Below are 72,089 nucleotides of genomic sequence, written 5' to 3'. Positions count from 1 at the left end.
TCCTTGCTTATTTGGACATTAGCCCCTTAAATCACACTCTCTATTGAGTGCTTTTGAAGCTTATAAGATTAGATATATTTGTGTGTTTACTATGTATGCTCTCTTTTCATGGTCCACGTGTTAGGATTTTGTATTGGTCAAGTTCAACATATTATGTGAACTGAATTCGATTTGTATATTTACTAACCACTGCAAAATGTTATCAAAGTAGAGTCCTTAAATGTCTCCACAGGACTAGGGGTGTGCACCGGGCACTTTTGGTGTTTTGGGTTCTGGGCTTTGGGTTCTGATTAGCTTGAGGTTTTGGGTTCTGATTTGTTTTGCCAAAACACCCCATGAAAGGTTTTGGTTCTGATTTTGGGTTTTGGGTTCTGTTTTTTTTTTTTAAAAAAAAGCATAAAAAGTGCTAAAATCCATATTTTTTGTTTTTTTTCACTCCTACACTATTATTAACCTCAATAACATTAATCTCCACTAATTTCCAGTCTATTCTGAAAACCTCACACCTCACAATATTGTTTTTAGTCCAAAAGGTTGCACCGAGGTAGCTTGAAGTGTAAGGTAAGCGACACAAGTTGGCGGCACAAACACGTGGCCCATCTAGGAGTGGCAGTGCAGTGGCAGACAGGATGGCAGTTTGCAAGAGTTTGCTAGAGGTGCAAGATGGAATTGTCCTTGGGCCCTCCCATCCACCCTGATGTTGTTGAAATAGTATATGCGCACATTAAAAAACCAATCATTTCAGCGACAGGGCCTACCAAACTACTGTGGCTGAAATGATTGGTTTGTTTGGGCCCCCACACCAAAAAAGCAATTCATCTCTCCCTGTACAAACTAAACTGGCTCTACTGAGGCAAGATGTCGTCCTCATCCTCATCCTCTGATTCCTCGCCCCCTTCATTGTGTACCAGTGTGAACCTTGCACAACATGGAAATCAGTCTCCACTGCGCTTGACTCAGGCGCATCCCCACTCCTTTGCCTATGTCGTAGGTGGCTGTGTAGGCTTGAATGGCCTTTTGCTGCTCCTCCATCCTCTGCAGCATATAGAGGGTGGAGTTCAAGCGCATCACAACCTCTTGTTTTAGTTGATGGCAGGGCAGGTTCATGCTTTTTTGATGTAGCAGGAACAGTGAACGTAGTTTAATATCTGATACTAATATTTCTGCACTGCAGGAACAGTGAACATAGTTTAGTATCTGATACTAATATTTCTGGACTGCAAGAACAGTGATCGTAGGTATTGCAGTAGTAATATTTCTGGACTGCAAGAATATATTGCACTAGAATTTTTTTTATACTTTTTAAATAATTTTTTTATATATTTTTTTAATTATTTTTGTATACTTTTTTTAAAAAAAATTTTTAATTATTTTTCTATAATTGTTTTTTTATTTTTTTTATGATTTTTGGATAATTTTAAAATAACTATGGACTTAGCAGAACAAAGCACAAGATAAAAGCACCACTGGACTCAGCAGGACACTGAAAATCTGGAATGACTTTTTACCTTGTAGTGCTCTGTATAATGATTGTAACATGGGCACTCCTGCTGCTGGGAGCTGCATCCTTTAAGCACACAAACACATTTTCATATAAAAAGGGTTTTTACTAATGGCAGGAAATACAGACAAGTAGCATTTAGTTATGTGTAAATGGGTATTTATCTGCCTGCAGTATACTTTACTTCTTCCCCGACAAAAAGACTCTGTACAACCCACTCTGGATTCCTGACTACTAGCACTCCAAGAAATACATTAATTGCTTTTTCTTTTTACTCCTAATAAATGTCTGCTTGTTGTTAGTAGCTCATTTATGTCATTACACTAGAATCTGTCAGCATACCTAATAACTATGCTGGTTCCTGCATCAGATGTACCTAAAATTGTGCAAAAGGCTTCTCACTGAAGATATATATACAGGGGCTCCCAAACCACAACCTCCCTCTTCACTAAACACAGGCAGAATGAAGATGGCGGCCGCGAGCGGGGAATTTATGACATCCGAGTCTCGCGAGATCCGACGCGAGACTTGGATGTCATAGCCTCGTTTTGGATTCATTTGGCGGGCGGAAGTTCCCGAACAGTGCTCGGATCCCGTCGGATCCGCACTGTTCGGGTGGGCTCGGATTTGCAAAATCCGAGCCCGCTCATCTCTACCACAGACAAATGCAAAACACCAAGAAATTCCACACAATCAAATCTAATGCCTTGGTGTCATACACCAGTTCAGCATCTGTTGGATTCCTTATCAACATTCACTTTCAATCTGGTTTTGTCCTGCAGTTAAACAATGACACTATCCACCCTTTTTAGATTTGACCAGTTCACTATGCTAGTTTGGACATACTACACACCATATTTAATTTTTTGTTTTTTCAAAGCCATGCAATGTTCCATTCCAGCCACACACATATACACACTTCTACATATACTAAAGTGTTGGTGAAGATGTAAGGATGTCCCCGGAGAAGAGTGCCCCCGACATCGCTATGCCCCTGGAGGGGCTGAATATGTGCCTGGTGCCCGTGAAGAGGGCGAAGATGTCCGGCTGTGCTTCGCCCCTGGAGGGGCTGAAGAGTCCCCTGGTGGCTGAGCCCTGCAAGCGGGTGAAAAAAAAAGGTTACTCACCCGTCCATCGATCCAGCGGTGAGTATCGTGGCTTCTTCTTTGCAGGTTCTGGCAGCGGAGGAAGGATGAGCCAATCAGGGCTCATCTTTCCCCGCTGGCCAATCAGCGGCCGGATACGCGAGCCAATCACGGCTTGCGCCCGGCCGTTCAAAAGATTGGCGCCGACGTGAGCCAATCAGCGACTATATAAGTCGCCGGGTGGCGCCATTTTGCAAAAAGAGAGTCGGCGGCGGAGAGAGAAGGACGTCATGGGACGTCCAGAGCGGCGAGTCAAGAACAGAAGCCGGCGGAGCGGAGATCGTCGGCGGGGAGCCCTTGTAAGGGCTGAGAGCGACCCCGCCTCAGCAGCAGCAGCAGACCCAGCGCCGAAGAAGAGAAGAGGCACCGCCGGCTGGAGGGTCTGGAAGACCCGGAAAAGAAGGCAGAAGACGGCGTGGCAAGTTGAGATTCCTGCGCAGAGCAGGTAAGTACACTCAACGTTAAATTCGGGCACTAGGCCCGTGGCCACGGTCGGGCACAAGGCCCGTGGGACAGAAATTAGGGGCACAAGGCCCAGGGACTTGGGCACTAGGCCCCGATAAAAATAGTGGGCCAGTAGGCCATATTGCTATAAAGGGCACAAGGCCCTAGTTAGGGGGCTCAGAGCCCCCAGGTATAAAAGGGCACAAGGCCCTTAGGTAGTTAGCGGCCTAGAGGCCATAGGAAGGCCACAGGGCCTGGTTAGGGGCTGATTGCCCATAGTCTTTTACGGGCACAAGGCCCTCAGTTAGTCAGGGAGGCCACAGGCCTCAGTAGGCATGGGCTAGTGCCCCTAGGTAGCAGGGCACAAGGCCCTAGTTAGGGGGCTCAGAGCCCTGAGTTAGAGAAGGGGCTGAGGCCCATAATCAGAGCACAAGGCTCTGTGTGCAACTGGGCAAGAGGCCCATGGTGTGAAGGGCAGACGGCCCTGGTGGTGGTGTGGTAGAGGCGTGAGAGCCTCGTGAGAGTAGGCGCGGTCCTGTGTGAGGTGAGCACACGGTGTTAGGAGGTACAGTAGAGCAGAGGCTCCTGTGGTGCTGTAGCAACCGGCTGGTTGGCTAACAGCGGTGTGCTCAGGTGAGTAGCTTACAAAGTACTGTATACTGCATTTATTTTGTCTGTGCGGCGAGTATTGTTTGTATTACTGTATTTTGGGGTGTGCTACATAACTGTGTCCAGGGGCAAGACGTCAGGCCCCCATTAAAGGTAGGCTCTTGTTCCTGTGTTTTTCTGTGCTAACCCGTGCTGTGGGGACAAGTGTAGTTACCAGCGTACACATAGTCAGGGAAGAACACACGTAGTTTTCCCATCCCTTAGGTCCCTGGGGTCGCACTGGTTTCCAGAGGGGGTGACTGAGTGAGTCAGTGGCAGTACAGCACAGCTCAACGCAGTTCCAGGGGGCGTCCCGTGGTTCAGGTTGAGAGTCCTAGTCCTCAGTTCCGTGCAGGTTACCTGGCGGTTCCGGAGTGGGACACGTGTTCGATACCTGGGTGCAGGCAGTCGGGTGGTTCAGTTTCGATCGGCTGTTCCGGGCGGCAGACTGTACGCGGGTTAGCGTGCTGTTCCAGTGAGCCTCAGTCGGGCCTCGTGCAGCCGGTCCTTAGGATCCGTGGGTGATCCCATAGCAAGAAGGCAGCTTCTTGGTACGACCTGGGTGAGGGGGTTAGGAACCGCCCTCCGGTTTAGTCCGTGAACACCGGCTGGTGTTCCCCGTAGTGGTAAGTGAGCAGTTCCGTTAGTGCACCACACCTAGGTAGACATAGTTGTTTGACGTAGTTGCGTTGCCGACCATTAGAACGTTGTTAGGGTCGGGTCGCTGTTGCAGTCAGTTTAGTTTTGCGGGTGCACACCTTTAGTCTCATCGTTAGCGCAGAGGGAGGCTGTGTGTTCTTGTCATCCGCAGGTGTCGGGAAGGTGCAGGAGAACAGGATCGTAAGTGGGAGTGTCCCGGTGAGTATCACGCTCGATTCCCCTTTCGGTTCGGCCCTCACCGGCAGGTGTGCCAGGTACTTGAGGCGAGACCAGTCCTGGTCTCAAGTGCCTGTAGTCCCCCGTGCCTTGGCAAGAGCAAAGTGAGGAGGCGGCAAGTGAGCTTGGACTGACCGTGTCCTCGTTCTTTTTCCGTATTCTCGGACAGCCCTCACCTGGTAGGCACGGCCGTAATCTCTGTCTCTTTCTTAGAGGGACGTGGTTGGAGGTGACAAGGGTTGCGGCTGCGGATCTGCTGGGAACAGATCGCAGCTGGGATATCGGAGGCGGACTGGAGGTGACCATCGTTTATAAGGTAAGTTCTTTTGTGTTGCGTCTGTCCTGTTTCCCCGCAGGGGACGCTACAAAGACACAGATTGTGATTCTGCACACACCTTGCATAATTTTTTTAAGTATTTTTGGCCTGGTCCAATATTTGAGACAAGCAGTATTGATCGAAACTCACATGTTCATATGGGTTCTTGGTGTCTGATAGATAACATTAATTTGCAATCACATTCAGAATGCGATTCCGTTTCTGCAAAAATGCATTAGCATTAAGTAAGATTCTGAATGGGAATATCTGCAAGTAGGATCTGCAAATGTATGTGTAAATAATATGTAGGGATACTTTTGCCATTGTAAGACCAATGCCTGCTTCAACATGTAACAAGTACTCTCAAAGTGTTCGACATAATAGCACTATAAGGCCACAATTTCATTCTCCTCACATAGCAGAGTGGCCATCCTCCAGAATGACAAGCAAGCAGTAAGTAATGACCACTGGTACACAATCCGTAGGGAGATGTAAAACCCCATCCCAAACATACCGGTTTACAACAAGGTGCATGTAAAATTAGCTGCATTCACTAAGCATAGTTTGGTGTGCCTAAGTAGCTATTTGGAATTAGAGATGAGCGCACTCGGATTTTGTGAATCCGAGCCCACCCGAACCTTTCCGATCCGAGTCGGATCCGAGACAGATCCGGGTATTGGCGCCAAATGAAAACTTGAAACCGAGGCTGTGAGTCATAATCCCGCTGTCGGATCTCGCGATACTCGGATCCTATAAATTCCCCGCTAGTCGCCGCCATCTTCACTCAGGCATTGATCAGGGTAGAGGGAGGGTGTGTTAGGTGGTCCTCTGTCCTGGTAGATCTCGTGCTGTGCTGTTTAGTTCTGTGCTGTGCTGTGCTGTGCTGTGCTGTGTTCTGCAGTATCAGTCCAGTGGTGCTGTGTGCTGTGCTCTGTCAATTTTGAGTTCAGTGGTGCTGCTGGGTCCTGTGCTGTGTCCTGTTCAGTCCAGTGGTGCTGTGTCCTGTGCTCTGTGCTTCTAAGGGCATAGTTATTTCCCCATTATTCCCAAGTGTTTTAAAAAATAAAAAAAAGTTATAAAAAAAAATACAAAAAAATAATTTAAAAAAAAATTAATTACAACAAAATTTGCAAAACCAATCCTGCAGTATAAGCCCATTGGTACTGCAATATTACCAAGTTCACACATTCAACAGTAAAAGTTCAGTGGTGCTGTGTGCTGTGCTCTGTCAATTTTGAGTTCAGTGGTGCTGCTGGGTCCTGTGCTGTGTCCTGTTCAGTCCAGTGGTCCTGTGTCCTCTGCTTCTAAGGGCATAGTTATTTCCCCATTATTCCCAAGTGTTTAAAAAATTAAAAAAAAGGTATAAAAAAAATACAAAAAAATAATTTTAAAAAAAATTAATTACAACAAAATTTGCAAAACCAATCCTGCAGTATAAGCCCATTGGTACTGCAATATTACCAAGTTCACACATTCAACAGTAAAAGTCCAGTGGTGCTGTGTGCTGTGCTCTGTCAATTTTGAGTTCAGTGGTGCTGCTGGGTCCTGTGCTGTGTCATGTTCAGTCCAGTGGTCCAGTGGTCCTGTGTCCTGTGCTTCTAAGGGCATAGTTATTTCCCCATTATTCCCAAGTGTTTAAAAAATTAAAAAAGTTATAAAAAAAAATACAAAAAAAATAATTAAAAAAAAAATGAATTACAGCAAAATTTGCAAAACCAATCCTGCAGTATAAGTCCATTGGTACTGTCTGCAATATTACCAGGTTCACACATTCTGCAGTATCTTCTGCTACATGTAATGGAGACCAAAAATTTGGAGGATAAAGTAGGGAAAGATCCAGACCCACTTCCTCCTAATGCTGAAGCTGCTGCCACTAGTCATGACATAGATGATGAAATGCCATCAACGTCGTCTTCCAAGCCCGATGCCCAATCTCCTAGTACAGGGCATGTAAAATCCAAAAAGCCCAAGTTCTCAAAAAAAAGCAAAAAGAGAAACTTAAAATCATCTGAGGAGAAACGTAAAGTTGGCAATATGCCATTTACGACACGGAGTGGCAAGGAACGGCTTAGGCCCTGGCTCATGACTAGTGGTCCATCTTCACCCAAGGATCTTAGCCCTTCTCCTCCTCCCCCCCCTACAAAAAATTGAAGAGAGTTATGCTGTCAGCAACAAAACAGCAAACAACTCTGCCTTCTAAAGAGAAATTATCACAAATCCCCAAGGCGAGTCCAAGGGTGTTGGTGGTTGTCAAGCCTGACCTTCCCATCACTGTACGGGAAGAGGTGGCTCGGGAGGAGGCTATTGATGATGTAGCTGGCGCTGTGGAGGAACTTGATGATGAGGATGGTGATGTGGTTATTGTAAATGCGGCACCAGGGGGGAAACAGCTGATGTCCATTGGATGAAAAAGCCCATCGTCATGCCTGGTCAGAAGACCAAAAAATGCACCTCTTCGGTCTGGAGTTATTTTTATCCAAATCCGGACAACCAATGTATGGCCATATGTAGCTTATGTAAAGCTCAAATAAGCATGGGTAAGGATCTTGCCCACCTAGGGACATCCTCCCTTATACGTCACCTGAATAACCTTCATAGTTCAGTGGTTAGTTCAGGAACTGGGGCTAGGACCGTCATCGGTACAGGGACAACTAAATCCCGTGGTCCAGTTGGATACACACCAGCAACACCCTCCTCGTCAATTTCCTCCAGGATCTCCATCAGATTGAGTCCTGCAGCCCAAGTCAGCAGCCAGACTGAGTCCTATCCAATACGGGATTCATCCGAGGAATCCTGCAGCGGTACGCCTACTACTGCCACTGCTGCTGTTAGTCGGTCATCTCCCCAGGGGGGAAGTCGTAAGACCGCTAAGTCTTTCACAAGACAATTGACCGTCCAACAGTCGTTTGCCATGACCACAAAATACGATAGTAGTCACCCTATTGCAAAGCGTATAACTGTGGCTGTAACTGCAATGTTGGTGTTAGACGTGCGCCCGGTGTCCGCCATCAGTGGAGTGGGATTTAGAAGGTTGATGGAGGTATTGTGTCCCCGGTACCAAATCCCGTCGACATTCCACTTCACTAGGCAGGCGATACCAAAAATGTACAAAGAAGTACGAGCAAGTGTCCTCAGTGCTCTTAAAAATGCGGTTGTACCCACTGTCCACTTAACCACGGACATGTGGACAAGTGGTTCTGGGCAAACGAAGGACTATATGACTGTGACAGACCACTGGGTAGATGCATCCCCTTCCGCAACAACAGCAACAGCTGCATCAGTAGCAGCATCTACAAAATGGCTGCTCGTGCAAAGGCAGGCAACATTGTGTATTACAGGCTTTAATAAGAGGCACAACGCTGAAAACATATTAGAGAAACTGAGGGAATTTATCTCCCAGTGGCTTACCCCACTTAGACTCTCATGGGGATTTGTGGTGTCAGACAATGCCAGTAACATTGTGCGGGCATTAAATATGGGCAATTTCCAGCACGTCCCATGTTTTGCACACACCATTAATTTGGTGGTGCAGCATTACCTCAAGAGTGACAGGGGTGTGCAGGAGATGCTTGCGGTGGCGCGCAAAATTGCTGGACACTTTCGGCATTCAGCCAGTGCCTACCGCAGACTAGAGGCACATCAAAAAAGCATGAACCTGCCCTGCCATCACCTCAAACAAGAGGTTGTGACGCGCTGGAACTCCACCCTCTATATGCTGCAGAGGATGGAGGAGCAGCAAAAGGCCATTCAGGCCTACACAGCTACCTACGACATAGGCAAAGGAGTGGGGATGCGCCTGAGTCAAGCACAGTGGAGACTGATTTCCGTGTTGTGCAAGGTTCTCCAGCCGTTTGAACTTGCCACACGAGAAGTCAGTTCCGACACTGCCAGCTTGAGTCAGGTCATTCCCCTGATCAGGCTGTTGCAGAAGCAGCTGGAGAAAGTGAGGGAGGAGCTGGTAAAGCATTGCGATCCAACAAAGCATGTAGCTCTTGTGGATGAAGCCCTTCGTACGCTTTGCCAGGATCCGAGGGTGGTCACTCTTTTAAAGTCAGAGGAATACATTCTGGCCACCGTGCTCGATCCTCGGTTTAAAGCGTATGTTGTGTCTCTGTTTCCGGCGGACACAAGTCTACAGCGGTGCAAAGACCTTCTGGTCAGGAGATTGTCCTCTGAAGAGGACCGTGACATGCCAACAGCTCCACCCTCATTTTCTTCCACATCTATGGCTGCGAGGAAAAAGCTCAGTTTTCCTAAAAGAGCCGCTGGCGGGGATGCTGATAACATCTGGTCCGAACTGAAGGACCTGCCAACCATTGCAGACATGTCTACTGTCGCTGCATTGGATGCTGTCACAATTGAAAAAATGGTGGAGGATTATTTTGCTGACACCATCCAAATAGACATGTCAGACAGTCCATTTTGTTACTGGCAGGAAAAAAAGGCAGTTTGGAAGCTCCCTTACAAACTGGCTCTATTTTACCTGAGTTGTCCCCCCTCCAGTGTGTATTCGGAAAGAGTTTTTAGTGCAGCGAGGAGCCTGGTCAGTGAGCAGTGAAGGAGGTTGCTTCCTCACAACGTTGAAAAAATTATGTTTATAAAAATGAATAATCAATTCCTCAATGAAGTACAGCACTGCCCTCCAGATAGTACAGAGGGACCTGTGGTTGTGGAGTCCAGCGGGGACGAATTGATAATGTGTGAGGAGGAGGAAGTACACACTGTAAGGGGAGAGGAATCAGAGGTTGAGGATGAGGACGACATCTTTCCTCAGTAGAGCCTGTTTAGTTTGTACAGGAAGAGATGAATTGTTATTTTAGTGTGGGGGCCCAAACAAACCAATCATTTCAGCCACAGTTGTTTGGTAGGCCATGTCGCTGAAATGATTGGTTTGTTAAAGTGTGCATGTCCTATTTCAACAACATAAGGGTGGGTGGGAGGGCCCAAGGACAATTCCATCTTGCAACTATTTTTTGGGCATTATGTGACCATTCAACAGTCGTTTGCCATGTTCAAAAAGTAAAAGAAAATGTCAACAAATTACAAAAATTTTATCAAAAGTTAAATGCCCTGTCATTATTTAAAACAAGAGGGTTTGACGTGCTAGAATTAGTGTAGTGTTAATATGTTATAAACACTACACTTGGAACTTGGAGGAGGTATTGTGGGCCAGGTATCAAATTTAGTACCGGGCCCACCCCACTACACAGTCCAGAATTTTTTTTTGGGAAATTCAGACCCGTGGAGGGTTTTTTATTAATTATATTGTGGTGACCACTCCTCTACGCAGTCCAGATACATTTATTGGTGCGATTCATACAAGTTCAGGGTTTTTAAATTATATTGTGGTGACCCACTCCTCTACGCAGTCCAGATACATTTATTGGTGCGATTAAGACCAGTTGTTGGTTTTCTTATTATATTGTGGTGACCCACTCCTCTACGCAGTCCAGATACATTTATTTGTGTGACTCATACAAGTTCAGGGTTTTTAAATTATATTGTGGTGACCCACTCCTCTACGCAGTCCAGATACATTTATTGGTGCGAATCATACAAGTTCAGGGTTTTTAAATTATATTGTGGTGACCCACTCCTCTACGCAGTCCAGATACATTTATTGGTGCGATTAAGACCAGTTGATGGTTTTCTTATTATAGTGTGGTGACCCACTCCTCTACGCAGTCCAGATACATTTATTGGTGCGAATCATACAAGTTCAGGGTTTTTAAATTATATTGTGGTGACCCACTCCTCTACGCAGTCCAGATACATCTATTGGTGCGATTAAGACCAGTTGATGGTTTTCTTATTATATATATTGTGGTGACCCACTCCTCTACGCAGTCCAGGTACATTATTGGTGCGAATCATACAAGTTCAGGGTTTTTCATTTATATTGTGGTGACCCACTCCTCTACGCAGTCCAGGTACATTATTGGTGCGAATCATACAAGTTCAGGGTTTTTAATTTATATTGTGGTGACCCACTCCTCTACGCAGTCCAGGTACATTTTTTGGTGCGATTAAGACCAGTTGATGGTTTTCTTATTATATTGTGCGGACCACTACACTACGCAGTCCAGAAAAATACCTCGTTGCAACGTTTTGGACTAATAACTATATTGTGAGGTGTTCAGAATACACGGTAAATAATTGGAAATGCTTGTTATTGAATGTTATTGAGGTTAATAATAGCGTAGGAGTGAAAATAAGCCCAAAATCTTGATTTTTGAACTTTTTATGCTTTTTTTAAAAAAAATCCGAATCCAAAACCTTAAATCCGAACCAAAACCTTTTGGCAGGTGTTTTGCGAAACAAATCCGAACCCAAAACATCGCGGAAATCCGAATCCAAAACACAAAACACGAGACACCAAAAGTCGCCAGTGCACATCTCTATTTAGAATATACCATGACTATAAGCCCATCCTGGAAGCTAGATGGGACTGTGATAGAAAAGAACTGGACAAACTACCAATCTGATTAATGTTAACTGTGCCCATCCATGTAACAATGCGAAGGAGTGGTCCCAAAACGTAATGTCAACATTAAACCCAAATATTCCTAACCCAAACACATTGACCAGGCCAAGCACTCCTCCAAAATTTGTACAGTTAGAGTTTGAAAAGGCCTAACCCTAATACAAATCTTAAAACCAATCCCTAATGCTTTGGGCCATATATTTGTCCAAAAGTTTACTCTAGGGCCTAACTGACCCTATACCATTTAAGATGGACTTTGCATCCCCAGATCTGCCTAGAGTGTCATCTCTAGCACACATAAGCCCTGGGAATTCATTATGTCTGTTTTCATTTCCAGAGCATGTCTGTGCTCAGCAACATACTGTGACTGGATATGAGCCTTAAGATTAGTCAGATCTGACACAGTGTAACATTACCTAATTCACTGCAGATAATGTATTAATGTTAGTATGAGCCTTTCTATTGCTCACTTATGGAAAAGTGTATGTGTATTATTGATCTGGACAAACATACATCTATAATTCTAGTTTCCTGTTTGGACCATTTTGGATTAACAATACCTATATTTTTCAAAAGGCTTTCATCAGGTTATGGCTAATGACCGGGGCTCTGTCAAAATTTAGTCATGCAAGTGTTCTGTTTCAACCACAAAAGACTGAAGAGGCAAAAAGACATAATGCTTGAAACATGTATATAGATTGTGTATATTTAGGCCTGCTTGTTAACATTTCTAATTATTCACACATTACAGGCTCGTAAACTTAATTTAAAATATAGTGCTTGGACATACATCAGTAGGCTAACTAGATAATGTGTTGTCATGTGTATACAAGCCTAACAGGGTGTTGTTTGGTGGCCGATGTAATCATCTTAAGTATGAAATGTGTCTTGGATCCCTAGCCCTTAAAATCCAGAGACACAGCAGACAGTCCACACATCCCTACAGCCTGAGGCTCTTGTGTGAAAAATCTGGCTGCAATAGGAGCTGACGGTTTTGTCAAAACGAGGGTGGATGGAGATTGGAAGAAGGACTGCGATGCACCTTGTTCCTATTCCTTTGGCTAAAGCAACCCCATGTGTGGTGATACAGTGTGCTTGGCAAAAACATGGTGACAGTGAAGGTGGCACAGTGACCTGCTGCCAGGCACTGTGGCTTTGTACTCCCAGGCAAAGGTGAGTCTTTAGTTGTATTTTCAATTATGCCCATAATAGTGCCAAGATTGTATTGTTGGGACGGCTGTCCATTGTGCATACCTGGAATTGATATTCCTGAACCATATGTTGTTTTTGCCCATGTTGTTGGTGTGACATACATTAAAGTTAGGTTTTGGAAAGTTGGATATGTGCCTTGCTGGAAGTATTTCCACACGTCCCAAGGAACTCTGTCGGCTATTCAGACTTTGGTAGACCCCCTTCCCTCAGACAAACCATGAGACACTGCGTCTGCTGCAAATTATGTCTCTATTTAGAAGCTAAGTTACAGTATGACAGTTTAAACACTATCCACTAAATGTCTCTGGCCTTCACAACACACAAAATTTAATTAAAGCAGACTACAAGGCAAACTTGGTATAACTAAATGCATAATGGTTTATTCAACAAAGTACGAAATTATGCACCTAAGGCAGAAAACTAAACATGTCCATGCAGCACAGAGCACAGGGCAAGGAAACATTAGCTTGCACTACATTTAAGTAGTACACACATCTCTGGACAACGCAATAAGGGACATACAGCTCTAAAGGTTTGGAGATTTGTCTGAAAGGCATAAATTAAGTAGCCAGAATACTCCCTTTTAAATGTTGTTGGGTACTCTGACGTAACACACTTGTCCCTATGGTTCCAATTTTTTGGAGTGTACGAAAGAATGCCTCAGATTTTACTCTGTAGCTTGGAGTTTGGGGGGGATTGTCTTGTTGGGGGTGAATGCTTGGGTATGTTTCTTATTTGCTCCAAGTTTTGGTAGAGTGCAATAAGACATAGGAATCGAAATTGAAAACACTTTGCACGGCCATTTTGACCTAAAAAGTAGTTTAAGACGCTTGGATATGATTGCTTTAAGTGATATATACTCAATGTACTGATGTTTTAATGTACTGACCTGCGTCAATATGTAGGAGATTGTCCCGAAAGAATATGTCAATAACCAACCAAAAAACAGTTAGAACTTAATGTGTAATTTGATAGCCATTAGACAATTTTGGTACACTATTTACAAAAAACATAACAATATACAAAAATAACTTTATTTTTTTTTATTTTTTTTCGCATGTTGGGGCCTACCTCCACGGACCTGGCTAGTTTGCCGTGAGGTGGAGGGCTCAGAGCAAACATCCAAACTCTTGGGGTCAGCAGCTTGTGACCAACGGCATGATGAAGGTGCAGGGGCCTGGCCAGAGAGATGGGCAGGGGCCAGGGCAAGGGGATAGGCAGGGGCCTGGGCAAGGAGATAGGCAAGGGCGTGGGCAAGGGGATATGCAGGGGGAGGGGCAGCACACACAGATGTGATACGGGCAGCACACACAGAAGGGATAAGGGCAGCACACACAGAAGGGATAGAGGCCTTTGAAGATGACACCACTTGGGTGGTGAAGATAGCAGGAGTGGTATGGGGTGAAATCGGTGAAGAAGTTACAGGCCCGGGAGTGCGTTGGGAGTGGGCATGCAAGATATTTACCAAGAGTGTTCCAATATTTGAAAGGGTCAAATTTAAAGTGGATAGTTGGGTGCTGAGTGTATTATTTAGTGTACTATTTAAAGTGGTGATTTGGTGCTCAAATTTGGTTTCCATGTGTGTGAGTGTGTTTGACAATTGAGCAACATGCATATTGAGTGATTCTGTGGTGGACTGAGACTGTTGACCGACGAGTGCGAGTGTCTGCTCCCTCGAGAGTTGCGCATGCTCACTCTGAGGGTCCTCCACATCACGGCCAGCGACCTCCACTACCACTGTTTTCCAGGCATACATCCTGCACCTCACGTGCAGTATATCAAGAAAAAGAAAAAAGAAAATTACCTTCTAAAGTTAACAAACTAAATAAATGCTCTGTGAAAAAACAATAATCAAGCACAAGTGTGATGTATGATTTTTGACTAATAAGAATCCAGGGAATTTAGCCACAAACAGCTCTTAGAATTCAAAAATAGCAGGCTTGTGTATTAAGTATATGTTGTTTGGACATTAGAAAAGACCCATATTTAGGTTTAGCATTTGATTGGGCCAACAGATTTAATTTCCTATTTTGTGCTGGCCAAACAGAATGTGACTGTACAGTTTGCCTTAAGCCACATACTGAGAAGTGCCACATGTTCAGATACAGAACCCAAACAGCAGACAGACAAATTTCAGAATCATCATGTACCTAACATGCGCGTGTTAGGGGCGGGTCACAGCCGGTATCAATGAGTCCCAACCTACCAACTTCCGCCTCGGATGCCACACTTGCACGATCCTCTAGTGGGGTTAGTTGTAGCTCCTGGGGAGGCCCCCCACCAGTTGCTTGCACGTGCCTCCTCGCTTCCGCCATTTTTCATTTCAGGCGCTGTTTATAGTCTGTCCATCTGTTGAAATGTGAAATAATATGGCTTTAAATGGTTGGATAGTCAAAAACATTCAACATAATAGTGTCCTTTTTATATAAACACACAAAATAACACTACAACTAAACAGTGAAATGTGTGGGGCTTTGCAAGCATGGATAATGTTGAAAACGTTACATTTAAATTTGTCTAAGTACACTTGGAGGCAACCCTGCCCATTTACTAAGGTCTTGACAGACAAATGACTTGCACAGACGCAAAATGTGTCAAGCTCACAGTCGTCAGATATGTACTATGTTTTGAGTCATCCACCAGAAAGTGGTTTGGAACAAGCATTGGAATTGTACCGTTTATGCACTTCATGCGTGAGACGCTGCCAGGGATCGGCCGCATTTATTTTGGCAGTTATCTCCTCCCACTTGTTCGCTTTCTCCACTGCAGTGAGCCTTCTCCCTCCAGAATGGGAGTGTTGGATAACTTCCTCAACGAAAATTTCTAGTTCTCCGTTCGAAAAATTGGGTTCGCACACCCGGCGCGGCCTCAGAGCTTGGCCCTGCGTCAGAAGTAGTTATCTAGAATAGAAATGGAGGGTGTTTATTGGCAAAACAAACAGTAATGTTATAGTTTTGAAATTTGACAAACCCACCACCTTAATACACTTAATTGCATGTTTAAACTGAAGAATGCATTCCTCAGACTCCAACCTAGTTTGCAAGCACATGCACCTTAATATCAAAATGCTTGTTCTTTCAAAATATACAATGGTCACTTCTAAAACTGGGACAAAAAGTGGGTTAGGTCAAGTCACTGATTCATCATTTGGCAAATACTTCCACTACTCACTTTTGACTTGATTACATTGTTATTCCCGTGCTAGGTTTTGCAAACAAATACTTTTTGAAATGGCCACATGCAACATCAGAAAAGAGGAAAGTATGCCGTTGAGGCCGAGGCCGAGGCTGATGCCGCCGGCGACTCCAAGGGCGAGGCCGAGCCAGAGGCCGAGGCGGAGGGCCAGGGCGAAATGGAGGCCAAGTCCCATCCAGTACGAGGCCTACGCCTATGGTGAGGCCGAGTTGGAGTGGGAGGTGGAGGTTGAGGTGGATCTCAATGCCCAGGCGCAGCAGGAGGCACAGCTGGAGGACGAGGGCCAACTGTTTGTCCATGAGGCAATGATGGGGCACCAGGAGGAAGAGGTTGTGCCTCAAGTTTCGGAGGGCTTGGGAGATGGTAAGCATTTACATTAAAAGCTTTACATAATTTGATAACATTGAGATATCTATTATACTGGTAATAAATCTCTGCTGTCACACATGTTCAATTAAAGTGGACATAAATATCACAGGTTTCCATCATGACGGGACTACAAAGTATTTTTTGAAAAAACACTTTCCACGGCCCCCTCCCCTGGCCACAACAGAATTTGATATATCTATAAAAATTACACACAAAAACCTGAGGCCTCTTGCTCCAACTGCATTTGGCATGCCATTAGACATTGGATGTCAGTTTAAAGTAGAGATGTTAATTGACCCCCGTGTTTTGGTTTTGGATCTGGATTACCTTCGGGTTTTGGTTTTGCCAAAACTGCCCTTGCGTGTTTTGGTTTTGGTTTTATTTAGCCATTTTTAAAAACAATTCCATTTTTTGGGCTAAAATCACATAATTTAGGTATTATTTTATAACTACATTATTAGTAACCTCACTAACACTAAATTGCAGTGATTTCCAATCAATTTTTACAATCTCACTGGTCACAATATGCTTTTCATACACTTTCAGCCAAATACTGCAACAAGCTGGCTGGATGGTAAGCGACAGAGCAATGACTCAAACACTCGGCAGTTCCTAGCACATATAGGACACATTGGCACACAGCAGTAATGGCAGAAACACACATCAGTGCCAGGAAAGATTAATGGTGCAAGATGGAATTGTCCTTGGAAACTCCCACCCACCCATGTGTTGGATCTTACAAAGGAAATGCACACTTTAACAAACCAAGTACTTCAGCGACAAGGTCTGCCACTTATGTGGCTGAAGTGCTTGGTTTGTTTGGGCCACAACTAAACCAGCTATCAATGCCGTAAAGGCATGTTAGACCAACAGTGCTGTGAAATTATTTCTACATTGTCTTGATGCGAGGTTTATAGGTAATTGTTTGGCACATATAGTGTGTTGTAGTGGTAATTTTTCTAACTGTGTTTTTATTTTCTTATATCTACAGCCTGTATATAACACCTGGCCTAGACTGGTGGTCTTTGTGGCATTAAACTTTTTATTTTGTTTGCTTTTTGGAGTGGTGCAATTCGTGTCTCACTACATGTTGAAGTATTTCTCCAGAGCTCCAAGGCTGCTTATGTCTCTCTTCAGTCTGGCCACATTGGCATCTCTTCATCCAAGGATCTTTGCCACACACAGACCGTTAACTTCTTTGCTATGTCTCAGTTTTTATTAGCCCGTTTGGATTCATATATGTAATAAATATATCTTATCCTGCAAATGACTCTGCAATCTGTTGTCATGCCATTTTGTACCATTACTATAGTGCAGTGATTTCTCTTTGAATACACACAAATCCTTGTGAATTGCTTTTCTAACTATTGTGTAACAGGTATACTTTGAAAATATAATATTATTATGTGTGGTTCTTTTGTCCTTTGCCACAGACACACCATAGCCTACAAACACACTCTATGGTGTTTATGTTCAGTTATAGGAAATGAGTTTAGTTTGGAGGTTTGTATGTGTGTTTGGTTGCTTAGTAGTTAATTTCGTGTACACTTTACAGCTTTTAGAGGGAACATGGTAGGTGCATAGCAATATAGGCATTATAAAATGTGTAACGCATACAAATCATACAAAAATGTTACCGGCGTTACGTCCAACACTATAAACTTTTGGCCCTTGCACAAACAGGATAACTATCTTTCGGCTGTGCTAGTGGCACTTTGTTTAAAAGTGGGCCAACACCCACATGGCACACACAAAACCAACACTAACAATGATGGTAATTGCGTTAGTGTCCTAAACTAGTGTAGTGTTGCTACAAGGGCAGATTAACTTTATGTGTAACCCACCTTTGGAACAGCTAATAATACAGTATACACCCTTTTCATGGTGTCTTTACAAAGTTTCATTGTTGTGATAAGTAATACTTCACTTAGTTTGGTAATAGCTCCAGTCTGCAAAATGTCAGATTACGGCCAACACACTTATTCAAAATTAGCACTAGTTACATTTGGCTGATTACACACATTGTTTGCCAGCTGTCACATGACATGTTTGGTGCCCCTGTCAATGTTTTTTGTATTTTTATTGTGGTGTATAAATGTGTAATTATTAGACAATCCAAATATCTGTTACATTTCCCTCTGTAAATATAACATATCGACAAAAGCCACATTCCAGCTTGGTTGGACTACAAATCCTATGTCAGTGTGTGTGTCACTAGTAAATTATGTTAGTTTGGGCCAGATTAGAAGCTATGACTGTTTAAACATGCTAGTACATGTGAAGACTCTTTTGCGCCTCTTGCATTGTAACATGGTTTTGTCCAGGACACTGAAAGAAGGATACAAATCTTTGAACATCCTTATTCATTCTGGGCCAGTGATCATGTGCAATGGGTACTTGTGTCTGTCTATACACAAAATCTCCACCTACCAAATGACTCATCATAATAATTTGCACGTGATGTCAACTAGCTTGCCCTTGCGTAAATAAAATCCACCACTGGAAGGGAGCAAAAACTTATTGTCATGGCCAGTATAGCAATGAATGAATGAGTGTTCATAAGTAAATAAACTATAAGGTCTGTTTAGAAAAAAAAGGTTTTAAGGCTTCCAAATTGTTTTTAACTTTAATGCAATTGTGGAATCAGACCATAGAGTTTAGTTAAAGAACGACTGTATGCAGCAATTTGGTGGACAAACTACCTCTTGAATATCCATCACTAGGTGATGTAGATAATGTGGTGTATACTTAATTGGATTAGAGGATGTGTTTATTTGCCAGAGTAACCCATAATCAAACTGTCATGTTTTTATTGTCCTTCTTACATGAATAGCCAGGCACACAGCAAACAGCTCACACAAGACTACATACACCCTTATGTACTGTAAAAATGTCAGGGTAATCTGTATTTCTTGATCCCATTATGGACCCTTGGGACTAGCTGGAGCAGGACTGAATAAGATCCTAGCAGACTGGATCATCTTCCTGCTCATGTTTTTGATGATTGTCGAATATAGCAGGGGAATGACTAGTCTGCAAATGTGGTCAAAAACTCTGGTTTTGTAATGCAGGCCAGAACACTGGAGCCAAGACCTATCCTCTGGAGAGAAGTGTGTTGTTCGGTCAATGAACAGATCACAGCAGCAGATTTAAATAGGGTGTCCAAAACAACTATTGCCTGATCAGTTAATGTTATCTGACCTGGTGATTCTGGTTAGTCTGGAATGATCACCTGACTGCATCCAAGCTGGCCACACCCATGCAGCAGAACAAACAGTGTGTGTTCTCACATGGAGGTGTGGAGGACGGGAAGGTTGCAGATGACCAGAAGGGGCCAAGATAGCCGTGATATGACAGCGGTGGATGGGGTAAGTACGCCTAATATCCCAGTTTGAGTCACTAACTATATGTGCTTTGTGCAATAAGGACATTAAATAACATTTCAACAAGCGTTATGCTAAAGGGTGATTGGTGTACCACACACTGTGAATTAGTACTATTCTTAAAGGTAAATGCCTTATTAGATATTTTGCACATTTCTACAGTCAGAACGGGTCGGAATAGTAGTTAACAATACTTGATCTGTGGCATTATGCAAATAATTGTTAGGAGTATTTTGGTGCCATTTGCACCTGTTTTTTGAGGCTACTTTGTGTCAGCTTACAGTTTATCAAAATAATACTTAATTTACAGGATTTTTTTACAACCTATAAAGGGCCACTGTAGTACTGGCACACTTGTTTTATAAACATTTACTCACACAAAGAAAGAAACACTGAGGCAAATAGATTCTGAAGCTTAGCTTGATAAACTTCTTGTTTAAGTCTTCTTGACCAAACCATGGGCCTGAATCATTCTAGAAAGTCAGGCAAAAACATGTGGCATTGGAGGGGTATGTATTAAAAATTGAGCTTTCTGTTTCTTATGAGGGTTAGGAGAGGTCCTAGATGAACTTAACATTTCCGTGTTAAAAAAATATAACAAGTATTGGTTCGCTATATTAAGATACAGACAGTATTTAACTTGAACAAAATAAAGAATGTTAATTTACTCCCCTTGCATTATTTCATGGTTTCTCCAATAATATTGTATTAAGGATCCTCTTCATTTAGAAGGCTGAATCAATCTGCCACTTCCTTTTGGACACCACACTGAAATTAGATACCTATTCCTTAAAGAACTTTAATGATTCGTACCGTGTCTTCGGAGTTAATACTTTACTTAGACTTGAGAACAAGTATAGATTAAAAAAAAACAATACTAGATTATGTAATAGTAAATAAATAATCACAAACTTTTTTCAATAAATCAAACTTTAATTGTAAATCCAAAAAACATATTTGTGACGCAATATATGACATAAGGTTTCATAACAAAATATACAAATCATTTTCTTTTGGGCTTTTTATATGGAGTGGGCTTGGACTGTGTCCCACTCCTACTTCTTGTCACCCGTGATGTAGAGGAGTCCGAGGAACCAGCCAAACCTGCCTGGGAAACGGATTGTGTCCGACGAGGTGAAGGTGCAGCCTCATGGACAGGGGATTGGGAAGGGGCCACGACAGGGGATTGGCCAAAGCCACGGACAAAGGCAAAACACATAAGACGACATAGTTTGGGGTCAGGGAGGGAGGATTCAGACACGCCAGGGAGGGTGGACGCAACAGACACACCAGGGAGGGAGAAGTCAGACACAACAGGGAGGGTGGACGCAACAGACACACCAGGGAGGGAGGAGTCAGACACAACAGGGAGGTTTGAGGCACCAGGCAACTGGGTATGGGGACTGGTGAAATAAAAATCTGACCTGGGGGGTACACTTGTACCGGGCCCGGGGTCACCAGGGGGCCCGGCGGCTCTCTTATACTTTCATTTTCATTTATTTGTTTTTGTTTTTTTTATGCATGTTGTTTTTCCTCCGACCACAAGAGGGCGCCCCGACGGCCGACAGTGAAGCAGTCCTGTAAGTAAATCACCAGGCTGCTTTTCACTGATGGTTGGCTGCAGCACAAGGAGGAGGGAGAGAGATCCCATGTAGCTCAATATCCTGGGGATCAGATAGGCTGCTCACAGCTCTTCTATTAGCAATGAGGAACAGACATCATTGTGAGAGTTGAGTTGACTCACATATAGGACTACAGAGCAGTTTTTAGTGTTTGTAGTGTGTGTCACAATTTGAATTGGGGCACTAGTGTGTGGCATATTATCTGTGGGCACTACTGTGTGGCATAATTTTATCTGTGGGCACTACTGTGTGGCATAATTTTATCTGTGGGCACTACTGTGTGGCATAATATTATCTGTGGGCACTACTGTGTGGCATAATATTATCTGTGGGCACTACTGTGTGGCATAATATTATCTGTGGGCACTACTGTGTGGCATAATATTATCTGTGGGCACTACTGTGTGGCATAATATTATCTGTGGGCACTACTGTGTGGCATAATATTATCTGTGGGCACTACTGTGTGGCATAATATTATCTGTGGGCACTACTGTGTGGCATAATATTATCTGTGGGCCCTACTGTGTGGCATATTATCTGTGGGCACTACTGTGTGGCATAATATTAACTGTGGGCCCTACTGTGTGGCATATTAATATCTGTGGCATATTATCATTTGGGGGCAGTATTGTTTGGTGTTTGGCGTTATATGAACTGAAGGCACTATTGTTTGGCGTTATAAGAACTGGGGGCACTATTAGGCACCCTTCCCCTAGACATTGCTGTACACGCCCTTCCGGCAGCAAGCTGCGGCACAGAGTATCCCTTGCTCGGTGTTCCAGGGTACACACCCTAATGAAGTGTTCTGCGCACTCCTATGGGTAAGTGACCTGAACTGAACACTCTGAGAGAGTACTGAGCTAATATCAGATCATCATTGGCAACAGAATTTCCTTGTGGAGTAAATCTGGTTGCCAGCCTACTGCGTCATCTTTCTATATCTTATAACATCCAAAATTGTATTTCATCCTCATTATTTGGTAGTATTTAAGGATTTTATTCTTGTTATGAGACCATGTTACACGTTTATGATCTGATTCTACTGCAGAACAGTGGTACTCTCACATCTGACAGTGCTGCTGTCCTTGCAATATTCCAGCACTGGCATCTTTCTTCTATTTCTCTACCTGGTCACTTTTAAGCAAAGTAAGTAATGTAAGTAATGTAAGTAAATTCATTAGGTATTGAATGGATTATCCTGCAAATTTGGAAACTCACAGTTCCTTTCTGCAGAGCATTTACTTCTTATTTTTACTCTTTATCATCATTTATTTATATCGCGCCAACATATTCTGTAGCGCTTTACAATTGGGGGCAAACACAGTAATAAACAAACTGGGTAAAACAGACAAAGAGGTGAGAAGGTGCTGCTCGCAAGCTTACAATATATGGAAGGCCCTGCTCGCAAGCTTACAATATATGGAAGGCCCTGCTCGCAAGCTTACAATATATGGAAGGCCCTGCTCACAAGCTTACAATATATGGAAGGCCCTGCTCGCAAGCTTACAATATATGGAAGGCCCTGCTCGCAAGCTTACAATATATGGAAGGCCCTGCTCGCAAGCTTACAATATATGGAAGGCCCTGCTCGCAAGCTTACAATATATGGAAGGCCCTGCTCGCAAGCTTACAATATATGGAAGGCCCTGCTCGCAAGCTTACAATATATGGAAGGCCCTGCTCGCAAGCTTACAATATATGGAAGGCCCTGCTCGCAAGCTTACAATATATGGAAGGCCCTGCTCGCAAGCTTACAATATATGGAAGGCCCTGCTCGCAAGCTTACAATATATGGAAGGCCCTGCTTGCAAGTCTACAATATATGGAAGGCCCTGCTTGCAAGTCTACAATATATGGAAGGCCCTGCTTGCAAGTCTACAATATATGGAAGGCCCTGCTTGCAAGTCTACAATATATGGAAGGCCCTGCTTGCAAGTCTACAATATATGGAAGGCCCTGCTTGCAAGTCTACAATATATGGAAGGCCCTGCTTGCAAGTCTACAATATATGGAAGGCCCTGCTTGCAAGTCTACAATATATAGAAGGCCCTGCTTGCAAGTCTACAATATATGGAAGGCCCTGCTTGCAAGTCTACAATATATGGAAGGCCCTGCTTGCAAGTCTACAATATATGGAAGGCCCTGCTCGCAAGTCTACAATATATGGAAGGCCCTGCTCGCAAGCTTACAATATATGGAAGGCCCTGCTCGCAAGCTTACAATATATGGTTTAAATATTATGAACATGTTGTATATCTGTATGGAACACCAGCATTTTATTAATGCATATCAGTCCCTGTGTAGATTACAATATAATTTACCTACCACGTACTCGCACACTTGAGGAGCAATTTAGTCAGAATTCAATGCTTGATGGTATAGGAAGGGGAGAGGGACCTCTGAATGAATGACTTTCTTATAGATAGAAGGCTGGCATGGCCTGTCTGTGCGGTGTGTCATATGTCTTTTTGTTTACCCAATATAGTCACACTCTTACATGGCAGTTTTCAGTTCTACATTAATAAATACTTGGAGTGTAGCACAATACTTTATAACCTTTCTTTGTGTCTGCTTACTGTGACTCCGCCTACCACTGCGTGTTCTGTTAGCCTCACCTGCCACTGATAACTGATGTGGTTATGGATAATTGAGTTAATCCCGCCTACTTTTGTGTTGGACCAGCCGACTGTTTGGTCCCGCCCATGTGAGGCCACTTCCAGAATTTTTTCCGGGGCAGCTCTAAGTTCCCAAACCACCCCTGAGTGACGGTGTGGTGTGACCTGACGTCACACTGATGTTCCCGCCGCCGCTGTAAGATTAAGCAGCAAGGAGCAGTAGCTGCAACATCTGGGTAAGTATATTTTAAAGATATTTTATTATCACATCTTTTTTACTCTGAATTTTGTAGGAGACTAGGCTTACAAGTATGATAATGGGTTAAGCTGTATTTCTTGAGGGATAATAGTTATTTTCTCCCTTAATGTCATAAATTAAGTTTTTGGTTTTTTTGGGGAAAGGGGGCGTTCACGGGGGGGGGGGCACTGCCTGTTTCATTTGTACTGGGCCCCACGATTTCTGATGGCAGCCCTGGCGGTGGCAGTGGCACTGTCATCGGAGGAGAAGCCAGTGGCTGTGGCAGTGGCACTGTCATCGGAGGAGGAGGTGGCCCAGCCGGTGGCAGTGGAGGAGGAGGAGCAGGCTGACCCGGAGCCACAGGATTTGGAGGACTCCACATCGGGCAGCCAAGAGGCAGTGGAGTTGGAAGATAGTAAGTATTTGCGATAAGTGATGGACATAATTATATAAGATTTAGATTAGGGATGTGCACCGGCGACTTTTGAGGTCTCGTGTTTTGTGTTTTGGATCCGGATTTTCGTTATTTTTCGGGTTCGGATTTGTCTTGCAAAACACTTGACGAAAGGTCTCGGTTCGGATTTAAGGTTTTGGATTCGGATTTTTTTTGAAAAAAACATAAAAAGTTTAAAAATCAAGTTTTTGGGCTTATTTTCACTCCTAGGCTATTATTAACCTCAATAACATTCAATAACAAGCATTTCCACTAATTTACAGTGTATTCTGAACACCTCACAATATAGTTATTAGTCCAAAACGTTGCAACAAGGTATCTTTCTGGACTGCGTAGAGGAGTGGGTCACCACAATATATATTAAAAACCCTGAACTTTTATGATTCGCACCAATAAATGTACCTGGACTGCGTAGAGGAGTGGGTCACCACAATATATATTAAAAACCCTGAACTTTTATGATTCGCACCAATAAATGTACCTGGACTGCGTAGAGGAGTGGGTCACCACAATATATATTAAAAACCCTGAACTTTTATGAATCGCACCAATAAATGTACCTGGACTGCGTAGAGGAGTGGGTCACCACAATATATATAATAAGAAAACCATCAACTTGTTTGATTCGCACCAATAAATGTACCTGGACTGCGTAGAGGAGTGGGTCACCACAATATATTAAAAACCCTGAACTTTTATGAATCGCACCAATAAATGTACCTGGACTGCGTAGAGGAGTGGGTCACCACAATATATATAATAAGAAAACCATCAACTTGTTTGATTCGCACCAATAAATGTACCTGGACTGCGTAGAGGAGTGGGTCACCACAATATATTAAAAACCCTGAACTTTTATGAATCGCACCAATAAATGTACCTGGACTGCGTAGAGGAGTGGGTCACCACAATATATATAATAAGAAAACCATCAACTTGTTTGATTCGCACCAATAAATGTACCTGGACTGCGTAGAGGAGTGGGTCACCACAATATATTAAAAACCCTGAACTTTTATGAATCGCACCAATAAATGTACCTGGACTGCGTAGAGGAGTGGGTCACCACAATATATATTAAAAACCCTGAACTTTTATGATTCGCACCAATAAATGTACCTGGACTGCGTAGAGGAGTGGGTCACCACAATATATATTAAAAACCCTGAACTTTTATGAATCGCACCAATAAATGTACCTGGACTGCGTAGAGGAGTGGGTCACCACAATATATATAATAAGAAAACCATCAACTTGTTTGATTCGCACCAATAAATGTACCTGGACTGCGTAGATGAGTGGGTCACCACAATATATTAAAAACCCTGCACTTTTATGAATCGCACCAATAAATGTACCTGGACTGCGTAGAGGAGTGGGTCACCACAATATATTAAAAACCCTGAACTTTTATGAATCGCACCAATAAATGTACCTGGACTGCCTAGAGGAGGGGGCACTGGGCACCACAATAAAATATATAAAAAACCTTCAACAGGTCTGCATTACACTACACACACGGCTGCTCCTCCATCCTCTCCATCATATACATGTTGGAGTTTTAGCGTGTGACAACCTCTTGTTTTTGATAATGTCAGTGCATTTTGAATATTTTTCAATTTGCCCCACACCACTGAATGTACTTTATCTATGATACGCATCTATCTATCTTGACTGCGTAGTGTGGTGGCCCCGGTACACAATTTGGTACCGAGGCCACAATATAATTAAAAAACCCTCCACGTGTCAGAATTCCACCAAACAAGTATTCGGACTGCGTAGTGGGGTGGCCCCGGTACCCAATTTGATACCGGGGCCACAATAAAATAAATACACCCTCCACGTGTCAGAATTCCACCAAACAAGTATCTGGACTGCGTAGTGGGGTGGCCCCGGTACCCAATTTGATACCGGGGCCACAATACCTCCTCCAAACATGGTACAGACAATTCGTCATTGAGATCCCATCAAGTATGTTAAAGACAGACAGGGTCCAAGTGTTATTGGTTGACTTTGTAAACCAAAAAACTGTCCCTGTTGCACATAGTCGTGCAATGAAGACTGACTTTTTCATTTAAAGGCACCATCTTTCAAGTGTAGTGTTTGTAAGTCATATTATACTTTTGGTAAAATTGGTTTATTTTGTTCCTCTTTATGGTAACTACTAATAGAATTAAAGTATTAAATAGAGTGGTATAGAGTTGTAGTGTGGTATAGATAGAGTGGTCCCCACAATATAATAATAAAACCCTCAACTGGTCTGAATTCCACCAAACAAGTATCTGGACTGCGTAGTGTGGTGGCACCGGTACACAATTTGGTACCGAGGCCACAATATAATTAAAAAATTGGGCATCAACTGTCACCGTTGTTTAATATCTGATACACCTAAATATGGACTGCACAGTGGAGTGGCCCCGGTAGTAAATTTGGTGCCGGGGCCACAATACCTCCTCCAACTTCCAAGTGTAGTGTTTATAAAGACAGACAGCGTCGAAGTGTTATTAGTTGACTTTCTTAACCCTAAAATTGTCCCTGTTGCAAATATTCGTGCAATGGACAGTTACTTTTTTTATTGAAAGACTCAAGCTTTCAAGTGTAGTGTTTATAAAATATAAACAACAATACAGTAGTTTTAGAGCACGTCAATACCTCTTGTTTTAAATTATGACACGGCATTTTACTTTTGGTTTAATTTCTTGTATTTTTTTAAATTTGGTTTTACTTTTTGAACATGGCAAACGACTGTTGATTGGTCATATAATGCCAAAAAAAAAAGTTCCAAGATGGAATTGTCCTTGGGCCCTCACACCCACCCTTATGTTGTTGAAATAGGACATGCACACTTTAACAAACCAATCATTTCAGCGACAGGGCCTACCAAACAACTTTGGCTGAAATGATTGGTTTGTTTGGGCCCCCACACCAAAAAAGCTATTCATCTCTCCCTGTACAGACAAAACAGGCTCTACTGAGGCAAGATGTCGTCCTCATCCTCAACCTCTGATTCCTCTCCCCCTACAGTGTGTACTTCCTCCTCATCACACATTATCAATTCGTCCCCGCTGGACTCCACAACCACAGGTCCCTCTGTAGTATCTGGAGGGCAGTGCTGTACTTCATTGAGGAATTGATTATTCATTTTTATAAACATCATTTTTTCAACGTTATGAGGAAGCAACCTCCTTCGCCGCTCACTGACCAGGTTCCCCGCTGCACTAAAAACTCTTTCCGAGTACACACTGGAGGGGGGACAACTCAGGTAAAATAGAGCCAGTTTGTACAGGGGCTTCCAAACTGCCTTTTTTTCCTGCCAGTAACAATATGGACTGTCTGACATGTCTACTTGGATGGTGTCAGGAAAGTAATCATCCACAATTTTTTCTATTGTGACAGCATCCAATGCAGCGAGAGTAGACATGTCTGCAATGGTTGGCAGGTCCTTCAGTCCGGACCAGATGTTATCAGCATCCCCGCCAGTGCCTCTTTTGGGAAAACTGAGCTTTTTCCTCGCAGCCATAGATGTGGAAGAAAATGAGGGTGGAGCTGTTGGCATGTCACGGTCCTCTTCAGAGGACAATCTCCTGACCAGCAGGTCTTTGCATCGCTGTAGACTTGTGTCCGCCGGAAACAGAGACACAACATACGCTTTAAACCGTGGATCGAGCACGGTGGCCAGAAGGTATTCCTCGGACTTTAAAAGAGTGACCACCCTCGGATCCTGGCAAAGCGTACGAAGGGCTACATCCACAAGAGCTACATGCTTGGTGTAATCGCAATGGCTTACCAGCTCCTCCCTCACTTGCTCCAGCTGCTTCTGCAACAGCCTGATCAGGGGAATGACCTGACTCAAGCTGGCAGTGTCGGAACTGACTTCTCGTGTGGCAAGTTCAAATGGCTGCAGAACCTTGCACAACACGGAAATCAGTCTCCACTGCGCTTGACTGAGGCGCATCCCCACTCCTTTGCCTATGTCGTAGGTGGCTGTGTAGGCCTGAATGGCCTTTTGCTGCTCCTCCATCCTCTGCAGCATATAGAGGGTGGAGTTCCAGCGCGTCACAACCTCTTGTTTGAGGTGATGGCAGGGCAGGTTCATGCTTTTTTGATGTGCCTCTAGCCTGTGGTAGGCACTGGCTGAATGCCGAAAGTGTCCAGCAATTTTGCGCGCCACCGCAAGCATCTCCTGCACACCCCTGTCACTCTTGAGGTAATGCTGCACCACCAAATTAATGGTGTGGGCAAAACATGGGACGTGCTGGAAATTGCCCATATTTAATGCCCGCACAATGTTACTGGCATTGTCTGACACCACAAATCCCCATGAGAGTCTAAGTGGGGTAAGCCACTGGGAGATAATTTCCCTCATTTTCTCTAATATGTTGTCAGCGTTGTGCCTCTTATTAAAGCCTGTAATACACAATGTTGCCTGCCTTTGCATGAGCAGCCATTTTGTAGATGCTGCTACTGATGCAGCTGTTGCTGTTGCTGCGGAAGGGGATGCATCTACCCAGTGGGCTGTCACAGTCATATAGTCCTTCGTTTGCCCAGAACCACTTGTCCACATGTCCGTGGTTAAGTGGACAGTGGGTACAACCGCATTTTTAAGAGCACTGAGGACACTTGCTCGTACTTTGTACATTTTTGGTATCGCCTGCCTAGTGAAGTGGAATCTCGAGGGGATTTGGTACCGGGGACACAATACCTCCATCAACCCTCTAAATCCCACTCCACTGATGGCGGACACCGGGCGCACATCTAACACCAACATTGCAGTTACAGCCGCAGTTATACGCTTTGCAATAGGGTGACTACTATCGTATTTTGTGGTCATGGCAAACGACTGTTGGACGGTCAATTGTTTTGTGAAAGACTTAGCGGTCTTACGACTTCCCCTCTGGGAAGATGACCGACTAACAGCAGCAACAGCAGCAGTGGCAGTAGTAGGCGTACCGCTGCAGGATTCCTCGGATGAATCCCGTATTGAGGAGGACTCAGTCTGGCTGCTGACTTGGGCTGCAGGACTGAATCTGATGGAGATTGTGGAGGAAGTTGACGAGGAGGGTGTTGCTGGTGTGTATCCAACTGGACCACGGGATTTAGGTGTCCCTGTACCGATGAGGGTCCTAGCCCCAGTTCCTGAACTAACCACTGAACTATGAAGGTTATTCAGGTGACGTATAAGGGAGGATGTTCCTAGGTGGGCAAGATCCTTACCCCTGCTTATTTGAGCTTTACATAAGCTACATATGGCCATACATTGGTTGTCTGGATTTGGATAAAAATAACTCCAGACCGAAGAGGTGCATTTTTTGGTCTTCTGACCAGGCATGACGATGGGCTTTTTCATCCCATGGACATCAGCTGTTTCCCCCCCTGGTGCCTCATTTACAATAACCACATCACCATCCTCATCATCAAGTTCCTCCACAGCGCCAGCTACATCATCAATAGCCTCCTCCCGAGCCACCTCTTCCCGTACAGTGATGGGAAGGTCAGGCTTGACAACCACCAACATCCTTGGACTCGCCTTGTGGATTTGTGATAATTTCTCTTTAGAAGGCAGAGTTGTTTGCTGTTTTGTTGCTGACAGCATAACTCTCTTCAATTTTTTTGTAGGGGGGGAGGAGGAGGAGGGCTAAGATCCGTGGGTGAAGCTGAACCACTAGTCATGAACACGGGCCAGGGCCTAAGCCGTTCCTTGCCACTCCATGTCGTAAATGGCATATTGGCAACTTTACGTTTCTCCTCAGATGATTTTAAGTTTCTCTTTTTGCTACTTTTTCTTAACTTGGGCTTTTTGGATTTTACATGCCCGGTACTACGAGATTGGGCATCGGGCTTGGAAGACGACGTTGATGGCATTTCATTGTCTATGTCATGACTAGTGGCAGCAGCTTCAGCATTAGGAGGAAGTGGGTCTTGATCTTTCCCTACTTTATCCTCCAAATTTTTGGTCTCCATTATATGTAGCACAAGATACTGCAGAATGTGTGAACTTGGTAATATTGCAGTACCAATGGACTTATACTGCTGTATTGGTTTTGCAAATTTGGTTATAATTATTATATATATTTTTTTTTTTAAATTTTTTTTTTTTTTTTTTTTACTTTTTTTTTATTTTTAAAAAACTTGGGAATAATGGGGAAATAACTATGCCCTTAGAAGCACAGAGCACAGGACACAGCACCACTGGACTGATACTGCAGAACACAGCACAGCACAGAACTAAACAGCACAGCACGAGATCTACCAGGACAGAGGACCACCTAGCACACCCTCCCTCTACCCTGATCAATGCCCGAGTGAAGATGGCGGTGACTAGCGGGGAATTTATAGGATCCGAGTATCGCGAGATCCGACAACGGGATTATGAGTCAGAGCCTCAGTTTCACATTTGAATTTGGCGCCAATACCCGGATCTGTCTCGGATCCGACTCGGATCCGCAACGTTCGGGTGGGCTCGGATTTCATAAATCCGAGTGCGCTCATCCCTAATTTAGATGTGCATTAAACTTGTACATAATCCCTGCTGTGACACATGTTGATTACATGGTGCCTTATATGCCACAGGTTTAACACTTAATATCTGGCTTCCAAATTTAGGACCATTAAACACTCAAGCCACAGCCAGAGCCATCTTAACACATGGCCACGCAGCGCAGGGCCCAAAATAAAGTGTCCGCTAGCCTGGTCAACTTGTCAGTATATTAATGAATTGTTTATAACTTCAAATATCAACCAAATCCATTAGAATACCTGTGAGTGATTGTGTAGGTAGTGGGCCATGGTAGTGCTTTGCCCTGGGACCAATAATGCTGGAATAGACAACTCTGTCCATGGCCCTATCCCCGTGGCTCACCAGAATGTAGTACATTCATCCAAATGCCTTCTCAAAGTCTAATGTGCGCCCAACTGGTTTTGTTGCCAGAGGCGTAACATTTGAAAGTAATGTAACAGTACACAGCTCTAGTAAATCCTGTCTGTTTGATGAAATAGGTATACATGTATGTAATGTTTATTTTCTGATTTCTTTCAGCACCAATGGAGGAAGCTGCCAATTGGCCTCCACCACCACCCACCGCAGCAGAAGTTATGGCCCACATGGGCCAAATTGTGGAGGACCTGGAAGGGCTCCAACAACATATTGCCAATATTAGATTCAAATTGGCCTACTGGGCCTCATTTCAAACTTAATTTTTTTTTTTGTCCACATATTTGTATGTAAATAGTTTCTAAACATAGTTCCATTTTAAAAATCTAATACATGTTTATAAAAAAACAAACCTTGGTGTGTGTGTCTTTATTCATCTCATTACACAACATGTGGGTATATATAATAATCCGAAAAGAGTAAGGAACAAAGATGATTTGCTTATAACATCATTTCTATAGCACACAAGGATTTCTTTAGGTGTTTGCATGTAATCCAAAAGTAACATGTGCCCTCCACGAACAAACCACCCCTATAAGAGGTATTTCATCTGTAGGCCCTGTGTGCAAGATAAATTCCCCAAAGTCAAATGCTCTAGCTAGTTACCAATTTCCCCAAATACATATGTCATTGTAGTGATAGTCCAAGGTTACGTTCAAGTATCAGAGCAAAGCCAGTGACACATTGAAGAGAGCCTAGAAAGTGTACCCAGAAGTGGCGTCAGTGGTGTAAGGCAGAAGTGCAAGCGAAGCAAAGGACCATGGTACTGGAGTGTGGAGAGCGGTATGTTTGGATAAAGCTGAGTACATGACATAACGTGTACGCCGTGGATCCAGATGAAAGTCTGTTTGCTGCCAATGTTGCATTTAATTCCAAGGAAGCTGTCCCCTACAACCCCCCCCCCCCCCCTCTTAGTCCATTCAGAATAATCAGTGTCCGCATGCACCTAATATTGTGCATGTGAAGTGTAGGGCGTGAGGCTTCTCGGATTTTACATCCAATAAAAGATTTTCATTCAATACAGTATAAATCAGAGGGCATATTTTACAATATGGTTGAGCGTGTATAACAAATCCAAAATAAAGCATTGTGTCACATTTCTTGTTAAGATAACTATTCCAGTCCACACATTACTTATGGGTATGCTTGGTATTTGAACTCATGTCTGCTGTGATGTGATAACCAGTGAGCTACCTGTGAACTGGGTATTTTGTGCGTAATTTGTGTGAATAATGAAGAGTAGTATTAAGTGTGAGGTGTCTGTAGCACGCATACTGTATTGTTGGTGTTGTCTGTGTTTTATTACATCTGAGGTTGGGGTAGTGGGTAGCTGTCCCACTTTGCATACAGTCATTCCTGAGTTCTGATCCAGACAGAAACTAGAGATGAGCCCACCCGAACGTTGCCGATCCGAGACAGATCCGGGTATTGGCGCCAAATTCAAATCTGAAACTGAGGCTCTGACTCATAATCCCGTTGTCGGATCTCGCGATACTCAGATCCTATAAATTCCCCGCTAGTCGCCGCCATCTTCACTCGGGCATTGATCAGGGTAGAGGGAGGGTGTGTTAGGTGGTCCTCTGTCCTGGTAGATCTCGTGCTGTGCTGTGTTCTGCAGTATCAGTCCAGTGGTGCTGTGTCCTGTGCTCTGTCCTGCTGAATTCCGTAGTGCTGCTGGGTCCTGTGCCGTGTCCTGTTCAGTCCAGTGGTGCTGTGTCCTGTGCTCTGTGCTTCTAAGGGCATAGTTATTTCCCCATTATTCCCAAGTTTTTAAAAATAAAAAAAAAAAAGTAAAAAAAAATAAATTAAAAATTAAAAAAAATATATATAATTATAACCAAATTTGCAAAACCAATCCAGCAGTATAAGTCCATTGGTACTGCAATATTACAAAGTTCACACATTCTGCAGTATCTTGTGCTACATATAATGGAGACCAAAAATTTGGAGGATAAAGTAGGGAAAGATCAAGACCCACTTCCTCCTAATGCTGAAGCTGCTGCCACTAGTCATGACATAGACGATGAAATGCCATCAACGTCGTCTTCCAAGCCCGATGCCCAATCTCGTAGTACCGGGCATGTAAAATCCAAAAAGCCCAAGTTAAGAAAAAGTAGCAAAAAGAGAAACTTAAAATCATCTGAGGCGAAACGTAAAGTTGCCAATATGCCATTTACGACACGGAGTGGCAAGGAACGGCTTAGGCCCTGGCCCGTGTTCATGACTAGTGGTTCAGCTTCACCCACGGATCTTAGCCCTCCTCCTCCTCCCCCCCCTACAAAAAAATTGAAGAGAGTTATGCTGTCAGCAACAAAACAGCAAACAACTCTGCCTTCTAAAGAGAAATTATCACAAATCCACAAGGCGAGTCCAAGGATGTTGGTGGTTGTCAAGCCTGACCTTCCCATCACTGTACGGGAAGAGGTGGCTCGGGAGGAGGCTATTGATGATGTAGCTGGCGCTGTGGAGGAACTTGATGATGAGGATGGTGATGTGGTTATTGTAAATGAGGCACCAGGGGGGGAAACAGCTGATGTCCATGGGATGAAAAAGCCCATCGTCATGCCTGGTCAGAAGACCAAAAAATGCACCTCTTCGGTCTGGAGTTATTTTTATCCAAATCCAGACAACCAATGTATGGCCATATGTAGCTTATGTAAAGCTCAAATAAGCAGGGGTAAGGATCTTGCCCACCTAGGAACATCCTCCCTTATACGTCACCTGAATAACCTTCATAGTTTAGTGGTTAGTTCAGGAACTGGGGCTAGGACCCTCATCGGTACAGGGACACCTAAATCTTCAACTTCCTCCACAATCTCCATCAGATTCAGTCCTGCAGCCCAAGTCAGCAGCCAGACTGAGTCCTCCTCAATACGGGATTCATCCAAAGAATCCTGCAGTGGTACGCCTACTACTGCCACTGCTGCTGTTGCTGCTGTTAGTCGGTCATCTTCCCAGAGGGGAAGTCGTAAGACCGCTAAGTCTTTCACAAAACAATTCACCGTCCAACAGTCGTTTGCCATGACCACAAAATACGATAGTAGTCACCCTATTGCAAAGCGTATAACTGCGGCTGTAACTGCAATGTTGGTGTTAGACGTGCGCCCGGTGTCCGCCATCAGTGGAGTGGGATTTAGAGGGTTGATGGAGGTATTGTGTCCCCGGTACCAAATCCCGTCGAGATTCCACTTCACTAGGCAGGCGATACCAAAAATGTACAGAGAAGTACGATCAAGTGTCCTCAGTGCTCTAAAAAATGCGGTTGTACCCACTGTCCACTTAACCACGGACATGTGGACAAGTGGTTCTGGGCAAACGAAGGACTATATGACTGTGACAGCCCACTGGGTAGATGCATCCCCTTCCGCAGCAACAGCAACAGCTGCATCAGTAGCAGCATCTACAAAATGGCTGCTCGTGCAAAGGCAGGCAACATTGTGTATTACAGGCTTTAATAAGAGGCACAACGCTGACAACATATTAGAGAAAATGAGGGAAATTATCTCCCAGTGGCTTACCCCACTTAGACTCTCATGGGGATTTGTGGTGTCAGACAATGCCAGTAACATTGTGCGGGCATTAAATATGGGCAATTTCCAGCATGTCCCATGTTTTGCCCACACCATTAATTTGGTGGTGCAGCATTACCTCAAGAGTGACAGGGGTGTGCAGGAGATGCTTGCGGTGGCGCGCAAAATTGCTGGACACTTTCGGCATTCAGCCAGTGCCTACCGCAGGCTAGAGGCACATCAAAAAAGCATGAACCTGCCCTGCCATTACCTCAAACAAGAGGTTGTGACGCGCTGGAACTCCACCCTCTATATGCTGCAAAGGATGGAGGAGCAGCAAAAGGCCATTCAGGCCTACACAGCCACCTACGACATAGGCAAAGGAGTGGGGATGCGCCTCAGTCAAGCGCAGTGGAGACTGATTTCCGTGTTGTGCAAGGTTCTGCAGCCATTTGAACTTGCCACACGAGAAGTCAGTTCCGATACTGCCAGCTTGAATCAGGTCATTCCCCTGATCAGGCTGTTGCAGAAGCAGCTGGAGAAAGTGAGGGAGGAGCTGGTAAGCCATTGCGATTACACCAAGCATGTAGCTCTTGTGGATGTAGCCCTTCGTACGCTTTGCCAGGATCCGAGGGTGGTCACTCTTTTAAAGTCCGAGGAATACATTCTGGCCACTGTGCTCGATCCTCGGTTTAAAGCGTATGTTGTGTCTCTGTTTCCGGCGGACACAAGTCTACAGCGGTGCAAAGACCTGCTGGTCAGGAGATTGTCCTCTGAAGAGGACCGTGACATGCCAACAGCTCCACCCTCATTTTCTTCCACATCTATGGCTGCGAGGAAAAAGCTCAGTTTTCCCAAAAGAGGCACTGGCGGGGATGCTGATAACATCTGGTCCGGACTGAAGGACCTGCCAACCATTGCAGACATGTCTACTCTCGCTGCATTGGATGCTGTCACAATAGAAAAAATTGTGGATGATTACTTTGCTGACACCATCCAAGTAGACATGTCAGACAGTCCATATTGTTACTGGCAGGAAAAAAAGGCAGTTTGGAAGCCCCTGTACAAACTGGCTCTATTTTACCTGAGTTGTCCCCCCTCCAGTGTGTACTCGGAAAGAGTTTTTAGTGCAGCGGGGAACCTGGTCAGTGAGCGGCGAAGGAGGTTGCTTCCTCATAACGTTGAAAAAATGATGTTTATAAAAATGAATAATCAATTCCTCAATGAAGTACAGCACTGCCCTCCAGATACTACAGAGGGACCTGTGGTTGTGGAGTCCAGCGGGGACGATTTGATAATGTGTGATGAGGAGGAAGTACACACTGTAGGGGGAGAGGAATCAGAGGTTGAGGATGAGGACGACATCTTGCCTCAGTAGAGCCTGTTTAGTCTGTACAGGGAGAGATGAATAGCTTTTTTTGGTGTAGGGGCCCAAACAAACCAATCATTTCAGCCAAAGTTGTTTGGTAGGCCCTGTCGCTGAAATGATTGGTTTGTTAAAGTGTGCATGTCCTATTTCAACAACATAAGGGTGGGTGTGAGGGCCCAAAGACAATTCCATCTTGGAACTTTTTTTTTTGCATTATATGACCAATCAACAGTCGTTTGCCATGTTCAAAAAGTAAAACCAAATTTAAACAAATTCAAGAAATTAAACCAAAAGTAAAATGCCGTGTCATAATTTAAAACAAGAGGTATTGACGTGCTCTAAAACTACTGTATTGTTGTTTATATTTTATAAACACTACACTTGAAAGCTTGAGTCTTTCAATAAAAAAGTAACTGTCCATTGCACGAATATTTGCAACAGGGACAATTTTAGGGTTAAGAAAGTCAACTAATAACACTTCGACGCTGTCTGTCTTTATAAACACTACACTTGGAAGTTGGAGGAGGTATTGTGGCCCCGGCACCAAATTTACTACCGGGGCCACTCCACTGTGCAGTCCATATTTAGGTGTATCAGATATTAAACAACGGTGACAGTTGATGCCCAATTTTTTAATTATATTGTGGCCTCGGTACCAAATTGTGTAACGGGGCCACCACACTACGCAGTCCATACCCTTTTTTGGTGGAATTCTGACCCGTGGAGGGTTTTTTAATTATATTGTGGCCTCGGTACCAAATTGTGTACCGGGGCGACCACACTACGCAGTCAAGATAGATAGATGCGTATCATAGATAAAGTACATTCAGTGGTGTGGGGCAAATTGAAAAATATTCAAAATGCACTGACATTATCAAAAACAAGAGGTTGTCACACGCTAAAACTCCAACATGTATATGATGGAGAGGATGGAGGAGCAGCCGTATGTGCAGTGTAATGCAGACCTGTTGAAGGTTTTTTATATATTTTATTGTGGTGCCCAGTGCCCACTCCTCTACGCAGTCCAGATACATTTATTGGTGCGAATCATAAAAGTTCAGGGTTTTTAATATATATTGTGGTGACCCACTCCTCTACGCAGTCCAGGTACATTTATTGGTGCGAATCATAAAAGTTCAGGGTTTTTAATATATATTGTGGTGACCCACTCCTCTACGCAGTCCAGGTACATTTATTGGTGCGAATCATAAAAGTTCAGGGTTTTTAATATATATTGTGGTGACCCACTCCTCTACGCAGTCCAGAAAGATACCTCGTTGCAACGTTTTGGACTAATAACTATATTGTGAGGTGTTCAGAATACACTGTAAATTAGTGGAAATGCTTGTTATTGAATGTTATTGAGGTTACTAATAGCATAGGAGTGAAAATAAGCCCAAAAACTTGATTTTTAAACTTTTTATGTTTTTTCCAAAAAAAATCCGAATTCAAAACCTTAAATCCGAACCGAGACCTTTCGTCAAGTGTTTTGCGAGACAAATCCGAACCCCAAAAATAATGAAAATCCGGATCCAAAACACGAGACCTCAAAAGTCGCCGGTGCACATCCCTAACAGAAACCCTTCCTCTGTGTGGAGGTTGTATACACTCTTGTGTGTATCCTTTATGGAAGAGTATGCTGTGCATTTTGCTGTAAAGGCAAGATTTATTTACACCACATACATTTTGATACATTCGTTATTCATGTGTTTTTAATGTAGCCATTGTCTATGCATTTTGCGCACTATACGGCGACTTGAAATCCTAAACGGTGAAAGATCGTGAAGAATGTGTTTGTTAACAGTGTGTATTACGCTAATTAGTAGCAAAGGAAAAACAAGGTTGAGAGTGTTCCAGATTATTGTTAATCGACAGTGATTAATGAGTAAAGAGCTATCTCGTAAAAATAAGCCCCAGGCATGTTTGTTGTGTTGTATATAAATAAACTGTTGGCCCCTCCCACAGTGGGCATGAAGTATGCATTGTTTAGCTTGACGTCAATCAGTTGAGAGCCGTCGCTTATGCGTGTAGCATGTTTAAAGATCCGCAGGTGGGTGTGTTTTCTTAGGTTTGCACTGCTTATATCCGTCACTTAGTTGTAATGGACCACAAGTGGGTGTGTTTTTGCTGTTTGAGATGCTCATTTCACTCGCATATCGGTTTGCGTCACTCAAAGTATGCAACGCAGATGCGTGTGCGTTTGCGTTCCTTGATGAATCAGGCCCTATGTGTCTACAAGGAAACACGTCTAGCTCCACAGGTAGGGCCTGATTCATTAGCAATCGGATCTGCCATTTTTTGCGGATTTTATGCAAATCTTCTCTGTGCATGCCCAGAAAAGGGAGATATGAAGGAAATTCCGTTCCGTATGCTAATAATTTCTTAAGTTAAGAGGAAAATTCATCGTAAATGCACCTAAGAAGTTTTCTGACCACTTAGTAGGCGTTACCTCCGGATCCGTCTTATAGTTAACAAAAAACAAAAATATGCACAACATAAATCTTAATACACTTCAGCAGAAAAATATTTTTTTAAACAATAAATATATTTTATATTTAGCTCAAACATTAAACAGTGTGTATATTTTTTTAAAAGCAACCTTTATGATTTATTACAATTGTGGTTGTAATTAAATAATGTAAAGTGGCTGATGTGTCAACAGTTCACTGCTAATGTTTGTAAATAAACATCTAACAATACGTTAGTAATAATATAAAAATTAATTTATGAACATTTTACGGATAATTTGTGCAAACTTAAACCAAGCGTACTCTTATATCAGGGACACTTTGGACATCAATGCAAATATGGGAAGGATATTAATTACCTCACAAAGACAAGGGTGTTGGTGAGGATTCAAACTCAGGTTTCCACTGTTGAAAGGTGGATTGTCTAACCGCTATGCCAATGTGCAAGTAGTGAAAACAATATGTGAATGAAATGGGTGGGGTACGAAAGGACGTAGGTGGTGTCAACGACATGCAGGACGACGACCCAAAAAAACGAAAGTGACTTGGGCAACTGATAATAAAAGATGACTGACCTTAAGAATGACAGAAGAAGTCCCTGACAGTCTCCTAACAAATCCCGATCACCAGGAAGAATGGCTTCTTGTTTTGACGTCATAATCAATTGCAGACAAGATGTCGTTCTTCCTGGTGATCAGGATTTGTTAGGAGACTGTCCGGGATTAACAGTGAAAAGGTCTGTTTAGACACCACTGATACCACTAATGTAACACCTGTTATCAAACAAGAAAAAAATTATGTTGAATCCCAAGATATGAAAGAAGTTATACACAAAGGTATTTCAGTGAACATGTATAGACAACTAAATGCGTTGGTCACATACTTGTAAAATTAACCAAAATAGCGCCCGTTTTCCAGAATATATGGAGGTTAAGCCTACTATTATTGTGATTGTGCAACAGGGACCTCAACATAAACTGATCTTGAGCAGTGTGCAAGGTGAGCAAATAAGAGTATTTCTGGTGTTGGATATAAATTACAGATATAGAAGTTTAATGATAAACATTTATTATTTCCTTGTTATCTAGGGAAAGAAATCAAAGGGAATATAAACCCAAGCGACATCAAGAAAAAAATTAAAAACCTTGAGAAAAATTTTGTTGAAATGTGTATGCTGTTTGGAACTGTTCTGCCACAAACCAGTAGCGCCTTTAAAGTGTAATACTATTTTTTTCACTTCTCATATGCTGCAATAAATTTTTTTTTATTGTTTTTCCTGCAATAAAGCTGTTGCATGAACACTGTGTGGTTTATTCTGGGTATTTTACAAATAATAGTTAATAAAGGTTAATGTGACTTTATAAGTTTATAAAGGGTAAAAATGAATAGATTCTCATCATATATGCAAAGGGTAATAACACACGTGCATTAAACAAGTGTAATAGTCTGCAGCCAGACAGGTGCAATACACATCTATACAAAACACAAGTCAGTGATGTGTGGATACCGCACCACGTGGGACTGGTACAGCCATCACAAATTTACATACACACGGCCCCCAGGTCAAAGAAGTATCAGAGGATTGTGGTGGATTGGTCGGAAGTTCAAACACATTACACATCGGAAAGGAGATTGGAACAAAAATATTGAACGGTACGACCAACCAAATGAGGCGACAATCGTCCATTTGGGCAGACTTTCGACCATCGTGTCACTACACACACTGACCCGACTTTCGAATGAGCGGTTGTATGTTCGCTGGTTGAGCCGATTATTGGACAAAAACCCTGTTGTGTGTTGCTAGCTTTAGTAACAAACATAAAGGATCATGTTTTATTTGTTAAAATGACAAGTGAGGCTTTTAGGATGAACGCACTTAAAGGGCGACAGTGTTTGTAACAAGCTGAACACTTACCTGAAGGGGTTAACATAGGGTTGGGCCTGACCAATGGTAGCTCCCGTGAGAGGGACCTTGATTGAATATAGCAGGCTGTACTTCCTGGTCTGTCTCACTTTGAAGCACGGTATCCAGTGGGAGAACCTGCAGCAGAGAAGCGGATAAGTACCTTGTTTGCTGATTAAAATTTGCCTTTTTTCTATTGTCTCATAATTGTGTTGATCTGTAGTTCTGGTTTCCTTGGCTGACCCTATTGTTTTCTTTTCAATTTTCCTCTTTTCTTCTCTTTTTTATCTCCTTTTCACTCCCTTTTTTCCTCTCCTGCCCCCCCCCCACTCCCTTTTCTGCATCTCCACCTGTTGTCCAGCGCTTTTTCCCTGTGCATTCCCTGTGTTTTGTGGCCTTGTCCCTTGCGTCCCTTTCATCATGCCCCGTTCTAAGAGGGTCACCTCCCGCCCTGCCCGCCTCAGGTCTCCCTCCCTCTCGAATGCCGCCCGCCATTTTGTCTCCCCCTCCGCAGTCCCCTCTCCTGTGGCGGTGCCTAGGCACACACCGCGTCATCCCTGGCACCCAGGTCCCGAGCGCATGCGAAGGCAGCGCCTGCCTCGCACATGCGCAGGTCACGGGCGGCCTCGCGCCCGGCTGTCTTTTCAGAGGGGTCTTTCAGCAGGGGGATGGTGGGGGGAAGTAGCCGAAGCAGTTCCCTGGCGGCTTCCAACTCGTACACAGGGCACCAGACGGACAGCATTCCCTCTCCTGCGGCTAGCGCAGGGGGGGCGGGGGCATGAGTTCCACAAGCCCACCAGGGATTTCTCAAGGGCTAAATATTTTTAGACAATGCCCCATTACTCCTCCCATCGTATCTCGCGGGGGCAGGTCACAGAATCTTAACCCCCCCTGCACCACATCAGCTTCATTTTCTGCCAAGCCCCTTTTTGCCCCACAGTAGTAGAGGCTCAGCATGGGTCATCGGGGTGCGACTAGTTCATTGGGCCAGTTCACTCCGCAGAGAGAGACCCTGCACTATGCAGGGGCAGAAACATTTAATAGCGGGGTCACAAGCGATTTGGAGGTTAGGAGCGAGGCGCCTGTGTGGCCCCCTCTGTATCGGCAGCGTCTGTCGCCTGCGCCGGATCGGTCATTTATGTCGCGACGGGGTAGTTCTCCGGATAACTTAGCAAGGGGTCTCGGCTATAGGGGTTACGGTGGCGGGTCGGATAATGTGATAGTTGATTACCACCATACTAGCATCGGTGATCCGTGGGTGTAGGCCCTGCCATCGCGGGAGCAGGTTATGTCGGGGGACTAGACGGCGTGGCGGCGCTTGGATTATCACCCTCGGTCACAACTCACCATCCCCTTTTCTGTTGCAGAGCCAGGTCAGGAAACGAGCGCAGACAGCGGGGGCCGATCAAGGCCTGAGCCATGTGAGCAGAGGTCGGCAAGGGCCAATGAGGATTCGACACCGGTCACATCAGGGGAGCAGGTCGTGTCAGCCAAAGAGGGAGAGTCATCTGCCGGTGCCGGGAATCCTGTTCCTGTGGGTGAGTCCAGTTCTGCTATTACACAAAAATCACAGCTGTTGGGTTCACCTGTTCTCTCCACTAGTAGTGAGTCCTCTGATTCCGAGGATAGGCCCAGGAAACTTATCAGGTTGTTGGAGTCGCAATTATTAGGTAAACGCAGTAGGCAAACACATCAGGCTAGAGACACAGATCAGTCAGTCATACGGAGTGAATTAGGGCAGGTCGAAACCCTGGAAATAACACATGGGATTAGGCGAGATAGAATAAAACGAGGGAAGTATGTAGACATGTATGCATTGATGGGTGAGGACAAGAAGGCTTTGGCGGCGGCAGGTGAGAAGTCAGGCAGGTGGGAGGAGAGGTACTGATCGTTCCCTAGATGGGTCAATGCCTTCTGTATTTTCGCGATGATCTATCTTGAGACTAGGCCCAGCGAGCAGGCGGAGGTGTGGAGATACATGCACCTTATTAGCGGAATGTTTGTAAAGGAGGGCACGGTAATTTGGAGGGCATATGACGAGCTCTTCAGGAAGCGTATGAATGGGCGGGAGAAGTTGCCTCTCGGTTCAAAGGATATTGACACCTGGTTAGAGCTGATGAGACCTAGCAACCAGGCATCAGAGGGCAGTACAGGCAAGAGGTTTCATGGGCCGGGGAGGGCGCCAAATACCCTCCCCACAAAAGGAAGGTGCTATGACTTTAACGCAGGGTCTTGCCAGAGAGGATCCTCCTGTAGATTCAGACATTCCTGCACGTCATGCGGCGGACAACATCCAGCCGCTGAGTGCGCAAAGTCCCGAGGTAGTGGGGGAAGGGGAAGAGGCATGAGTACAGCTATGCCTAGTCAAGAGTCCATCGCCAATTCATTTGGCGGAACTGGACAAGTGGCTCGCATGGTTTGACAACAGAGACACCGCGGCGCTCCTTCATGAAGGTTTTCACCTCGGGTTCAAACTTCCAGTTCAGGGCAGCATTTCCACAGTGGCGCCGGTTAATTTAAAATCAGCTCTCGCCCTTCCAGAAGTGTTAGATGAGAAAATAGGGAAGGAGGTTAGTCTGGGCCGCATGATTGGCCCATTCCGACTTCCTTCCATTCCCAACCTGCTCTTGTCCCCAGTGGGGGTAGTCCCGAAGAAGGCTGAGGGAAAATTCAGATTGATCCAGCATTTGTCTTATCCGGCTGGCCAATCTGTGAATGATGCAATCGACGCCACCCTGAGTTCGGTCAGTTATTAGTCTTTTGAGTCTGCGTTGGCATTAGTGCAAGAATGCGGTAGGGGTGCCCTTTTAGCTAAAATTGATATTGAGTCGGCTTTCAGGTTGTTGCCCCTTCATCCGGAGTCGTATCAATACATGGGTTTTCGGCATCGTGGTGGATACTATATCGATCGCTGTCTTCCCATGGGTTGTTCGATCTCCTGTGCGCTATTCGAAAAGTTTAGCAGTTTCTTGCATTGGTGCATTCAGACGGGAACAGGGTGCCGGTGGATTGCGCACTCTTGATGACTTCTTGGTTATCGGACCACCTGATTCCACAAGTTGTCAGGATACACTGTTTTCCACTCAGGCGTAATTTAGGATGCTGGGGTCCCCATTGCCGCTGACAAATCGGAGGGCCCATCTACGTGTCTCTCATTCCTAGGAATTGAGATCTGCAGGCTCCCTTCTGAGAAGGTGGCGAAGATGTACGAGGCCATTGCGGAGGTGTTAGTTTCCAGCTCCAGTCCACTGAGGCAGGTTCAGTCTTTGTTAGGGAGGTTCAATTTTTCCTGCCGCGTCATTCCCATGGGGAGAGTTTTCTGTAGAAAATTACAGAGAGCCACCGCGGGTAGGATTAGGCCGCATGCGGCTGTACGGCTATCCAAGGAGATCAGGGAGGATTTCCAAATCTGTTCATCTTCCTCAGGGAATTCAACGACAGGCGAATTTGGCCGTCGCCACCCATAGCAAACTTTAATATCAATCTTTTTACGGATGCTTCCGGAGCATGCGGCTTCGGGGCTCTTCTGGACGGGCATTGGTGTGTGGCAGGCTGGCCGGAGGAGTGGCATAGAGTAGGAATTATGAAGAACTTGTTGGTCCTGGAGCTATTCCCGATTGTGGTGGCAATCGAACTGTGGGCACCCGCGTTGCGGGGTAGCCACATAGTCTTTTGGTGCGACAATATGGGGGTGGTCCAGTCGATCAACAAACAGAGTGCCTCGGCTCATCATGCTATATCTCTGCTGCGTCATCTAGTTTTGCGCTGTCTGCAGAATGATATTTCGTTTAGGGCTAAACACGTGCCGGGGGTGCAGAATAGCTTGGGCGATGCATTGTCTTGCTTCCAATGGAGCAGGTTTCGTAGTTTGGCTCCCCAGGCGGACAGTGTTGGTATTCCGTGTCCCCCTTGTGTTTGGCAGATCATCAAGCCGGCATAAGAGGGTTTGTAGAACAGGCGGTAGCTCCCTCCACCCTGAAAACGTATCAGTCAGCATGGAGACGGTGGTCACTCTTCAGCAGACAGAAAGACCAATCGGAGGCAGGTGAGCGTGACGCTATGCTAGCCTTTATGTGGGATAGATACTCCAATGGGGAATCCAGAACCTCTATGTCATCTACCCTGGCGGGGATATCATTCATGGCTAGGATGCAAGGTTACCCGGATGTCCCAAAAGGGTTTATGATCAGCAAGGCCCTAAAATGGTGGCGAGGGTTCGTCCCTCTCATGCAGATGCTCGTTTACCGATCACCACCAGCATTCTGGACGACTTGATAAGGAACCTGGGTTTAGTCACAGTAGATGAATACGAAAGGCTCTTATTTAGTACTGCTTTCTCCATGGCATTTTTTGGAGCCTTTCGAGTTTCAGAACTAGGAGCTAGGTCCAGGGGGCATCAGGAGTCTGGTTTGAGGACTGAGCATGTCAGTTTGGGCGAAGGGATCTTGGCCTGTAAAATAGTTAGATCAAAGACTGACCAGGGTGGCAAGGGCTCATGGGTACAGTTAACCACGCAGCAACATAGTCAAATTTGCCCAGTCAAACTAGCGTCACAGTTTGTAAATAAGAGACCTCAGGCCTGCTTGTTCCTATGTCACTGTTACTGTATGTCACTGACGAAATATAAATTTTTGGCTATTTTGAAGCGGACCCTGCAGTCCCTTAATTTAGACAGCGCATTGTACGGGACACATTCCTTCAGGATTGGGGCGGCCACATCTACCGCTATGGCTGGGTCCACTACTGAAACCATAAAAGCCCTGGGCCGGTGGAAATCTACGGCTTATAAGTCTTACGTTAAAATTGATGGTGTTGTTGATTGATTGTTGTTATGCCTAATCATATTTCTGCTTTCACAGTTTTTCTTTTTCTAATTTCATTCTTTCCTGGTTCTCCAACCCACCCCACTTCCCTACCCCACCCCATCTTCTCCCTCCATTTGGTGGGCTACCCTGGGCTTTTCCGCTCGTCGCTTTAACGCGGGGGCGCGAAGGGATTTTCACCCGGGTTTCCCTGGGCGTAAGTTCTGATTAGTGGCGTGCAGCCGGGGTTTTTCCGGGTGTTGTTTACCTTCGCCTGGGTGGCCTGCAACCCATATGTGTCTCTCTTCCCTGATCCCTTCCTGTGGACGGTTATTTCCAACATGCTATCCTTCTCGTGCTTTTATGCTAAGCCTGGCCTGTCTTCCAAATTAAGGTGGTATTGTTTTTTAACACTGGTTTTCTGCTTTTAGGTGATGGTGTTCCAACTAAGATGGTGTGGATCATTGGTCATTCCTTTGTTTTCTGGGCCGCTGGCCACCCCAGGGCTAATGTAATCACGAATCACTGTGGCACTGTAATAAGATGGTTGGGCAGACGGGGCTTAGGCTGGCCTGATCTTATCCCATGGTTGGTGAGGCTCATTAAACAACAAGGCCCACCAAATGTCCTGGTAGTGCATGCGGGAGGCAATGATCTGGGTGAAGGAAAATCATTAGAACTCATCATTGAGATTCGGGAGGACCAGCGACGAATCCACGAGGCTTGGCCAGACATCATCATAGGTTGGTCGGCACTAATCCCCCTGCTGGCATGGAGAACAGCCACCCCCTTAAAGAAAATGACGGTCATTGCTAGGAAGTTAAATAGCGTCATCCGGAAGGTAGTTCGGTCATTGGGGGTATTATTATCGATCACCCGGGCATAGGGGTGGAGTCACCGCATCTATTTAGACGGGACGGCGTGCATCTAACGGAAGAAGGGATGGGTTCTTCATAGATAGGATTTGCGGGGGAGTGTCGGCGTGTCTCGGTTAGTGTGTGGCGGGCTGCGGCGTCTGTGGGGCGCAGCGGGGTAGGAAGGCACTGCATTCAGCGGCTGATTAGTGGGCGCACAGGTAGTTGGTCGTAAATCATGAAAGGCACCAGTTATTTCTTTTGGTCCTTCAGTGAGGAGGGTCCCTGTCCGGCTCAGTGAGGGAGGGCAGCGTGAGTTTGAAAGGGGCAGTCACTCTGACGCCAACTCAGTGCAAGTTATGTTGGGATTTGTTCCCCGTGGTTTGCGGACTTACGGCGGTTTGCGCCAGTCCCCAAAGTGATCTAGTGTTATCAGCTTGAGAGCTGTTTCGCAGTGCCCTTTCTCCGCCACCATAGGTTTTAGTTTAATATAGAATCATAATAAAAGTTCTGCCATTCTTTAATAACTTATTCATGTCTCCGTGTGTTTATTTGCATGCAAATGTTTAGATTGTAAGGTTGATGTGAAGTTTATGGGAACATACACGTTGAGCTCTTTAATGAAAATAAGAGTTTATGCTAATGTATATCAGATTAATTCACAATCAGAAATAAACACAAACATGTTTTAATCAGTATAAAGGGAAACAACAGATTTTCGTAATCAGCATCAGATCACGTAATTTGATACCTCAGTGGGCCTATAAACCTGCATATACTTGTCTCATTACAATCCACTATAAAAGACTGCTTCATGCACACTTGAAGTTGGTTAGGACGCTATAATTTTTCTGCTATGGATTTGTATAGTGGTCTTTTATTTGTATTGAGAGTTATATTTTAGTTTACTCTTGTAAGATATTTTATGTTACACAATAACAGTGCATCTCTATTTTCACATGTAATGTGCATTTTAATTAGAGATGGGCGGGTCCGATTCCCCGAGAACCGAACCCAACAGAACCCACCCGAACTGTGGGTATCCGAGTACCGAGCAGAGTAGCTTGGTACTCTCCCGCCCGCCCCGAATCCAAATCGAGGCCGAACGTCTTTGTGACGTCGTTGGATCTCGTGGCTCGGTTCTCGCGATACTTCAAGATGATAAATACACGACTCCACAGCAATCCATCGCCATTTGACAGAGGGAGAGAGCAGGGTGTAGTCACAGGCTGATTAGAGCAGGGACAGAGAATACAATATTCTTATTCCAATTGCTGTAACAAAAATAGCTAGAGAAGAGAGGAGGATAGAGGTTTATTTTTATTTTTTTATATTTGGCACTCCCCAGTGCTTTTGGGGTGTCCCCCATAATTGTGCATACATATTTCTGGCTGTCAAAAGTCATATTTGTCAGCAGTATCTTACCAAATAATTTTTACCACTACAAGTGCTTTGCGCTCAGAATGGATTCAAAGCAGTCCACATATGATCAGAATGAGCAACCAGCTTCTGTCACCATTCCTGATGTTACTGTTCCCAGTACGTCATCTGGGCAAGGCGATGTCAAACTACACAGTGTTTCGAAATCAGTCCAAAAAACAAAACCCCCAAAAAAATTTACTGTGTTGAAGCGAAAAAGAAGTGTTACTCAGCAAAAGTTAAGTGCCGATAAAAAAAAAATTGCCTACATGCCATTCTACACACGCAGTGGCAAATAGAGAATGAGGCCTTCACCTTTGCCTATTAGTGGCAGATCACAAAAAGTTACCGAGCCTACAATTGGTGCACAACTACTGTTACGCGTCAAAGCCGAGCTGCAAGATAACAGTAAGGCATTAGAGGATAATGTTTGCTCTGATTCACAAATGACACCAATCCCTGTGGAGAGTCCATCCAACAGTGGAATGTCTAATCGTGAGCATTCTGTTAGTGTACCCATAAAGAAGGGACCTTTCAGCAGTTCTGCTGATATGTACCTGAACAGCCCGAGTGTAGCCGCTGATACACAAATTGAGGATGCCACTTTGGAAATAGAAGAGGATGGGGGGGAGATTTGTGGAGGTGATGAGGGCGCTAATGAGGATGTTGATGATTATGATGCAGACAGATACCAAATTGCCTTTCTCAATTTCTATTTATATTCTAGATTATATAACGGCTGAATAGTTTTCTATTTTACTCCTAGTGGAGAGGGGATCTGATGCAGACAGATACCAAACTGCCTTTGTCCATTTCTTTGTATATTCAAATTTCTAGTTCTACAGTCTATGCAGGCTGCTTTTTTTATATTCAACTACAAGTGGAGGGTGGGGGGGCATAGATAGCCACCAAACTACCGTGGTCCATTTAATTTTACTTTCTAGTTCCACAGTCTGTGCAGGCTGCTTTTTTTAATATTCAACTACAAGTGTAGGGTGTAATATACACCCAAAGATGATGGCTGCATTGCCAATAATCAAAGATGGAGGAAGTAGACAACCAGGTTTGACTGTATAATTTGCAGACAAGTGTTCGAATTCAGGATGGCCTACCAGGGATTAAACTGTTTTTTTCATAATTTATTCGCTTTAGAATTACCTCACTTATCTAAGAAACTGGTGGAGCACTAAATTAGGTTATTTTAGACCAAAAAAAATTATTTTTTTCGAAAATAGCAAAACAAAACCAAACAAGACCAAAACTAAAACCAAAACACGCAAGGGTGGTTTTGCAAAACCAAAACACAAAGGTAATCCAGATCCAAAACCGAATACAAAAAACCAAAACACGGGGGTCAGTGACCATCTCTAATTTTAATGTGTGTGTTGTTTGTCTTATAAATTGTAATCCACTTTTTTTTATTTATTTATTTTTTTTTTGGGGGGGGGGGGGAAGTGTTGTGAAACTTTTCAATCTAATATCTATTAATATAATTCTTATGTGTTTTTTGACATTTTTCATGTTTATACAACAGATCCCCAGCCCTCCAGAAACTGTGGACGCAGGACACTTCTGGTTCAACATTGATTTGCAAGGTAAAAAAAATTTAAATATCACACTCTTTGAAATCTCTGACACCCTAAAAAAACAATTGTATTGTGATGAAAGTAAAGGCACCAGATAGTTTGGACTTAAACAAAAGTGTACCTTTGAGTTCTGCAAAATTGAAATCGTGCTGTAAGGGCTGCCTCCGTCCCTGCTGAGATTATCAGATGTGACTTTTAGGGGCGTATTCAATTGTTCCTCCGGCCGCCGTAAAAACGAGCGCTCTAAAACTATTACCGTTTATACGGTAATTACTCGCTGAATTTCATCTCGCAGCTCCCTGAGCTGCGAGATGAAATTCAGCGAGTAAACTACCGTATTAACGATTTTTGCGCGCAATATTACCGTATAAACGGTAATAGTTTTAACGCGCTCGTTTTTCCGGCGGCCGGAGGAACAATTGAATACCCCCATTAGAGCCATAGTACTTAGAAAAATAATGATCAATCTTGATTGGTAGAGTTTGGTTTAAAATAGACCAAACTAAAGGCTTTCTTTTATAAACCACCACGCCTTAACTGGGACATGTCTGACTCACCTGAAAAATATTCAGTAATTAAGGAGGATTGGCAAGTTTCATTTTATGCAGAAGGATCAAAACATGGAAGAGTTGCCTTTTGCAACATGTAATTATCTAATTATGCTATTCCTTTTAGGTTATTGGGAACCTGTGTATCAGGTTTCAAGATTACAATCATGAAATACTAGCACAAAGAAAGAATGATACACTCACAAACTATGTATAAGAAAAATATTTAATAATTAATATGACAATGAATATACTTAGCTTTGATAGGTTGTTAGACACACACACGTAATTCCCTGGATTTTCAGCATGGAGACCCCACATTCAACAAGCAGGTTGAATCATGCATCCTAGAATACTTTGAAAAGCGGAGATCTGGCACAGCCTTCCTGACTCATTAGCGAGGTCTAAAGAAGGTCTGAACTATGCCATCTTATATAATCCTTTCCCTTACCATAAAGTGAAGGCTGATGCAATATGGGCAGTTGATGACAGTATCATTCTGAGTAAAACAGCTAAGTTTGCAAACTGAGCAATTGTATCCATATATTGCTTAACAACAAACATTACAACAAATACTTAAGAATACACAAATAATCTGTTTGCTGTAAAACCAACATTACCTTAAGTTGGTAAATAACCATTGTCTGAGCTGGATTGAAGGACATAGTCCACTATACTAGGTTTAGGGAAAACATGGCCATAAAAGACAAGTAAATAATGTGATGAAACATCACAGACTTAGTATCTGTTCATAAAGAGACACATAGAAATCAATGATTGACTCCATCTTGTTTCATAATTAAAGGGAAATACCATACTGCTACAGCCTGTGTCACAGTTAGGGCAACAAATTGTAGATTTTACTGTTTGAAAGTACAGGTGTGTATAAAGTACAGTCAACTAATTGTTTTATTTCAAAATGGCCTAAGGTTGATTGCTTTTTCTCTTATATTTTAAATAGAGAATGAAGACAGGCATTATGGGTTCCAGCATGACCTGCCTTGCAAAACTTCTAACCAATGGGATGAAACCAACATGCATGTGTTTATCATTTTAAGTTTACAATGGAGTTGGTATTTTCAGTTTGTTTTCATGTTGTTTCATTTGATTACTGTAATTGTGTCCAAAAATAAATATTTTTTATTTTTGCAATATTCATTCTCCTGTAACTCTCTGCTGCTTTGGGCACCCTCTTTTCCTACACATCCTTCACTCCATTGTCAATATAGACACAGTTCTCTTCTGGGTCACTTGCTACCGCTCTAACCGCTCCTGTAGTGTACCTACCTCTAGCACAAATTTCCCTTCCACTCTCACACTATTGAGGCCTCACCAGGCTAATTTTTTGGCAAAATGTTGTACTTTAATATTGTACATCTCTAGTCTTGGGATAATAATTTGGTCATTTGGCTTCCAATACCATCTCTACTCTGAGGACACCCAATTGTACATTGCTTTTTCTGACCTACCTCTTTCAGCACTATCTGCTGAAAAACACTCTTTCTGCATTTGCCCCATGAATGTCACAGCGATAGCTAAAGCAAATCATGTTCTATACAGAGCTCATTCCTCTTCCTCATTCCAGAGTCACCAACTGGCCTCCAATCTCACTCACTGTAAATAACACCACTATACCCTCTGTGTTGCCTAAAATTTAATTCCTCCAGTAAGTTTGTGAGGAGGAGCACCAGATTCATGAGGTATATTAGGGTCCAAAAAATGTATTACTTTGAATTTTGTCAAAACCATATCACAAAGTTATGTTTTAAATTAGACACATATTTTAAACCATAAATAAATTACTGTCTGCATTTTGTGGTACTTCCCGCAAAAAGTTGAATTTTATTTCTACACTTATATTTACTACTCAGCTAGGACAAAACTAACATACTTATAAATCTAGTGCCTGTTATCAGGTGCCGGCAATTAAAGGTTCCTGTTCCTGTTCCTGTGCCAATAATTGTGAATAGCAGACTACATATCCCATCGATCCGCCCCCTCTTTGCTAGAATACGATGAGTTCGCCCACACATGCTCTGAGAACCAATCACAGAGCAGAGTACTGAATTGTGACTGAAAGAAGGCAAAGATGAGAGCAAGCACTTTTGCAGGAGCTCAGGGTGCTGACCGAGGGCCCTCCAGTCAGTGCATTTCGAATGAGGTCAAGCTGCAGACCTACCAAAGGGTCCTCAGATACATCTGGCGGCGGCCACTCGGTAGTTCAACTACAGCATCGCTGGAGCGATCTATGGCGGCGCCATCCCCCGCTCTTAGCTGAATTTAGAGAAGAGATTAGGAGATGTGTGTTCTCTATTATTTGGATAAAATACTGTAATACAGATACTTGGTTTACTTTTAGAAATCATTTCAAAGCTATATAAAGACATGGCCCACCTCAAGTATAAATGAGCCTCCAGATTCGAAATGTAACTCCCCTCCCAATGCCACATGCTTTGGCCCCTTATCATACAATTTTAGGGAAACATTTACTTTCCTTAATGATTGAGGCCTAAACTCCAGACCAATAAGGCATGTTTGGGATTCAAACTCATGACCCCAGGGCTGTGATGCAGAAATGCTAACCACTATGAAACAAACTGACATAAATTTCCCGACATTTATATTACAACAGTGTCAGATATGTTATATTGCAAAAATAGTTGGACGCCATCTTTGGGGACAATGCTCAAGTTGTCCAATGGGGATTTTCTCATATTACAAGGCCTTACCCAAATCTCCTGTAATATGTCTCCCTCATCTGTCACTAATTACAGAATCCCCTACAGAATCCTTTTCAAACTCCTCACCACCACTTACAAGGCTCTCTCCAACTCTACTGCCCCTTATATCTCTTACCTCCTCTCCATTCACACTCCTGCCCGCTCCCTGCGCTCGGCCAACGACCGCCGCCTCTCCTCCACCCTTATCACCTCTTCCCACTCCAGAATCCAAGACTTTTCCCGTGCAGCCCTTCTTCTCTGGAACGACCTCCCTCATTCCATCCGTCTCTCTCCAACTCTGTGCTCCTTCAAACATGCACTCAAAACTCACCTCTTCCTCAAAGCCTACCAACCATCTACTTAACCCCCATCTCCTCCCTTTAGCTCGTCCTCCCTTCTCTCCTCTTGCCTCAACTGGCTCCTCTTGTGCCTGGTCTGTTTACCCTCCCTTAGGATGTAAGCTCGTATGAGCAGGGCCCCCTCCCCTCCTGTCTCCATACCTGTTCTTCCGCTCCGTCTTTACTGCATATGAGGAGCCGTAGTTTCTGAAGTATTGGTACTTTTTGTTCATTGTTCTGTATGGTTTCACCCTGTATAGTCTACTGTTAGTACTGTGTGCAGCGCTGCTGATACCTTGTGGCGCCTAACAAATAAATGATAATAATAATAATAATTAGATGTTATAATTATTTTGCAAGAAAATAATTAATACTTTAGTACTAATTCAAACAGTAATAATGACATTTACACATCCCTAATCCCAAACCAAACATTGTTACAGGCCATCTGAAAGTGGTGTGCGTCTCTCAATTTTATTTTATTTTGTCATAGATTATCTTTATATCTGAAGAAAAATGTATGTTTCACAATGTCAGTTTGCAGTTTTATCTGGCTAAATGTTTATTATTGAGAAGCAGGCTGAAGTTTTTACAATAAGCTTAGATGTAATATTTATTCCAACAGACCATAGACATCGTGGCCGCCAACAACAGGCATTGAAGTAGGCGCATGAGGAAGTAGAGGAGTCGGTGGAGGAAACGGGTGAGGATGTGGAGGAGGAGCCAGCATTAGAATTGGAAGAGGTGGCCCTTGTGGATGGGGTGGAGGAGGTGGCCCTGGAGGATGAGGTGTCTGCTACACAGGCAGTTTTGGAGGTGGCGATCGTTGAATGTAAGTATTGAAATTAAACCCTTTTCTTAATTGTATTCCTTTTGAGGCACATTGTAGTTGAGCAAAGATCATGATTACACACATGCCATTTTCACAATAGCTAGTTATTCATTCCACAGTTTTCAACCATGATGTCCATAATAATAATTTTTGGAGATTCAAGTAAAACCCCCCCCCCCCGGCCACCACACAAATGTGTATATATAAATACATGCCATCCAAAAGTATTAATCCTCTGCCTAGTTCTGTGTTTAGCATACCATTAACCTTTTCCAACAATGTAAACTAATGTAACACTTCATGCCTCTTCTGATCCCGTCAAATGTGTTAAACAAAGTACACACTTTTGAAGTAATATATGCCTGAACAATGAGCTAATCATATTTTTGGGGGTTTTCAACAGCTCAAGAAGACACCCCGGCTGGGGTTGAAATCCCGGAAACAAAAGAGCAAATATACCATGATATCCGAAAATATCGCCGTAAAATAAAAAAATACTCAAAATAATTTTTTTAAAAAATGGCGAATTTGCAAACAAACAATTAGATTGTAAAAAAAAAGTAGTTTTTTTACATTTACGTTGTTCAAAATTGTAAAATAAATAAATTGTTGTGTGTGTCTTTTATAAATTAATTTCCAGAAATGTGTAGAGGTTATAATGGCAGGACATTTAGAACATACCTTAATATTTAATTTACATTGGTCCTTTGCGCAACATCATAATTTATTTAATCAGTTATTTATTTCTAATGGTACCAGCAACTCTGAGTCGCTGTACAGAGAACACAGACTCTGGCCCAATATAGCTTACAGTCCACACACACACACACACACACACACACACACACACTTTGATTGGTGACGTTAAATGGAGTTGATGGAGGAAATTATTAAAAAAAATGGGTAGAACACTAACTCCACACAGATAAGGCATACAAGCAGGAGATGAAGAAAACAAGGTAAGGTTGGCAGATGCTAATTGCATTTCACAACAATACCCCTTTCCCTCCAAAAGGGAGTCCATTCATAGTAATATCAGACACATAAGGTGCCTTTGGGCCCTGAATCATTAAGCAAGGTATATGTCAAAGGACAAACCAAATTAACACCATCACTAAACCATCTTGCATTGAAAGGGTAGGTATATGCTAAACATGAATTTAGATTCTAATTGTAAAAAAGTAGAGCGTACATCAACTTCGAATGTCAAAGTACACCCACACAAACATGGAAGAGAACACATATAAGGGAATGGTTGGGAATAAAACTCATGACTATAGTGCAGTAATGCTGTAGATATAGTGGGTGTTGGTGAGCGCTCCCTAATGTATTGGGGAGAGTAGGGGAGGGGGGGGGTTTGCTGCTTGTGGGAATTGGGATCAGCAGGGTAGTTCGAGCCCTTAAGAAGATATATAGACGTAAAGTGTCCCCTTAGTGCACATATGTATAGATCATATAAAAGATTTATTCTGAATGATAGCAAATGGTACAGTGATATCACATAAATAAATACGGTTGCAACCTCAATAATGTTAAACAGGTATACTGCACACTGGTAAGCATAAATAATCTATTCATTATAATCACCTTGTCTCAAACCTTGAATAAATAGCAAACTTCCCGTTTAACTGGACACGGAGGTCCCAGAGGGAGCTGAATAGATGAAAAGAGTCCAATGGATTGTGCAATAGTGCAAGTAATACTCGCAGTGTGTCACTCACCGGACTGTGAGTGCCACTTCCCGTGTGTTCAGGAGCCGTGGCCGTCCGCCATCCTGAGGGTCTGCGCATGTGCAGCCCTTATCAAGCCTTCAGTACCTGTTGCTTTTAATTGATTGGATGATCAATCAACCCTCCCTATTTAAACCACCTGTGAGCATTACCTGGTTGCCTGATCTTGGAGTCTCATTCCCCATGAGCCTCTGAAGGTGTTCCTGTGTTCCTCGTGTATTCAGCTCCTGCTGATTCCTGTTTACTGCTATTGTAGTTTCCAGACCACTTCAACTCTCCTGTGTTCCTCGTGCCTGCACTCAGCTGATTCCTATCTGCTGCCTCCGTTACTACTACAGAGTTCCTGTTCACTTCAACTCTCCTGTGTTCATCGTGCCTGCACTCAGCTGATTTCTATCCGCTGCCTTCGTTACTTCTACAGAGTTCCTGTTCACTTCAACTCTCCTGTGTTCATCGTGCCTGCACTCAGCTGATTCCTATCCGCTGCCTCCGTTACTACTACAGAGTTCCTGATCGTCTCAACTCTCCTGGGTTTATCGTGTCAGCTCTACGCTGCCTCCACCTCTACTACTGGATACCAGACAGCCTCAACTCTCCCGTGTTCTTCATGTTTCCAGTTCCACTTACTACTGCTTCCTGAGTATTGCTTCGTTGATTCTGGATTACCTGCCATGCGCTGCACCAACCTGATTACTGCTTCCACCCTCCAGTGGTCTCTCCTCCTGCCGGCCTTCAGCCGTTCAGGTATCCCTGCACGTCTCTCTGACAGCCTGCTCTCCTGAACCGCGGTATGCATACTTTCCATTGACTTTGCTTGTGTATTGCATATCCATCTGGACAGAGTTGTGTTATCCTCCAGAGCCTCCTATCCATTGAAGCTATTGTTACCATTGACTTTGTTTCCTATTGCCTGGATAGCTATTGTGACTTTGTATACTTCAAGCAGTGCTGGTCAGTTATCGTTGTATTGTGGATATCATCGTGGGATCAAGTTCTGTGTGCCCTGTGTATACTCTGCTTTACATTCATCTCCTCGTGCCCTTCCTCACATATATATAGCAGTGGTACAACTTGCTGACGCAGACCACTGACTCCTGTTCCCTGTGACACCAGTTTCAAGTATCCTCTCACATAAGCAGTGGTACAACTTGCTATACGCAGACCACTGACTTCCCCGTTACCTACTTTCACCTGGATTCCATTCCTTCACTATAGACAGCGGTACAACTTGCTATACGCAGACCGCTGACTCTCACTACCTCCTCGCTACTCCTGGACATTCCTCCTCACTATACGTTGTCACCCTGCTACCAGAGAACCATAGTACCAACTATATTACTCTGGTAAGTCCATCATCTGGTGATATCTGGTGATATCCTGGGCAAAGACTCCTAGTGCCCGTGACAGTAAGATCAGGCCATGACAGACCCAGTTGCGGAACCTACAGCTAAAGAGATGCTGCAGCATCTGGTTATCCGTATTGAACAACAGGATGTTCGCCAACAAGATTTGCTGCAATGTTACCAGGCGTTAGCCTCCCAAAGAACGTCTGAGCAAAATATCACAGCTACTGTTGATGCTCCTGTGCCTTCCTCCGTTTCCCCAGTGCCATTTCAGGTGTCTACTGCTTCCACGCTTCACCTGCCTACTCCGTCAAAATATGATGGAGAGGGGGCGTGGCCTGGCAGCCATCGTGAACGGCAGCACCTGGCAAGAGCTCCGTCTTGGCTCACTGGATTTCGACCACACAAACCCTTCACCTAACCACCTTACCTGCAAGAGGGGACTCCAGAACCCCCCTGGACGGCAGTGACCCGTTTGGAGCGCGGACCTGCCAACGGTGACGGCACCGTTAGCCTTATCATCCGCGGCCGGAGCTCTCTCACAGCCGCCCGCCGCACTATAGTGTTCCTGGCCCCTGCCTGCTAAACGGCGTCTCCGCGGGTGGTACTGTCCTCCTAGAGGACTGAACAACACCACCAGCGGTCAGCATATATCCCGGTCAGGGTCTCACCTGTCTGACGGGCAGCGAACGGCTCAGAACTGCCAGGGTGTCGGGCGGTGCCCCCCTCGTGGGGATAGATCAGCGGGCGCGACAGCCTGTCATCCTGCGTGCAGGCTTGTACAGAGGAGAGGCTGTGAGTGGGGGAGGTGGCGCCGCCGGGAACTTCATCGTTTGTTAATGGTCTGGATCCCAAGAAGCTACACCAGCTCCTTCATGCAGGCACTCAACCACCCGCTGCAACAGAAGACAGAACCCGCTGCTGATCCCACCCTGGTCCCGCTGATGTCGTGAGGTACCAAATAAGATATAAATTATATATCTGTCTGAGATCCCTGGCTGAGAAAAGTTGATTCGCTACAATTAGCAGGGCTGTAATACAGAACTCTTACAGAAAGAAATAATTACCTGCTAAATAACAGGCCTTTTCCAGTGGAGGCATTTCTCTTCAGTTTTTGTCTGCAACAGAGCTGGATTGAGTCTTCCTAGTTTAACAATACTGACATCTGGTGGCAGATCCTTGTTACTACAATACCCAATCTAAGTTTACAAAGCCCACAAAGATATAAATTCTTTAAGTTGTTCAAGGGAAGCTCTGTACACAATGTAATATTACTTAAAACAGACCACGAACCGCGTCCCGCGGGATGGCTGCCTAGACAAATCATGAGGAGAGGTAGATAGCGGCAGTCTTATCTCAACATTATGTACTATCTGCAATGATTATTATATTTTGAACAACAGGTTGCTAAACATACTTAGGATCGTCTTGATGGGCAAAGACCGTAAAAACTCAGCTAAGAAAAATCAAAGAAAACCCTAAGAGACCCCTCAGCGTTCTGATCTTCGCTCATACTTAAAAACCCCTGTAGACACAGAACCAGAAATGGCATCCCCCCCCGTTGCCTCAGGATCCACATCACCAGGCCTACGCCAGGATGAAACACGACATCAGAAGGGGACTGTGATAACAGAGCAAACCGATTTATCACAAGTGCTACAAATGCTTAAGTCTCTCCCAACTAAGCAAGAGCTGCCTTCAAAAAAAGATTTTGAAGCGCTAGAAGCAAAATTGCAAGAGATTGTCCATCAAGAAGTGGTCACACTGCAAGCAGATATCGCACACCTCGGACATCGATTGGTAGCCCTTGAGGAACACAAAGATAAAGGGGATGAACGTGTTACAGCTCTAGAAAAGACAGTGGCGGAACAGGCGAAGGCCTTGCAGGGATTCCAGCAAAAGATGGATGATTTAGATAATCGGGGTCGCCGTAATAACTTACGGATACGGGGCTTGCCGGAAGATATCCCCCCACAGGGACTGATTGATGCTTTGACAAAAATCTTTAACGAGGTCCTAGAGTTACCGTCAGACAATATAATAGTATTTGACAGGGCACATAGAGCATTACGCCCTAGGGGGGCTCCAACGGAAAGACCTAGAGATGTTATATGCCGTCTCCACTATTACACACAGAAAGATGATATCGTCCGCAAGATAAGGGGTCTCCAAGGATTGGAATTCAACGGTCAGGAAATACACATATTCCAAGACCTATTCTGGCAGACCTTACAATTTCGGAGACTGCTTAAACCCCTTAAGGAGGAACTCCGGAACAAAGCGATTAGGTACAGATGGGGCTTCCCGCTCCAGCTGCAAGTTACACATGAGGGGAAATCGGCAGTTCTCAGGATTCCACCAGACTTGCCAGACTTCTGTGCCACCTTGAACATTCCTCTACTCACTCTGGCGGAATGGCAGAAGTCACATCAACGTTTGTATCCGGTAATGGAGCCTCAACACGATGATAGGTTCCATTTTCCAAACAGATCTAAATGGTCACCCCAAAAGCGACTGAACCAGCAGACACAAGGGAACACTTGAAAGCGCACAACTGGGTGCGATCATTCACACCTTAGAAGAGAACCTCTTATAAGACCCAATCAGGGATCTGCTTCTGTGAACAACTTCCCCTTGGCGAGAGTATTCCTTTCTTCCTTCGTTTCCTTCCTTCATTTCCTTCATCTCTGGTGTACTGTCCACAAACGCTAGTGTCCATTATGGACATGTTTAGCCCATCAATACTTTTCTAAAGTTTTCTAAAGCTTTCCAAGGTTACAGTTTATAATGTTTTCTAATAATATAATGTTAAATTATTTTTGACTAACCGTGCGTTAATACATAGTTGTTTGTTGTTCTTTTTACATAAGTTGAATATGTTAGTACATATACGTAACAGAGTTCCTACCCCTTTCTGGAAGATAGGGGCCTGGGCGGAGAATACCCGGGCCACTGCGGAAGGTGAGGTGTGGGACATATACCTATGCTTGTTTGACTGTTGCTGTTTATTGCCCTCCTCAGGGCCCCAAGACCGAGTGCTTTATTTCGGACCATGTTTGGACCACGGTCCTATATGGTTTTCCAGAACGGTCTTATAAAACTGCCAATGATTCATAGTTCGTTATTGACACAGATATTTCAGTTTAAGCATTTATGGCTCCCTAACCCTCTCTCCCCCCCTTCATCCCTACTTTCTTCAACCCTCCCCAACTACAATACACTTATGGGTTCATACACCTTTTCTCCCTGTGGCGGCACACATGTAAATACCTAGAATTACTTGGTAATGGTGGGTAGACTCAAATGCGTTACCCTTAATGTTAAGGGTCTAAATGTCCCTGAAAAGCGGTCCCGTCTATTGCGCGACCTGTTGGCTGAGAAAATTGATGTAGCCCTACTACAGGAAACTCATTTCAAACAAGGCTTTGCTCCCAGACTGAACAGCCACCAATTCCCACATGTCTTCACGAGTAATAATACGGATAATAAGTCCTTGGGAGTGGCAATCCTTATGTCCAAACGCTTGCCGGTTAAGGATATAGACACACATATATTACAGGAAGGCAGAGGTTTGGCGGTGACATGCATGATATCCTCCCAAATGTATACCTTTGTTAATATTTATGGTCCGAACTCTAACCAACCTGTATTTCTAGAAAAGCTTCTGGACAAGGTGGAAACGATAAAGAAGGGCATTACCATAATAGACGGAGATTTCAACTGGGTTCTACATCCCCCGATGGACTCTTCTTCGGGATCCGCTAGGTTGGCCGGTAAGCTATATCAAAGGGTGAGACGTACTATGCACGAACACCAGCTGGTTGACGCGTGGCGCCTTAAACACCCCACAGGACGTGACTACACATTTTTCTCACACCCACACAATACATATTCGAGACTGGACTATTTCTTTCTTACACATAACCATTTGCCCCTGATCTCAAAGGTAGCTATAGGACAGATCACATGGTCAGATCACGCACCGGTGTACATGACACTCTTAATTTCTAAGACAGTTACTAGACCTTTCATGTGGAGGCTAAACGAGCTTCTAATTCAAGAAGCATATAGCAAGACAGTGTTAGAAGAGGCCATCACGGATTATGTCCAGATCAACGACACCCCCAACATTTCGAAGATATCGCTATGGGAAGCCCATAAATGTGTTATACGGGGCAAGCTTATTCAAATGGGTGCGGTTAGAAAGCGAGAAAAAATAGCCCATAGGGACTCGCTCTTAGGAAAAATAAAGGCACTTGAAACACGGCATAAATCAGATCTGGATCCCTCTGTAATGATAGAATTAACAGAAACCAAGAAGGCCTTAAATCAACTAATGTCAGACAAAATTAAATATGACCTCCGTAGATGTCAGAACCAGTTCTATCAGTGGGGAGACAAGCCAGGGAAACTTCTGGCTCATGCTCTGCGCAAGCAGAGAGCACAACTATATATCCCTCAAATTAAGACAGACGCAGGGTCCACACTAGTTCATACTTCTGATATAGCTGAGGCATTCCGGGACTACTATACCAAGCTTTATAATTTGTTTGACGCACCTAACACAGCTGGCCACCAGACCAAACAGGCCCGCATAGCGGAATACCTTGAACGCATAGATTTTCCCACGTTAGATGAGGACTCTGTACAACTATTAGAAGAACCCTTCACGATTGAGGAATTGGAGGAGGCGATTAAGACGACGCCATCAGGGAAAAGTCCGGGGCCGGACGGTTTTACCGTGCTTTACTACAAAACCTTCAAAACACAGTTAGCTCCCCTCTTGCTACAGGCCTTTAACTCTGTCTCTGCCCAGAAACACTTTTCCCCCCAAACACTGTGTTGCCAAAAGAAGGGAAGGATCCAGCCTCATGTGCTAGTTATAGGCCCATCTCTCTACTTAATGGGGATATTAAACTGTACGCTAAACTGATTGCAAACATATTAAAATCATATTTGACCCAAATTATACACTCCGATCAGGTGGGGTTTGTTCCGGGGAGGGAGGCGAGGGACAATACCACTAAGATAATCAATTTGGTACAATATGCACACACCACCAATATCCCCACGGTTTTACTATCCACCGACGCCGAAAAGGCTTTTGATAGAGTGGACTGGGAGTTTATGAGGGGAGTACTAAGACATCTGGGTTTAGGCCCTCTGAGTATGGCCAGAATTGAGGCCTTGTATACACAACCAACGGCAAGAGTCAGGGTTAACGGGGAATTATCAGAACCCATTGTGATATCCAACGGCACCAGACAGGGATGCCCCTTGTCTCCGTTGATTTTTATCCTATGCATGGAGGCATTGGCTCGATCCATTCGGGCAAACCCTGATATATCTGGTCTACAGTTGGAAGACAAAAGCTTTAAATTGGCACTTTTCGCGGATGACCTCCTGGCAATCCTCACTAACCCTGTAGTTTCAATTCCAAATCTAGTGTCAGAATTCCAGAAATTTGGCGAGTTGTCTGGCTTTAAAATTAACTACTCAAAATCGGTAGCACTCAACATATCTACGCCCGGGGCAGTAGTTTGAAGGCCTGAAGCCAGCATTCTCATTCACATGGCATCCCTCACGACTTAAATATCTGGGGGTGTTTATTAACAAGGACAACACAAAGATTTTTGAAGACAACTTTATTCCCCTCACCAATACAATTGGTAGGGACCTGAGAAACTGATGCCCAAAAGGCTTTTCCTTGATAGGCAGAGTCAACGTGGTCAAGATGAATGTATTACCACGGATCCTCTACTTGCTCCAGACACTCCCCATTCACCTCCCCACCTCTTGGTTCAAGACGCTTCATAAGGCAGTTAGGGATTTTGTATGGAATGGGAGACGGCCATGTTTCAAGCACGAAATTCTATATATGCGGAAACACGCTGGGGGGCTACAACTCCCCAACTTTGCATTATACTATGATGCGACCATACTAAACAGGGTGGTGGACTGGACAAGGCAGAGACTAGACAAGCAGTGGGTTTGGATAGAGAGTTACGTTGTAGGCCAGGCACTTAAGTTCTCAACATGGCTACATTCACTCCCTAAAATCATTCACCCGACCGTTTCACCAACCCTGACTAGATGGGCCAAATTACGGGCGATCCCTCACATTTCATCACGACATTCGACTTTGACTCCGATATTTGACAATCCAGAATTTCCCCCAGGACTTACAAGACAGACATTTTAGATGTTGGATTGGGGCAGGACTCCGCAGGGCGAGCCAGCTGGTGGACGTGTCTGGGGTCTTACCCTTCACCATTCTCCAAGCCAAATGGGAACTACCAAATACGGAGATTTGGCGATATATACAGCTTCGCCATTTCCTGGGATCTTCAGAGGTTAGGAAGTCGGTGGGGCGGCCACTTACCCAGTTTGAATCTTTATGTACGACTGCAGTATACCCTAGACACACTTTGTCTCTCATCTACAGTATCCTCATCGAACATGCTTATAATAAGCAACCCACCTTCATCCGAGAATGGGAGAAGGAGCTGGCCTGTTCGATACCTGAACAAGATTGGAAAAATATCCTCTTACGTACCCAATCAAGCTCGGTCAGTGTGCGGGTGGTGGAGACACAATATAAGATTTTGTCTAGGTGGTATAGATGCCCCAACTTGCTGGCTAAGATGGTTCCTGGGGCGTCAAACATTTGTTGGCGTTGTATGTCAGCGCCAGGTACTCCGTTGCATATATGGTGGGAATGCACGGCTCTCAGAACTTTCTGGGATGCAGTCCTTTCAATTTCTAAGGAAATAATGGGCTTTGATCCACCTAACTGCCCCAAATACTGGTTATTGAATCATAATAAATTGTCCATCTCTAAATATAAAAAATCTACAATCAAAAATCTTAGCAATGCGGCAAAGGCCGTGATCCCGGTACATTGGAGAACTCAGAATATCCCCACCGTCAAAGAGTGGTTTGCACGCTTAGAGACATATAGAACGATGGATGACATACTCTATTCATCAAGGGACAAATATAGGGAGTACTACCATATATGGTTCAAGTGGCTTGAATTTAAGGATTCATCATTGTACTCTCAATGGAATAAGTGAACCCCCCTCCTCCCTCCCTCCCCTCCCTCTCCTCTCCCCTCTCTGATCTACCCCCTCTCCCTCGCTTTATCCCCCTTGGACTTTCCCCCATCCTATATGATGTTTTAAGGTGTGCTAAATGGTATTTGGTTTTCTATAACGGTGCATTGGCACATCCTTTTCGCACATTTGTATCTTTATATGCATCATTTATAAATGTCTTTAATGCATCGTTCAATGCAAAACAGATATGTTTGTTAAAGATGTTTAATTCTTTCTTCAATAAAAAAACAGATTGTAAAAAAAAAAAAAAAAAAAAATATGATGGAGACCCCAAAACATGCAGGGGTTTTCTAAATCAATGCTCAGTTCATTTTGAGCTTCAACCTCACAATTTCTCTACTCATCGTTCCAGAGTGGCCTATCTCATTTCCTTGTTTTCCGGACAAGCTCTCGCATGGGCTTCCCCTCTGTGGGAAAGAAATGATCCATTATTACAAGATAGTGCCAAATTTATTTCCACGTTTCAAAGTATATTTGATGAACCTGGTCGTGTTATTTCCGCTGCATCCAGCATCCTCCGTCTACGTCAGGGTTCTCGTACTGCAGGCCAGTACGTCATTCAATTTTGGATATTAGCCTCTGAACTTCAGTGGAACACTGAAGCGTTAATTGCCGCCTTCTGGCAGGGGCTTTCTGATAAAATTAAAGATGCACTGACTACTCAAGAATTACCTACTTCTCTAGAAGATTTGATTTCTCTTTGACACCGTGTAGACATGAGATTTCGTGAAAGAGAGTCTGAAAAAACAACTTCATTTAAAGCACCTCTGCGCTCAAGCCCTCAAGTTCGCCCAGTTTCATCTCCGGTGATACCCATGGAGATAGGTGGCTCCAAATTAACTTCAGAGGAGAGCGACCAAAGAGTAAAAAATAGACTTTGTATCTATTGTGCTGATTCTACTCATATGCTCAATTCATGCCCTAAAAAATCGGGAAATGCCAGGCCCTAACCAGTTCTGGAGAGGTGAAGTTAGGGTCGCTGGAGTCCTCTCCATGTTCTACGGAATTAAAAGTTTGTGCTTTTGATGTTACAGTTTCCTTTGCTACCAAATCCTTTAAGTCCCAAGCACTTATTGACTCTGGAGCTGCAGGAAATTTTATTTCTAAATCCCTCGTGAATCAATGGTCCTTACCAGTGATTACTTTGAAAATACCTATTACTGTGACTGCTATCGATGGATCACGCATTATTAATGGTCTCATCACCCAGAGTACGTCTCCAGTAACCTTTCAAATTGGGGTATTACACCAGGAAGAAATTTCATTTTTAATTCTTCCTGTTACTACCAGTCCTATTGTATTAGGCCTTCCATGGCTTCAACGTCACTCTCCTCAGATTGACTGGCACAGTCCTCAAGTTACGTCTTGGGGGTCTGGATGTCATCATCGTTGCCTCTCTCAAGTCATTCCTCTTAAAATACAGCAATCCTCCATTTCACCTTCCTCACCGGGACTTCCTCCTCAGTATGCTTCTTTTGCCGATGTATTTGATAAAACTCAGTCTGAACGTCTTCCTCCTCATCGTTCGTGGGACTGTCCGATTGATCTTCAACCTGGCAAGACTCCTCCCAGGGGACGTGTGTATCCACTTTTGTTACCTGAAACTCAAGCTACATCTGAATACATCCAAGAGAATCTCCAGCGAGGATTTATTCGGCCTTCTACCTCTCCCGCTGGAGCAGGCTTTTTCTTCGTAAAAAAGAAGGATGGATCATTACGCCCCTGCATAGATTTCCGTGGACTTAACGCCATAACTATCAAAAATCGGTATCCCATTCCACTAATTACTGAGTTATTTGATCGTAGCAAGGGAGCCCGGATCTTTACCAAGTTGGATCTTCGTGGTGCCTACAATTTAATTCGAATCAGGTTCGGTGACGAATGGAAGACAGCTTTCAACACCAGAGATGGGCATTATGAATATTTAGTAATGCCCTTCGGGTTATGTAATGCCCCCGCTGTTTTCCAGGGTTTCATTAATGAGATCTTCCGGGACTTGTTATATGTTTGTGTCGTCGTCTATCTGGACGACATATTGATCTTTTCGCAGGACCTGCCTTCTCATCATCAACATGTGGCAGAGGTCCTTTCCAGACTCCGGAAAAATTAATTATTCTGCAAGTTAGAAAAATGTTCATTCGAGTTGCCCCAGATTCCATTTCTGGGATATATTGTCTCCGGAGTTGGTCTTCAGATGGATCCAGAAAAGGTGAATGCTGTGTTACATTGGCCTCAGCCAACTACTCTTCGTGCAATTCAGCGTTTTTTAGGTTTTGCCAATTACTATAGACGCTTCATTCAAGATTTTTCCTCGATTGCATCTCCTATTGTGGCCCTAACTCGTAAAGGGGCCAATACTAAACAATGGTCCTCTGAGGCTCTTCAAGCTTTCCAGTTTCTCAAAGAGTCCTTCTCCTCTGCTCCTGTTCTTCGACAGCCTGATGTGACGCTTACCTTCTTCCTAGAGGTAGATGCCTCTAATGTTGGTTTAGGAGCCATTCTCTCCCAAAGATCGGAGCAACAAAAATTCCATCCTTGTGCCTTTTACTCTCGGGGTCTTCTGCCTGCGGAGAAGAATTATACCATCGGGGACAAGGAGTTGCTGGCTATAAAAGTAGCATTAGAGGAATAGAGATATTTGTTGGAGGGAGCTCGTCATCCTGTGACAATTTTTACTGATCATAAAAATTTGTCATATTTACAGTCTGCTCAATGTTTGAATCCTCGTCAAGCAAGATGGTCTCTTTTCTTTTCTCGTTTTGAACTAATCATAACCTTCAAACCAGCTGCAAAAAATAAAAAAGCAGACGCTCTATCTCGAGCTTTTGTGACGTCCTCAGACGTTGAAGATGGTCCCAACCACTCTATATTAGACCCCAAATGTGTTTCTCTGGCTGCTTCTTCCACTAAGGTGCTACCATTTGGGAGAACCCTCGCGCCTCCTGCTCTTAGGAAAAAAATCCTTTCGTAGTTTCACTCTTCTCGTTTTTCTGGACACTCTGGTGAACGCAAGACCTTTGAAATTCTTTCTCGAAGTTACTGGTGGCCTTCTATGAGGAAAGATGTCAAAGATTTTGTGGCTGCGTGTGAATTGTGTTCCCAGTTCAAGACTCCCCGCAGAACTCCAGCGGGTTTGCTTCAACCACTACCCATTCCTTCCAAGCCGTGGACCCATATTAGTATGGACTTTGTTACTGATCTTCCTCCTAGTAAAAAGTGCAATACTATTTGGGTAGTGGTGGACAGATTTTCGAAGATGGCACATTTCGTTCCTTTGACCGGTTTACCTTCTTCATCTACTCTGGCTGATTATTTCATCAAAGAAGTATTCATGGATGTCCTTCCGAGATTGTTTCAGATAGAGGAGTACAATTCGTTTCCAGATTCTGGCGGGCCCTCTGTAAGACCTTGGGCATACGATTATCACTCTCATCCTCCTACCATCCTCAATCAAACGGACAAACCGAAAGGGTCAATCAAGATCTTGAGACTTTTATAAGGATGTTCTCTTCAGCCAACCAAGACAACTGGGTAGAATTGCTTCCATGGGCTGAATTCGCTCATAACAACATGTATCATGAGTCATTTTCTAAAACTCCATTCTTTGTGGTTTACGGTCACCATCCGTCTTTTCCGGAATTTCCTGCCCTCCCTCCCACCCAAGTTCCTGCTGTAGAGACTGTTTGTCAGACCTTCAAAAATATTTGGTCTCAGGTCAAAACCTGTTTAAAGAAGACATCTGCCAGATATAAGTCTTTTGCAGATAAAAAGAGACAGGCTATTCCACCACTGAAAATCGGAGATCGTGTTTGGTTATCAACCAAAAATGTTCGTTTGAAGGTCCCATCTATGAAGTTCGCTCCTCGTTTTATTGGTCCGTATAGGACCATTCAAGTGATAAATCCAGTTTGTTTCAAACTTCTACTACCTAAGAACTTTCGTATTTCCAATGCCTTCCATGTGTCTTTGCTCAAACCTCTTATCATCAACCGTTTCTCGGTCCCTCCTTCAGCACCTCGGCCAGTTCAAATTCATCAAGAGGAGGACTTTGAGATTACTCACATATTGGATGCAAAAATTTCGCGAGGAGTTCTTCGTTTCCTCGTTCATTGGAAGGGCTTTGGTCCTGAAGAGTGGTCATGGATCAAAGCAGAAGATCTCAATGCTCCAGCTCTTCTTAAGAAGTTTTATTCCAAGTTTCCGGACAAACCCGGTTCCAGGTGTTCTGTGCCCACCTTTAAAAGGGGGGGTACTGTCACTCACCGGACTGTGAGTGCCACTTCCCGTGTGTTCAGGAGCCGTGGCCGTCCGCCATCCTGAGGGTCTGCGCATGTGCAGCCCTTATCAAGCCTTCAGTACCTGTTGCTTTTAATTGATTGGATGATCAGGAAACCCTCCCTATTTAAACCACCTGTGATCATTACCTGGTTGCCTCTGAAGGTGTTCCTGTGTTTCCTCGTGTATTCAGCTCCTGCTGATTCCTGTTTACTGCTATTGTGGTTTCCAGACCACTTCAACTCTCCTGTGTTCCTCGTGCCTGCACTCATCTGATTCCTATCCGCTGCCTCCGTTACTACTACAGAGTTCCTGTTCACTTCAACTCTCCTGTGTTCATCGTGCCTGCACTTAGCTGATTCCTATCCGCTGCCTCCGTTACTAATACAGAGTTCCTGTTCACTTCAACTCTCCTGTGTTCATCGTGCCTGCACTCAGCTGATTCCTATCCGCTGCCTCCGTTACTTCTACAAAGTTCCTGTTCACTTCAACTCTCCTGTGTTCATCGTGCCTGCATTCAGCTGATTCCTATCCGCTGCCTCCGTTACTACTACAGTGTTCCTGTTCACTTCAACTCTCCTGTGTTCATCGTGCCTGCACTCAGCTGATTCCTATCCGCTGCCTCCGTTACTACTACAGAGTTCCTGATCGTCTCAACTCTCCTGGGTTTATCGTGTCAGCTCTACGCTGCCTCCACCTCTACTACTGGATACCAGACCTCCTCAACTCTTTCGTGTTCTTCATGTTTCCAGTTCCACTTACTACTGCTTCCTGAGTATTGCTTCGTTGATTCTGGATTACCTGCCGTGCGCTGCACCAACCTGATTACCGCTTACACCCTCCAGTGGTCTCTCCTCCTGCCGGCCTTCAGCCGTTCAGGTATCCCTGCACGTCTCTCTGACAGCCTACTCTCCTGAACCGCGGTATGCATACTTTCCATTGACTTTGCTTGTGTATTGCATATCCATCTGGACAGAGTTGTGTTATCCTCCAGAGCCTCCTATCCATTGAAGCTATTGTTACCATTGACTTTGTTTCCTATTGCCTGGATAGCTATTGTGACTTTGTATACTTCAAGCAGTGCTGGTCAGTTATCGTTGTATTGTGGATATCATCGTGGGATCAAGTTCTGTGTGCCCCGTGTATACTCTGCTTTACATTCATCTCCTCGTGCCCCTCCTCACATATATATAGCAGTGGTACAACTTGCTGACGCAGACCACTGACTCCTGTTCCCTGTGACACCAGTTTCAAGTATCCTCTCACATAAGCAGTGGTACAACTTGCTATATGCAGACCACTGACTTCCCCATTACCTACTTTCACCTGGATTCCATTCCTTCACTATAGACAGCGGTACAACTTGCTATACGCAGACCGCTGACTCTCACTACCTCCTCGCTACTCCTGGACATTCCTCCTCACTATAGCAGTGTTACAACTTGCTATACGCAGACCACTGACTTTCCTCACGTTCCCTTGTCCATCTGGTTCCTTGTGTACATTCATCTACTCATTACCAGTTGCTGCTAGTCATAGACTTTCCTCGAGCATTCTCTCACCATCTGCTGTTTCTCCTGTTCCGTTGTCACCCTGCTACCAGAGAACCATAGTACCAACTATATTACTCTGGTAAGTCCATCATCTGGTGATATCCTGGGCAAAGACTACTAGTGCCCGTGACACAGTGACAGTCTCTGAAAAGCAGTATACCAGATGGTCCCTCACACTTCATTGAATTGTAGCTATTTCAGAGATAGAGTTCAAAAGACATAAACAAATGGTCCGGAAAGCAGGCTCAAAGTCCTATGGCTGTAGCGTGGATACAGTTCCGGTGTTCACGATTGATGCACAATGTATCAGAAAGTAGCTGGGTGAAAACAGCATAACAGTTCCATCCAAATAATGATGATAAAAGGTGCTGGTGGCAATAGACTTACCCCTATAGGGTTGGTGTGCTGTAAACCTCCCGAGATAACTGCCTCTATGTAGCGAGAGCAGTGAGATCCTAGGTAGACTGGTGCAGTCGTGGCCGCGGCTGACACCAGGGTGCGCATGCGCATGCGACGGGAGTAGAGCCGGGTGTTAGCGCTGTTCCTCGATCGGTTCTGTCAGAACATCAGAGACGGATTGGAGATACAGCTACCCAACCAACGCATTTCGCTTACCGCATCATCAGGGAAAGTAGGTGGATCTTGCAGAGAGGGTCTCTTTCTTTAAGGGCACCAAAACAGGGATCTATTGCTTGATTGGCTGTTCGTGGGCATCCTCCCAATTGGTTAGGAATGATAATGGTCTGAATGTAGAACCAATCAAAGAGCTGTGCTTCTTTTAACAATGGAAAAAAAGTAAATTGTATATGAAAGAATGGATTGAGTAATAAAGGGCTGAAAGAAATTGTATATACACGTATAGTGCTGAAATAAAGGAGGCCAGAGTTCTTTAAAGAAAATGATTCAGTTCAAAATCAATGTTTAGACCTCTAGGAGCTAGGGTCTGCAGATTGAAAATATATTTTGATTCTTCTTGCGAAATGGATCTAATGTAATCTCCACCCCTCCATGATTTCTCTATTTTTTGAATGCCTATAAAATGGAGGAGGGAGGGGTTCCATTCATGATGAGTAAGAAAGTGCTCAGACACACTATGCTTGTCAAAGCCATTTCTTATATTCCTTTGGTGTTCACTGATACGTGTGTGAAGCTTTCTGATAGTTCGGCCAGCATACTACAAGCCACAAGGGCACTGCAGTAGGTAAATTACGCCTGTAGTATTGCAAGTGATCCTGCTATTGACAGTGTGCTCTTTTCCAGTACTGTGAGATGTGTAGGAGACAGTCGGTTTTGTATTGCGTATATGGCTCATTTTGCACACTTGGCATCTATTACAATGATAGAACCCTTTGCCTTTTTCCCCTCTAACCAGGTACCTGTAGTGGTTGTGCTACTGGGAGGGGGGGGGGATGGTGCTGCTGACTAATTGTTGTTTGATATTGTTGGCTCTCGTATAAATGAATTTAGTTTTTTCTGGAAGAATGTCCTTTAATTTTTCATCTCCTAATAATATGTATCCGTGTTTGAGAAATATACGTTCTACTTTTTTCGAATCTCTGTTGAACTTGGAGATGAAGGAAATTGACTCAAGAGTTGTTTCTTTTTCATCCTTTTTCCTTTGCTTTTCTAGAAGTGTGCCTCTATTGGTGTTTCTAATCGTATGTTCAGCTTCTTGTACATTTTGTGGGTTGTAGTTCCTTTCTAGGAATCGTTCCTTGAGAACAATAGCTTGTTCATCAAATTGGTTAAGTTTGGAGCAGTTACGTCGTAGTTTCGTGAACTGGCCTTTAGGTATGTTTTGTATCCAGTTCTTATGATGGCTACTACTTGCAGGAATGTAGGAATTAGAGTCTACTGTTTTAAAGAAGGTTCTGGTTTCAATGATGTTATCCTCTATGTAGATCTCTAGATCAAGAAATGGGACCTGTTTGTCACTATAGTTGGCTGTGAACTTGAGATTTAGGTTGTTCTGGTTTATATAGATCAGGAACAAGTTGACGTCATTCTTGCTTCCCGTCCAGATAAACAGAACGTCATCTATAAATCTGAGCCAGAGGAGGATGTGATGGGAGAACGGATGGTTGGTCCAGATGGTAAGGTTCTCCCATTCAGCCACGAACAGGTTCGCATAACTGGGCGCAAATTTTGCGCCCATTGCTATCCTGCGAACCTGCCTGTGGAACTGCACCTCTGACCAGAAGTAATTGTGTTTAAGTATGAAGTCTATGCCTTCCAAAATAAAGTTGATCTGTTCAATGGGAATATTACCGTCTTGGGTAAGGATGC

The 72,089-nt window shown here is 44.1% G+C and overlaps 1 long non-coding RNA gene across 1 annotated transcript; it reads left to right on the top strand.

Annotated features, from left to right (window-relative positions):
- Window positions 1-19,339: 19,339 nt before the first annotated feature.
- LOC142106992 (uncharacterized) lies at window positions 19,340-54,392 on the top strand. The gene is made up of 4 exons (XR_012679837.1): window positions 19,340-19,558; window positions 49,295-49,355; window positions 53,578-53,784; window positions 54,188-54,392. It is a non-coding gene; the product is annotated as an uncharacterized LOC142106992 (long non-coding RNA).
- Window positions 54,393-72,089: the final 17,697 nt, after the last annotated feature.

This window comes from Mixophyes fleayi, chromosome 1 (genome assembly GCF_038048845.1).
Source record: "Mixophyes fleayi isolate aMixFle1 chromosome 1, aMixFle1.hap1, whole genome shotgun sequence".
Lineage (NCBI taxonomy): Eukaryota > Metazoa > Chordata > Amphibia > Anura > Limnodynastidae > Mixophyes > Mixophyes fleayi.
Note: the sequence above shows the minus strand (reverse complement) of the source record. Positions and strands in the feature narration are given on the sequence as shown.